The 69,043-nt window shown below is 49.2% G+C and overlaps 4 protein-coding genes and 1 pseudogene across 4 annotated transcripts in view; 1 reads left to right on the top strand and 4 right to left on the bottom strand.

The window, feature by feature from the left end:
- Positions 1 to 6,194, bottom strand: part of LOC104482631 (keratin, type II cytoskeletal 80) — a 16,027-nt gene extending 9,833 nt beyond the window's left edge. Inside the window, exons 1-2 of the mRNA XM_010124160.2 lie at positions 5,801 to 6,194; positions 2,257 to 2,471 (exon numbers count right to left, since the gene is read on the bottom strand). Of these exons, the coding sequence (XP_010122462.1) occupies positions 2,257 to 2,471; positions 5,801 to 6,127 (542 nt within the window). The 5' untranslated portion in view covers positions 6,128 to 6,194. The remainder of the gene's footprint in view (positions 1 to 2,256; positions 2,472 to 5,800) is intronic.
- Positions 6,195 to 19,683: 13,489 nt separating this feature from the next.
- On the top strand, positions 19,684 to 29,665 carry LOC104482625 (keratin, type II cytoskeletal cochleal). The gene is made up of 9 exons (XM_010124148.2): positions 19,684 to 20,254; positions 21,005 to 21,213; positions 23,687 to 23,747; positions 24,238 to 24,333; positions 25,104 to 25,268; positions 25,409 to 25,534; positions 26,784 to 27,004; positions 27,535 to 27,569; positions 28,378 to 29,665. The coding sequence occupies exons 1-9, from the start codon at positions 19,856 to 19,858 to the stop codon at positions 28,563 to 28,565; spliced, it is 1,500 nt and encodes a 499-aa protein (XP_010122450.1). The 5' UTR covers positions 19,684 to 19,855; the 3' UTR covers positions 28,566 to 29,665.
- Positions 29,666 to 32,577: 2,912 nt separating this feature from the next.
- LOC104483093 (keratin, type II cytoskeletal 7-like) lies at positions 32,578 to 51,187 on the bottom strand (annotated as a pseudogene).
- Positions 51,188 to 54,026: 2,839 nt separating this feature from the next.
- On the bottom strand, positions 54,027 to 60,745 carry LOC104483094 (keratin, type II cytoskeletal cochleal-like). The gene is given in 10 exon segments (XM_010124777.2): positions 54,027 to 54,151; positions 55,001 to 55,035; positions 55,312 to 55,430; positions 55,432 to 55,533; positions 55,669 to 55,794; positions 56,162 to 56,323; positions 56,512 to 56,607; positions 57,286 to 57,346; positions 60,006 to 60,214; positions 60,620 to 60,745. Coding segments are annotated over 10 exon segments (1,161 nt in total).
- A 1,908-nt stretch (positions 60,746 to 62,653) lies between these two features.
- LOC104483095 (keratin, type II cytoskeletal 75) lies at positions 62,654 to 66,614 on the bottom strand. Its single transcript, XM_086768727.1, has 9 exons — positions 66,120 to 66,614; positions 65,472 to 65,686; positions 65,095 to 65,155; positions 64,881 to 64,976; positions 64,453 to 64,617; positions 64,071 to 64,196; positions 63,463 to 63,683; positions 63,159 to 63,193; positions 62,654 to 63,053 (listed from the first exon to the last, which is right to left on the bottom strand). The coding sequence occupies exons 1-9, from the start codon at positions 66,612 to 66,614 to the stop codon at positions 62,842 to 62,844; spliced, it is 1,626 nt and encodes a 541-aa protein (XP_086624853.1). The 3' UTR covers positions 62,654 to 62,841.
- Between the last annotated feature and the right edge of the window lie 2,429 nt (positions 66,615 to 69,043).

Genomic DNA, 69,043 nt, shown 5'->3' with positions numbered 1-69,043 from the left:
GTGGGTGGTCGCTGTCTGCGTGGTGTGGTATGTCTGGAGTGTCGCAGCTTGGATCAGAGCATAACCAGTTAAATTTGCCAGTGAAGTTGTTAGCTTTTCGTCCCCAAAAAATTTCCCTTGGGAAAAGAAACTTCCAGAGGAGTTGGAAGCCTCCAAAATTTGCATGGTTTAGGCAGACTGTTTGCTCCAGAAAAACAACTGGGCTGAGGAAGCCTCCTCAAAGGCAGTGTGCAGGACTCAACAGAGCCAGTGTGGGTTAGGACGGGGTTGGACTGCTGCCTGGAGAAGGCTCAGCAGAAGCAGCAGTTCTCTCCCTGTGAATCACTAACCACGCGGTGGATTGTCACTGCCGCAGAAATCCACCTGCCCTGGCTTTGGGTGCTAACAACACTCAGTGACAAGGTGGGTTTTGCTGTTTGCTGCTCAGGTCACCTTAGCAGGGTTTGTGCCTTGCAGCTCACGAGTGGGAGAGAGCGGCAGGGGGGGCTCCGCAAATGAAGGAGAAGCGCTGTGAGGAGCAGTGTCACTTCTGACGGCTGTTTTCCCACGGCTGTGTAGTCCTACATAGCGGGAGCTCTTCCCGAGACCGATAGTTGGGCTAGTCATAAGCTGCTGCCCGCTATGGATTTTCTGCTGTCTAATAGTGCGCACGTGCATGTGCTGCGTCCTTATCTCTGTGTGTGTTGGGTGTAGGGTGGGTCCTGTTCCTCTAGTCAGTCTTTTTTTTTTTTTTTAAATTTTGAGGGATTAAGCATCCCTGTCATATCTATCGTGTTGTCCAACTAGGTAGTAACTGTCCAAGAAAATAAAAAGATAGAGGGAAACATACAACCTTTATCCTTCCGAAATCAGGGTGGAAAAAAAAAATTCCACGCATAGGCAATTAATGAGGCAATTACTGAGTGAAAGTGAGTACAAACTGTGAGAGCAGATATGGGTGAGTGCTCTGACATTCCTCCACCAGATCAGCCGTCTTCCTGTCTGGGTTATCCTGACTGTCAGGGAATAAGCCAAGAAGTATCTTGCAGGGCACAGAGTACGTAGTTCCTCAGCAAACTGCAAGGAAGACCAAGTGCTCCAGAGAGGAATGACAGGTCTTAATCTTTTTAGGACAGGGAGTAAATGGCACAGTCCATGTTGGGGCTTTGATTGAAGCTCGGGGTTGCTACCTGGCAGCGAAGCAAGCACCCGTGAGCCCAAGTCTTGTAGTGAAACCAACATCTAAATAAAGAGCAGACCACCCCGAGGGATTTAGGAATTTCTCGGCACCTGGGTATAAGTGTGTCACTTCTGGAAGGATGCTGAGCGTAATGATTTCAGCATAAGGTCAAGAACCAAACTCGTGGTTCCTATTCCTGCTCCACCAGCAGCTCGTTCCGTGAGCTTGAGTGAGAGGCTGAGCTGCTGTGTCTCTGTAGATGTGGCTGTGTCAGGAGTAGGTTTGGGCTGTTACTGCAGTGACGGCTGTCAGTGCCAGCAGAAGGGCAGTCCCTTAGTGTCACTGTTCTCTTTTGACAGTGCCCATAGCTGACTCTTTGCTACAAATCAGCATGGGAGACTACAGAGATCGTGTGTAGGCAGATGGGCGGAACTGGAGGGGAAAGCATCTAATTGTGGTATGCAAATTACACTGATAATAAGAAAAGCATTGTCTTCCTGAATGAGCCATGGTATCTCAGATGCTTTTATCTGAAGATCTCAAAGCTTCTGGCAAAAGCAGTGATAAGCAGATAAGCATGGGGCAGCTGGTGCTCCCTTAAACTCAGCATTTTCTGTCAGGACGTTTTCTGGCTCCTTGGTCAAAGCAGAGCTTTGCATTAGATGTTGTGAGGTGAAAGGGGAAAGGAAGGGATGTTTGTTAATATTGAGTAGGCTGGATCCATAAAATGGTTTGGGGAGAAAGTTCTGGCTTGCAGTAGTAGTGTGGAGAATAAATATTTCTGTGTTTGAGTGGATGTCGTTCCTGATAGCACTGTTCCCCGGAGCTGTTCTCTGGCCTGAGGCATTTCTCAGATGCCCTGCACTCTTCGGTATTTTGCTTTTTATGGATTTCCTTTCATCTCTGGTTAATCAGGAAGAGGCTAGGATGCTAACTTCTCAAACGCTCAGTTCTGTGCACGCCACACTAGGAATTTGTTCCTAGGAATAACAGGCTGTCTGTGTTAAATCAATCCCGAGCTACTCTGTTCACACAGCTGAACTGGTACCTTTGAAACACGTTCCCACTTGTAACACCCGGCTAGGCTAGATACCTACTTGCTTCGAAAGTTATCCATGGTGCTCAGGACCTTTGTCAGCTCCGACTCAAGATTCTCCTGCTCGTAGTTGAGTGCCTTCATCTCTTGATTCATTTTGTTCATATACTGATCGTAGATGGCCTTCATGTCCGACTCGGAGTAGGAATTGCCTTGATCCTTCAGGAAGTTCCACCTTGTCATCAGGATTTTGTTCTGTTGCTCCAAGCACTGGACCTGCAGAAGATGTTTCAGAGACATGAGTAACACTGACAGCCAAAAGCAAAGCTAGCTCCTCCTGGCAGGGCAGGAGACATTGACCTGGAGACCTTCAGAGTAATGAGAAGCTGCTGCAATCAGCAGAGATCTCCAGGTAGGAACGAGAAATCCCCTGAAGATCAGGCCTGAGGATGGAGGGTATAGGGACTTAAGAGGTTTTACGCATTGCCTACTTATTAATCTTGTGGTAGAACATGTTCACATCGAAATGAATTAACATCTCTTATTCAGTCACTGAAAAATAAGAAATGCTCAGTGCTGGTCCCCTTCGCCTCCAAACATATCGAAGTAAAGGCTGGAAGTCCACCACAGGTCACGCACATGTGTCCAGGGTAAATGGAAGCCTGATTTACAGCCTCAGAGTGGCATGAACAAAGGTCACTCCACTCAAATCTGTAGGATTGTACTATGCTGAAGTTTGAGTAATGAATCAGAGGCCTGGTGTCTAGACAAGGCTTATGGGAACTCTTGGAGAATAAGCAAAATGATTACAGACTCCACGTGAGCTCTGTGTGTGTGTGCCTGTTTGCCTGAGAGAGGATACACTGCATTTTCACCCACTCGCCGTTTGATGGTTCTGGCTCTCTTCTTTCACAATCTGAACAGTAATGCTCAGTATTCAACAATTTTAATCTTCAAAGTTCTTGCCTAACTTCAATTCATTATCTAATTGCTACCTCTCTCTTACTGCTCTGTGAACAAAGCCGAACTACTTCAGTCACATCTCGGCTGATGATTTGTGAGTTGCCCCCAGCAGTGGCCTCCCCTCTGTCATGGAGACGTTTCAGTGCTGATGCTGTGCCCTATGTGGTGTGAGCAGTGGGGTGCAGATGCTGGCAGGGCTTGACCTTCTGCTTGGCCTTCAGTTTTGACCTTTTCTTTAGCTTTCTGTGGCCCCAGACAGCACCAGTGCATTGAATTCCTGGAGTTTCCAGCTGCTGAGCACTGCATAGATGGGCAGACAGCCCATCAGCAGTCCAGTCTGCTGACTGGTTGCTTTGTCCTGGCACAAAACCAGAGTGGCACACTGTGTGCATGTGCATGTGCGAGGCTGAGAACCAGAGGATGATGCTGCAGTGGAGTCAGAAAGGGACATTGCGCGTGGCACAAGTGAGTGGCCTTTGGGGCTACTAGCACCCAACTGGGCCATTTGCTCTCTGCATCTGCGCCGTCTCAGGGGTTGTGGTAGAGCATCCCTGAGCAGGGCTGTGGTCAGTGGGGCTGGGACCAGCCTGTGGGATTGGCTGGAGGGAACAGCCTCTCACTTTAAGGCAGCTTCCCTGTTTGCTAGTGGTACAGTAAATGATGGAATGTGTTAGCTGTTGTTTTAGGTCCATCTTTGACCCGCAAATCAAGTCTCAGTTCCTGACCTTGTTCCTGATCCTTAGTTGCTGCTCTTTTTCCCCTCACTAACTCCTCAGTTTCTCTCCTGTTCCCAAACCATACCCATCCACTGGGCTGAACTTCTTATACAGCATCCCTCTTAGCAGAAATGTCTTCCTTGCAAAGTCTTTTCACATGAGTTTTGCAGCAGAAGGATCCCCCTGATCTGGCCATGTTTCCTGGAGAATCATGCCTGACTGAACACAGAACTGTCCAAAGCTTGGTCTTTGGAGGCCTCTACCTGTGCTGTTCAGGCTAAAGCTCAGGCTTCAAACAGGGGCTCCAGCGCTTGGCTATTCCCTGTCTTCCACCTGGCCATATCTGGATGGAAAATAAATACTAGCCGATCTGGAACAGCCTACCAGAAAACCATCCGCAGCAAACTCCTAAAGTTAGTGTGGTCAGTTATCTGAGGAGTTAACTGCTCAGGCTTGAGACCATCTGAATTCCTGATTAAAAAGACAGAATTCTCTTTGACGAGGAAGTGTCATGACTTTCCTCTGGAATGAGGGCCTGAGGCAGAGGGCTGAAGTTTGCCACTTGATAGACCACTTGAAGCTACAGCCTTCAAAGCTAAACGCGGGAGGCACCCAGCTAAGGTGGAGCGTTTGTATCTTCTGTCCATCGGGTCCTGTAACGCACACTTATCAGCAGGCTACCAGATTGGGTTTATCAGGAGACCTAGAGGCTCGCTCTCTTCTTCCATCCCTGTTTGCATGGAGCAGGCTACTGCATGTGGTCTGGCTCACGTACATCTTGTCACTGCGTGGTCTTGTCCCACCTGCCCTACCCTGTCCTTTCTGCTGAGGTCTGATTTCTAAGCAGGGCTAGCATTCGCGCAAACCCCGACCTCCTGATCTGGATAGTCAAAGGACCACATGCAACACAACCCACCTGGGTGATTTCCAAACCAGGGCTTCTCCAAAGTCACATTGCCAAGATCTGGGCTTGGAAGAGCACAGCCATGGAGCCTGCCATGCCCCTCCAACCACGGTCAGACCCCTGGTACCGCCACATGCCGGTTTGCACATGTAGGTGTGGTTGGTTCACAACTATTCAGTTTGAATAGATGCTGTGGGAGATGGTTTCCCTGCCCTTCTCCTTCCCAGTGTGAATTCAGGTCCTCTTAGAGGTGGAGTTAAAACAAAACAAAACAAAGAATCCCAAGCCATAGTAGCTTGGCATTGAGTGCCTGCATTGTAGGCTGCAGTGAAGCAATCCTCCTTGGAGATTACCATCTGTTTACAGAGCACCAGGGCTCTGCAGAAACCTGCCTCAGCTAGATGAATTGTTTTCCTTTGAGAAAACCTTCTGCCTTCTCATGGATCTTAAGAGATGAAAGCGACACTTTCTTGGCTAAGCATGCAACCCCTCACAATAAAAACCGCAGAGGAGGGCGGTGGGCGGGGGGTCTCCCTTGCCCACCACATTGCTATGAAGGTGAATTGCCAGCTCTCTTCAGCAGCTGGATAAGAACTTGAGCTGCCACCTTAATCAGCATTGCTGCCCATGGCTGTTTGTCCGCTCTGGGAGCTCAGGAGGCCTGCTCTGGCCAGCACTGTGCCTCCACGGCCCTGCCTTTGCTGCTCGGGCTGGGTCCCCGAGGGCAGAGCTGCCTGTCCTCCGCAGGGACCCACGGGATGACACGCGCGACACAAGTTGCACAGGCTGCCTGATGCTACTGACCACAGATGTGGCCTGGCTTCACCTAGAGATGATGTTAGCTCTTGTTAAAACAGATAGCACTGAAGGAATAACTAATTAGGTAAACGGTCTAATATTCAGAACCTGGCAATGGTTAGCTGAAGGCCTTGTTAAGTCTCTTGAGAGACTGGTTAGTGTCTGCTTCCCCACCACCATCCTTGTCCCCATGCTGTACCGTGGTCCTCAGCATCTTACCTTACCTTCTCAATTAGGGTCACAAACTGGTTGTTGAGCAACTTGATGTCCTCTTTCTCCTGCTGCCGCGTGGCTTGGAAGTCTGAGTCGATATCGAGGTGCACGGGGGTCAGGAGGCTCTTGTCGATGGAGAAAGAGGGGTAAGAGGAGCACTGGTATCTGCCATCTCCGTGGAGGCTGAGGGAGCTGTAGCCATTGCTGGCCACTCCGTTGGGACTGCAGTGGCCCAGGCAATCCGGGGATGTGCTGGCTGCTTTTCCTCTGCTCATCTTCCCTGACACCTCCCAGGAGGAGAGGGAGCCACTGGTGAAGGCTTCGCAAGGGTTAGTCATGCTCAGCTTGTGGCTCTGCAGCTCGAGGGGAAGGGAAGGGAGGGACAGAGGAAGGAAAAAAGATGAAGTTTTCTTGCTGAGAAGGAGAGTAGTGGCACGCTGAGGAGTTTGGTTGGCTTAATTCCTGTCTCCTCAGCTCGTGGGCTGGCTAATGAAGTACAAGCACCTGTTCTCCTATGTTCATTAAACGGCGGAGGGTGTAACCGTTGATGTAATCCAGATCAACCTGTTGGCTTTTTATTTTTTTTTTTCCCTCCTCTCTCTGTACCCTCCTTTCTTGAGGAGCTTGTTTGTGTGGTGAGGGCATAGGCACTTGCAGCAAAAACAAATCGCTCACAGGTAATTCGCCGGGCCCCAAGCAGCCGCTTTCCTCATCCTTAAATGGTGAAGAAAGCGACCAAAGGTGCTGGGCTGCAGCAGGCTCGGGGAGGACGGCTCTGGGTACGGCTGCTTGGCACATGGAGCCTGTGTTCAGCATGTGGGTGGTTTCCAGCCAAAAGCAACAGGAAGGAATTATGATTTTCTTTTCTCTCTTTTTTTTTTTTTTTTTTTTTTTTTTTTTTTGTGGGGAGTGTGTTTAAAATCATAAAGAGTCTGAACTGGCTAAGGGTAGGAGTTTGGACACGCATGTCAAGCTCATTGTGATTAGGGGTGCTCGTGGTCTTCCTTTGACCGCACAGGCACATCACGGAAGCTTCTGGTGCTCTGAGTGTTTTAGGGACGATAGGGCAGCTTTTGAGATCCCTGGGCGTGGGGACCAAGAGTCCGAAGGTCATTCAGTCATCCACTGTGGCAACAACGGAGGCCTTCAAAACCTCTAGACACCAAGTTGGATCCCAAAAGTGCACGAGTCTGTTTTCAACCACCACACTCCCGCTCCTTGAAAGCCGTTTGACAGCTGGTGCTGGAGTTACCAAAACCCACTGTCTTAATGAATTCTAGGCTGCTAAGTCGGCACGCCCTTAAATGCTTGTTTGGACCGAAGTGTAAATCAGTGTTGGACATGGCTTTCTTGGAAGCATTTTCCTGCTTTAACTCAATTTCTCATGTGAAAAATCAGGACAGAAGAGCACCTGTTTTCTGCTTTTTTTTTTTTTTTTTTTTTTTTTAATATATTGCAGCGTTCTCAGGAAAGGGGATGGTCTTCTCTGGCTGAAATGGAGAATTTCCATTTTGTGGGAAAGGTGCTGTTTTACAGTCTGGTTCTGCCCTGTGTCGGAATACAAGCTGGGAATTTCCCTGCCAAGAGAAGTGAAAGAAGGCTTGGATCTGTCACAGACCTGCTTCAACAAGAAACATACCTGATGAGGTAGTGGTTTCTGCCTTAAGAAGGACTTCAGAAAGAAGATGACCTGTTCTGCTAGGGTTAACCTTTTCTTCACGTGTAGTTTCCGTATTTTGCCAAGAGCAGTGTGCTTTCACGTGGTATGTCCATCCTACCAAAACACCCTTTCCAGGGAAAAATGTTTCCTCTGATGATCCATTTGAATACCAAGTCCCTCACTCACGGGATCCTTGTCAGGACTTTTCAGTTTAATCCTGACGGTTTATTTTAAGGATTAAAACAGAATTTATGGCTGGGAGATGACAAAGCCCGTGGCTCTTGCAGGGTGAGATGAGATTATCTGTCTCATCGTGGGCTGCTTGTTTGTGGCTTTGTGGTTGCAGGCACATCAGTGTTGCTGATTAGCATCAGATCATGGGGTCACCCAGCAGGTTTTTGGCTTCATCTGGTACTGAGGGCAGTTGTGGTAGCTCCCTAGGAGTGATCCCACTGAGGGAAGACGGAGGTGAAATGAGGCCAGTTCAGTTTCACAGCGGCTGGGAGCGGTGTGCTGAGCGGGATATTGCGTGATTGGAAGCGCTGCTGCAGAGAAAGCACCACTGGCCATCGCATCAGCAACCACATCTGCCTGAGCATCCGTCCCTACTCCTTTCTTTTTCAAGTATCAGTTCTTTCTCTCCTCTTTCCCCCCCACCCCCGTTCCCCGAAATGAAGTTTCTAACACCGAATCCAGGCTGTCAGGATATCCAGTTTGGCTGAAATGGTATCTCCCAGAGCAGAACGGCACAAAACCCCTCTTAGCGGTCAGATCTACTTGTAACGTGTTACTTGGTGCCTCCTGAGTCCCAGTTCCTGCACAGTCTGTGTGCTATATCCCATGTCCTCTCTGTTAGGTGCTGGAGGTGGAGACAGAAGTCATTCTGCCAAAGAAAGACGTGGAAGGACAATGGCTGAGGATTAAAGCTGCCTGTGATGCTTGGGAAGGACAGGGCAAAGCTGTTTTTTTAGTGGGAGCATTGGGGCCGTTCTGCTCTGAGGTGAGCAAGACTTTTCAAAGTCCTGCTTCCTTCCAGAAGGATGGGTATAATTTGCAGTAACCCTCTAAGGAAAGTGTTTGCGGGTGGTCGTCTCTGCTGGCAAGTGATGTGAGGATGTGTGGGAAGAGATTGCAGAGAGGACTAACCTGCTTTGTGCCCTCTCCTTGCTTGGTGCCGAGGCTGGAGCTGCTGTTGTCCTACCTGCTAGGCAGAGGGCGAGCTGGAGATCCAAGCTTCCTCCTTAAGGAGAGACACTGCTGCTCGTGGTGCTGGGTCCTACGGGGACCCTGATTTTGGCCTAGCCAGGGCATTGCTCTGTGGCGACGCGCAGCGGTCTGATGCTGAGATGATACTGCGTTTTGATGTTGTAGGTGCACTTAGCAGTGCAGAAATTTATCACCCCATGCTATCCTGTCAAAGATGGAGAAGGGAGGCTTCACACAGCGGCAGCCGCAGCCTTGCTGTATGTTTCTGTCCTGTGCCATCTTCCCTGCCCTATGGGAGAGGCAGTGCTGAGTCAGGGTGTTTCTTCCCTTCCTGCTGATGTTCTCGATGCTCCTCCTCAGCCAGGTATTTGCTTCAATTTGAAATGGGCTGGTCTCCAAAACTGAGCTTTAAGATTTAGTGCCAGCCTTATTGGTTACACAGCAAAACAAGCTAAAAAAGGATGAGGAAGGTGGTAACGAGGTGGAGAAGGCTCTGGAGGATGTGATGAAGGGTCCATTCACCTTCAGCTAAACTGCTGTGTCCTCCTGCTCCTAGTGTGGCTGCCCGTGTCCTTGCAGCCTGGTCTAGCTTGTCTCCTGACCATTTGGATGGAGTCAGCATCATCTAAAGATGCTGAGTGGTCCCAGAATCTCCCTTTCTGGCCATACCTGGAGCAAGGCAGTGTGTTACTTTGGGTTTGCAGTGTGGTTGTTTGGTAGGCTGAGGTTTGGGAGTGGGCACAGGGTGGCTTGGGAGTGCTTCCACGTTTGCAGACAAACCTAGAGAGTTTTGTCACCCTTCCGTTGATAGATGGAGATTTCCTGGCCATCCGGAAAATCGCCTTTATTGTGTCAGTATGCATACACATAGTAGAATAATTTATTTATCACGGTTCCATAAGTAATTACTGTTTATTAAGTATGGGTAATGTATGAAGCATAAACAACGAATCAGCATTTGCCCCAAGGAATCTGAACGATTAAGCAAGACAGAGACTGAGCTGAGGGATGCCGAGAGCCACGGAGGTAATGAGTCGGTCAGCAGGACTTACTGAAGCCTCACCAGGCACGCGAGGAGCGTCTGGAGTGGGAGCCGTGCGTGTTGAGCCAAATGACACGTGGCAGGGGAACGGCTGATCCTGTGGCCATGGGCAGGACAGGGCAGAGCAGCTGCACGTTCCTGGCTCCAGACAGACAGTTTCAGTCCACTGAGTTCACTTCAGGTTTGTTTTTTTTTTTAAGAAAAAAGCAAAAAGAGGGCTCATTTTGTTAAATGTTTGTTTTGCTTTTAAGTTTGGCTGCTGGCCCTCGTCCTGTGACAGGAAGGGCATTTACCTGCTCTATGGTATGGGCTGGAGATAGGCTGGTTATAGGGGGTTCCAGGCCAGCAGCTCCCCAGAGGTGGGTTTGTGGGGAGAGGCTTTGGTTGCAAAGATGCCTCAGCCCGGCTCTGTGTCCCAGCCCGGCTCTGCAGTGCCTGGTGAAGGGAAGGTGCTGGGCTGGAGGCGTGCCCAGACCAGTGCTGTGGTAGGACAGCCAGGGACAGGCCAGTGACCGGGGCTGCGTGCTAATTTGAGCACGTGTGTGGTTTGCTGTTGCTCTTCTGGTCTGACCCTTCCCAACCTCGGGGGCCGTGCATGAGCGCTGGGGTGAGCCTGGCAGCCACTCTGCCCGTACTGGGGATGGGGGTGTGGTGGCTGGGCGCAGAACTTCGCCCCAGACAGTGGGTGTCTGTGGACCCTGGGATGGGGATGGCTGGGGATAGCTCTGCAGCCTTCCCCAGCTCCACTCCATCCCTGCTCTTTCCTTCTCTCTCACTTGTTTCTTCTGTCCATGCTCATCCACACTTGTGGCGTCACGCTTGCATTCTCGCCGCCTCCTTTCATTCCTTTGTGCGCCTGCCCAGAGCTGTCCGCATTGCCTTCCTCCTGCCAGCCCCCTCGCTCCTTCCCCCTTTTTGGTTTCTGGGTGAAACAGTGCATAGCTAAAACTCTGCCAAAGTAGACGTCACTTGCAAAGAATTTATAGAAGGGTTCGGAAGGCAGGACGGGACGTGCCCACATCAGCTTCGCACAGGAAGGTTCCCAGCCTATCTGCTGCGCTTTTGCTCACGTAGTTTCCAGGAAATTTCAGGTATTGAGAAAAATGAAGTAGGACTAATTAAGTGGTGGTGACATCAGTGGTGCTGGGGTGCTGCAGGCAGTGCGCTCCCCGCTGTACAAAGAGGCTGGGTGACAGCGGGAAGCAGCTGCTGGGCACTAGATCTCCCCCAGGCAGCCGCGTCTCCCAAATAAAGGGACTCTGCCTCTTCTTAGAAACCGCTGCTTTGTTTTCTCAGCTGGAGGCTGTCCCGGAGTCTGTGAATCGCCGTGTGTTCTCCGCCGCACATCATCCCCACCTGTCCTTTTGTCAGCCGCCCTGTGAGCCTGGTCCGGAGCCATGCTGGGAGCCTGCAGGTTACCGGTTCTGATAACCTTCCTAATAACTTGTCCTGTTACTTGGGCAAACGGCTTCTTTCTCAGCGTCCCTGCTTATAAAAAGAGCATAAATGAGACGCACAATGTGAGGATTTACTGCCTAGCGTTTCTCAATCCATACCTGAGCAAATGACTTCATTCCTTGTAGCCAGCACCCAGTATCCACCACTCTGATACAATCTGAGTCTGTGCTCTTGTGTCACTTTTAATTAGGCATTTTGTTTCTGTGTTGTGTCTCATTCTCACATGGTTTGCAGCGTAAATAACGATGCATTGTGTTTCAGTGAGTGCTGCAAACCCTTAGCTCTTAATGATGTTGCGTGGATATTTATGAGGCTGTCTGCCTGTTTTGTGACATGCAGGTTGTGCTGCTGAAATACACTGGGATCTTCTTTGGGGGCAGAAAAGACCTAAGACATCAAACTGGTAGTTAGAAGGTGGATGTTTGGGTTGGGAATTCAGAAACAGATCATTTAGGCCCAAGGGGGGGATTGGTGGCTGACCAGAGCAATCGCAGCTGCAGCCCCTTCTCTCCTAAAATCAGTGTAGGCGTGAGCCCAGAAGTTTAAGGGATGGCATGTGCAGTGAGTTGTCGTTGGATGTGGTTTTTTTCTCTGCTAGGACAGGGATTTGGGCTTCCACTGCGTTTGTCATCAGGTGGGAGCCACAGGCTGGGAGCAGGGATGTTGTGAGGGTGGGACTGGGAGAAGGGGACGGTGTCACTGCTTGGTGCAGCAGCGGTGTTAGGACTAGCTGAGGGACAGTTTGCTATGGAATTCCCACAAAAAGCAGAGCGGGAGCTCCTTGTGCTGGGGAAGCAGTGCCTCTATGCCCCCTCACTTGTGGCTGCCTTATGCCCGTGCTTTTCAGAGGCCACATACTTAAACCATGAGGCAAAAGGTCCGTGTTTATTTTTTTTCCTGGCCGCTTATGTGAGCTGGATCTCAGTCTCCCACTTTTTGCCGTGTGCCACCCAACACCTTTGTGGAATAAATGCAAAGTGAGTTTTTGGCCATGCCTACACCTCACCGTAGCTTTCCTAGGGTGGTTTGTCGTGCTGCATACTTCCCAAATGATGCAACCCAACCCCTCCGCAGCGCGGGCAGAGTGCTGCAGGGCTCTGCTCCCGGTCAGTGCTGGAATTACTGCACGGGGCAGTTGCTGGGAGCGTGGTTTTGGTGCTGGGTTACCCCCAGGTACTGGTTAACTCCCGGAGCCGCCTCTTAGCAGGGCAGCGTGTGGCTGGGAGCCGCTCGCTGTCCCGACGTGTCTGCAAGGGAAACTTTGGCACCAAACCGTGTGCCCTGTAGCGTAGCTTAGCAGGTTCGTAGTGTGCGCGCAGCGCGGGCACGGGTCCAAGTCAGCACCTCAAGGCAGAGGGAGGAATCTCCTGCTTGCTTTGCCAGGACGATTATGATGCGGCATGGCTGGGCTGCGTGTGCCCGTGTGATGGCTCCACGCAACCCCACGTGTGTGCGTGTGGCAGGGCCAGGCCGGCACTAAGCCCAGGAGTGAGTCTGTAATCCCTCTTAAATCTGGTACCAGATCTGATTCATCCTAATATTTAACTCCTGAGGTCAAATTCTGTGCAACTGATTCATGCGTGGTGATAGCGGTGAACTGGAAATTCAGTCCTTCCTTGAAGGGCCCTCACACCTCTTTTCGTAGCGGGTAAACTTCTTCCTCTGCACCGAGGAGCCGTGCAGCTCACGGGGTGTGGGAGGGAAGCATCCTCAGTGTCATGGAGAGCTGTTCTCACTCCTGGCGCTGTTTTTCCTTTATTCCTTTTCTTGCCAAGCCTCTCTCCTCCCACGCTGTCCCCATGTAAGGAAACCTGCTGCAAGTGAAGCTGGTGGCTGGAGGCGGCATTGGGTGCTGGCGGGCGTAGGGAGGAGGCAGCTGGGTGCTGGGGCTGAGGAGGTTTCTCTGAGCAGCAGGCACGGCTGTGCGTGGCCCCAGCTCTGTGCTGTGTTGGATCTGATCTTCCCTCCCCTCCCACAGACCTGGAAGGAATCATTCATGTCCTAGGCAATGTGGGCAGGTGCAAGATAATTGTAATTATTATTGTCATTGTTGAATGGTTGTGATGGTGCCTGACACAGACCTGCCACACCCTCTGCTGCCATCAGTGCCCAGGGCTTGGCTCCCGTCAGGTCCAAGGCTGCAGTTGTGCCCTTTGCTCGTACCGTAAAACCTGATACCGAGTCCTAGCCTGGGGAAGGAACATAGACGGGGAGGGCGGGTGCACCTTTCATTTGGAAGCTGCCGGCTCTGTCGTATTTGGGTTAAAAGCTGGGTGCTGGAGCCGCAGGTCTTGCTGGCTGAGGTAAATACCTCGCCGGTGCAACAGCAGACAGATGGGGAGTGCTGAAGCTCAGCTCATGGGAGTGGGGTTCTCCTTGTTTCTGTATTTCCTGTGTTTGCAACTGTAGGAAAAAACCCTTGTCTCCCTGAGAGCCGAACTGGCCCCTCTGCCAGCAGCGATAACCATCTCAGCTTGGTGATTATAGCTGTAATAAAATACTTGTAACAAATTAATCATTTGATTTTTTTTTTTTCTTCCCTTTCTTTTCTGACAGTGACTCAGAGAAGGTCCTACCCCTCTTTGGTTTAGCCCCTCTGCCTTTGCTTTTCTGCTTCTCTGCCTTTCAGAAAGTTGTTCATGTGTTCACAGGCTGACCTGGTTTGGGTAGGTCCTGCAAGTTCCTCTTTTCACAAGTTCAGTGTGTGAAATTCCTGCAGTTGCACATGGAACACATCCCTGCTGTGGACGTCCTCGGTGCTTGTCCTGGAGAAACTGTCCCTGGAAACCTTGGCTGGTACGAACCACGCTCTGTAGCAGGAGGACAGTTTACACTGGATCTGATGGAGTTTTTGCAATCCAGTGGCTTGAAGATTCAAATGAATATTTGCAGACAGTGTTGGGTAATGTGTCGCTCTGAGCGCAGGGAGTGGAGGGAGGCGACACGGGTTTTACTCCTGCCTCTCCCCCATACTTCCTGCCTGCAGGACAGTTTATCTCTAAAACACCCTATGCAGTTCTCTGTTTTTCTTTGTTGCTTTTCTTCCTTGGGAGCACTTATTGGGCAACAGATCTGTTTGGACAGCTTTGATTTTGCACAAGATCTTGGAATTTGTAATTGGAGCCAGAGGTTGCGGAGCGGCTTTGCTCCCGCGTAGTCACCGGGGTGAAGATGGTTGTTCCTGTCAGCTGTAACCCAGTGGTTGTCCGTAATTACGTTGCACCAAGGGCTGTACAAACATGGGTGAATTAGGATGGCTGCTATGTCGGATGCTTAGTGTTTTGTGGGAAGTAAGAGCTTAATCCTTCCTGGAGTTGGAGATGGAGGATCGGTTAGTGTAAAGTGGCATTGTGCCATTGACTCTGCCCAAGCTGTGTCAGAGGAGACAAAACTTTGATAAGAGCATTTCTCATTAATGACTCTGCTAGATTGGAGCAAGGAAGGAGCGAAACATTCACTTTGCAGCATTATCCTTTAACCTAGGCGTGAATCAGGCCCGCACTCCCGGAATAACGCGATGTAGTGTTGCACTGGTTTTATTTCAGCTCCTGTGAGCTGGTGGTGTTCCCTTGACTGCAGTGAAATGACCTCACAGCCTCCATCTGCTCCGAATGAGGCACATTCGTTTGCAATAGAGTTAATTAAAACAGGAACATGGCAAGATCTTCTCACACCACATGCAATCTCATTGCCACAGGCTGCAGCGAGGAGCCTTACCAAAGAGCGCACCAATAACGGGGAGGGAGGACGACTGAATGTGCTAGTCAAGATGCAGCGTCCAGCTTAGGAAGCGTTAAACAGCTGATGGCCAGAGGCTAGAGAAATATGGCCAGAGGGAAGGATCTTTATAATGGCCCTGTATTTTGGGGCTGGCCAGCCTGTATTACTGGCCCAAGACAGATGGGCTCTGATCTGGGCTGGCTTTTCTGCCCTGTACTGTGTGAGTATCTGCCAAGGCTAGATCAGATCAGCTGTTAGGAACTTGAAAAGACCAACAGATTCAACAGGCTGATCTCAAAAGTTGCATATGATTTTTGTGGGGACAGAATATAGATTTTCCATTCTCTTCTGAGAGATGCTATTTCCTGAAGAACTGAGCCTGGCATTACCAGGGCTGGAATTTCACCTTGGCTTTGAGAATTGTAGTGTTTTAATTTGTTTGTTTGCTTGTTTTTCCTTAAGGCTTTAGCTGTGGGAGTGACTCCCAACTTTCATGTAAAAATTATCCACGTAATTATGATTAGACATAATTAAACTATATTTATAGTTATTCCTTTATGATTTCTTGTAATCATAAGATCTTGTAATTCGGGGGAGAGGGGAAAGAAAACAGCTTTTAGGTGCATGTAAAGTGGGCGGCAGGGGGGGAGAATCCGTGACCTGAATGCCTCCGCTGTGTGTCAGGCACAGAGAGCTTTTCTGACGAGCTGCTGCCCTGCCAACGCTGAGTCCCTGGGAACGATCTCTGCAGCCCATCTGCGTGGGTTGGGTCTGCTTGTTTGTCCAGGAGCTCATGGCAGCGTGCAGAGGTTCCCTGAGGCTCGATCTGTGGGGCAGGTGAGCTACATCACTGTGCTGAGCAGCTGGAAAATGTTGGAGCAGGGGGAGACTCGAGTGGCAGCAACTCCTTTGGGGTCCAAGTTGCTGAGCAGTGGTTTTGTGCTGTTACCTAAACGCCTTGGGGTTGATGCTCTGTATGGGTTTCAGCTAACAGGACAAGCGTGGCCAATTCGGAGCTCAAGGAGGTATTTCTCAGCAGTGGATTACATGGCCAGCAGCAGGCAGCTTCCCAGGAGGGGCCAGGCAGCAAGGAGCTGAGCGGAGAGCTTCCTGACCTCCGCAAAGCAGGCAGAGGGAGGAGGAGAGGTGAGATGCAGCTCCTGGAGGGACGGGAGCTTGCTGGAGGCCTTGTTAATGTGGAGCTGACTCTGGTCTACAGCAGCTGACTCTGCCACCCCGGGCACGCTGCTTCCAGCTATTCCTGCTGGTCCCGTGGTGCCCCCTTTAATACGAGGGCTGCTCTGCTTCCTTGCAAAAAGGAGAGGTGTAGCTGGAAGACACAGTGTAGCTTAGGTGAGACCCATCATCCAGCCTCTAGCACTGATTGAGACCTGGGGCTGTTACAGCTGTGGGGCTGTCAGAGCCAAATGCGCGTGTAGAACTGCGTGAAGCTGCAGCGCATGCGATACCGATGCATACGCCAAGGGCACTGGAGCAGGGAGAGGCCACAGAAGTGATTTCAAGTCCTCAGAAAAGCCACTTGTTTGTGAAAGATGTGACAACTTCAGACCATTCAGTTTAGCCTAAGACTAAGAGGGAGATGACTTAGCATTAGTAGGGAAATCATTCCAGGTTCAAGAGAGCCTTCAAGTGCTTTGGAAGTGGGCAGTGGCAGAAAACTAAAGACACCAGTTAAACAACTTCAAATTAGACATAAGGCCCCGCGTTCTAGCAGAGGGTTCCTGTTGCAAGGCAATGAACTGTACTGAGTTATCAACCTTTGGAACAAATGAATCCTTTAAACCAGCCAGCCGTCGCCTTTCTGCAAAAGCCACTTTCCTGTCGTTGAGATACTGGGTTGAAGAGCTGCGTCATTATATTGAGCTTGATAGCCCGAGTGACACAGGCGGCAGGACTAAACAATCAATAAAGCTTCATGAGGGACAGCTGCCTCATCCTAGCGTGACTCATTTGTGCATTAGACTGTGGCCATGGGCTGCCTGCTTTTGGGACAGTAAGAGAACACGTTCCTTCTGGAGCAATCTCTCTGTATTCACAGGAATTATTGATTACCTGGACATTTTTATTCATGAGGCTGCTTAGATCCTGAAAGGGGGAGCTGTGGCTGCAGACGGGGGAAGGAATCTTCAGCACAGCAGTTTTATGGCTGCGGGGGTCGGTGCAAGTGCTGCTGTTTTGGCATTGCTTTTGAGTGTTTTTAACAGGAGTAACAGCTTGACAGCATCATCCCAACAGCCCCCTGAGTGCCCCATCGTGCTCCTGCAATGCCTTCCTCATGAGACCACCAAAACACTGCTTGTCTTTAGGACACTAACTGATTTATGACTCACTGCCAAAGCACTTTGGAACAGTAATCACAAAGAGGACTGCACTGTGCAAACACAAAACCTAAGGGCACTCCCTGCTCCAGAGAGCTTTCCGTCCAAGCGTTGCAATGGAAACACGCAGCAGGACATAGCCCAGGGACAGTGACAGAGGATGTGGAAACAACAGGCCCACGCTGATCAGCATAATAACCTGCTCTTAACTCATCATTTCCTCACCTGCAAAGATTTCTTCCCCTTCCATTGGGGTGTGACCATATCTGATTTCTCACCCCCCCACACTGTCTGGGCTGGAATTGAGAACTTGGTTCGTTTTCCCAAGGGTTTATGGAGGGATTCCTCGTTTGTCACTCGTTGGTTGGCTTTCTGAGCGTCGCTGCGCAGCGGCAGGCTGTTGCTGAGCGTGCGGGAGCTGGGCTGGCTGGCTGGGACAGCAGGCTCAGCAGTGGCAGTGTCACAGCGTTCCCTGCCCCCGGAGGGTGTTTAACCATCAGTAGAGCCTCTCCTGTAGCATCAGACCTGAGTCCCTGAGGGTCATTTGCATGGGCTGGGAAGTATTTACCAGTGCCTGCGGCTGTGAAACTATGCAGTGTTGCCATGGCAGCTCAACAACACAAGCAAACTCTACTTTGACATCTCTGGATCGCAGATCCTGCTCTGGCTTAAGCTGGCTTCAAAGCAGATTTGAAGGGGGAATGTTCACGTTGCGGGGTGGGTTGTGATAAGCACAAGGGGTCTGAACTGGCTAGTGTGACCCTGGGAGCTGGGGAGCGGACAGCAGCAAGGTAGATGAGTTCCTCCTGCATTGGCTGGGTTGCCAATGGTACAGAGAAGAAAGCTTGAACTTTGAGTGGAAGACAGGCTCGTCCTTACCTAAAATCAGTGGTGGTACATCACAGTAATTAAGATTAGAAAATGGCTTTTCATTCATCTGGCCCTTGATAGTGCAAACCAGGGTGGAGTCCAGTTCTCTTACTGCTGAACTGGTGTTTCTGCTGGGGCTGCTGAGAACAGCTTTGCCTTTATGGTAGCTTACGACAGCCGGCTCACGTTTTACCTGGCTGGATTGCTTTGCGTTTGCGTGTTGTGTTGTGCAAAAAGCCGCGTCTGCTGATACAAAGGAGTTGAGGTTGGAATGCAACCGGATGAAATCCAGCAGCCAGGGCTTCCCTTGGTGGAAGCCATTCTTACCTGGCTGTGGGACTCTAAATCACAGTTTCAGATTCGATTCCTGTCTTCTCAAGACAGCCCGCGGGAGCTGCAGAAGAGTGGCCTGTCTCTCTGTGGACCGGGAACAACCTGGAGCTGTGTGAAGCAGCTGGAGGCTTCTGCTGGGTTGTGAGCTGTGTGCGGCTGAAGTGAGCACTGGCCTGTCTACATCCCCATCAGGTCATATAGCTGGGTGTGTGTCACACACGACTTGGCTTTGCAGTCAGTGGTTTTTTTTTTTTTCTTTCTTTTTTTTCACTGGTGGAAGCTGAACCAGCTTGCAGGGCAGGAAGGAATCTTGTCTCCTCTGTCTCTGTCTGGCTCAATCCCTCCCTTTTCTTCCTTCAAAAAGAGTCGTTCCTTTCAGTAGCTGGGATCTCCAGCCAACTCGTACTCTTCCCACCAAGAAGGAAGTACATATTTTAAATAGGCTGTGGCCAGGATACGTAGCCAGCACTATCTTCCTGTCCTGATGAGGGGCAGAGCTGAAGGGTGACACATTCAGGCCAGACTTCGAAATCTCATGGAGGATTTACAACCTGATAGTAAAGACATCTGTCCTTTCAAGGCTGTTTGAAAATTCAGAAAGCCCATAAAACTAATTTCTATCTCTGCCTATTCTGCGTAGGAACCCAGAAATTTAAGCAGAAACTGTCCTGTCTCCTTTTGAGTGTAGCATGTTGGATATTTCCATGTGCAGCCCACCTAAACCACCTTTATTTTGGTGCTAATAGGAGAGAGAAGGCAAAACCACAGTGCCCAGGGATAGCTGCGGCATCTCTCACCGGCTGCCCTCGCTCCCCTGCATGGCGCAGCCTTGCTGGGTGCTGCGGGCAGGGTACATTGCGTGTCCAGGGCTCCAGCTGGCTTTGGTTCATGTTAAACTGGGCTGGACCTGCTGCTGAGCTGAGGGCCTTTATCTCCTTTCTGCTCTTGCACAGGGGAGCTGCCTGCTCTGCAACAGAGTTAAAAATCAATGCATATTCCCCTTCTCATTGCAACACCCGTTTACGCAAGCAGGGAGGAACGGGGAAACCTTGAAGAAATGGGGATCAGACCTGTCCTGTTAGAATTCTGCCAGGGGAGCTCAGAGCAGCCCGTGCTTCATGTCCCTCTGCTGCACATGTGGCAGAGGCAAAGCGAAGTGCAGCACAAAGCCAGACCTGACCGCAGGGACGCGGATGCCAGGTGTGTCCTGGCCCTTCCCTTCCCGTCCACTTGAATGCAGCAGGAGAGGGAGGATGGGAAGGCAGCACGCACACCTTGCTCTCGGGGAGTAAGGTGATCCCTCTTGCCCTCGGCCAAGCCCAGCTTTTTGAGCCAATAAAAGGAGAAGCAGTCAGGAGAACTCACTTCCTTGGTCTCTGGCACAGCTTCCCTGAGCTTTTGAAGAGCGAGGGACACTGAAAACACCCTCAGAGCAGCCATGTCCCGATCTGTGAGTTTCAGCTCTCGCTCTGCAGCTGTCCCAGGGATCAGCCAAGTGCGGGTCAGCACCGTCTCCTCAACTCGCGGGCTAGGAGGGGGTGCTGGCTTTGGCAGGGCAGGTGGCTTTGGCAGCTCCAGCCTCTACAACCTCGGCTCTGCCAACAAGCGGATCTCCCTTGGAGGTGGCAGCTCCTACAGTGTTCGCTCTGGATACGGCTATGGAGGCGTGGGATTCAGCGGGGCGCTCAGCCCTGGGGGCATTCAGGAGGTCACCATCAACCAGAGCCTCCTGACGCCCCTGAATCTGGAGATTGACCCCAATATCCAGCGGGTGCGCAAGGAGGAGAAGGAGCAAATCAAGACGCTTAACAACAGGTTCGCCTCCTTCATCGACAAGGTGAGGTGCTGGAAAGACTGATAGCTCTGTGGACACTGCTTAAAAGCAGGTCTGACCCAAAACTTACTTAACCCACTGTGGGATTCACAAATGGACTCAGGATCAGGTCCTCAAAAGCATGCTGTGATTTGCCTGCTGCAATCCAGTGACTCTTATTAAAGCCCTGCTTGCATTGCTGTCAGTAAAGGGGTTTGCCCTTCTTAGCCAGCTTTGTACCCGCTTTATTTAGCTGGTAATGCCTATAACGTAGGTGCAGGTTTTAAAGATCAAATCTGCATCCAAGCACAGCAGCACCAAATTCAGGGAGGAGGGGGCTTCTTGGAGAGGAATCGTCCCAGCAGAACAGATCTTGACATAAGTCAGAGCTTTACTGTCTTGCACTAATTGATCCTACGTCCTGTGCAGGCTTCAGCTCTGGCATCCTCAAAATGCAAGGAATCCAGACCTGGAGTTTGAGTAATTGACTGCCTTTGAGGTCTGTGGAGTGTGACACTTCACTTCTCTGAAATGTCAGGCAAGCAGAATCTGCTTATCTTTGTTTCATACAAAGCCTTGAAGTCATAAGCCAAGCCCCAGAGTAGAGTGCTCCCTCATGGTCTGTGTCACCCTCCAGAGTTTGCATGCTTCCTGTGAGCAATCTGAATTCTTCAGATACCATCCACAGCCCGTCCTTCCCCCAGGATTCAAACTCTGTAGTGTCAGCTCCCCCTTCCTCCCACTTTCACAAATGACCGCTTGGTTGCTTTCCAGGTCCGATTCCTAGAGCAGCAAAACAAAATGCTGGAGACCAAGTGGAGCCTCCTCCAGGACCACAAGACTGCCCGGAGTAACATTGCTCCCATGTTTGAGACGTACATCAGCAACCTGCGACGTCAGCTGGATGGGTTGTTGAATGACAAAGGGCGTTTGGAGGGTGAACTGAAGAACATGCAGGATCTTGTTGAGGATTTCAAGACCAAGTAATGTATAATCTTCCCATCTAACAGTGTAGTTGAGCTGGCAGGTTGGTCAGTAGCTCGGCAGAGATGGCCTTAGTTTTTCTGCTAGGGAGGGAGACTTTTTTTCCAGCCATGAGTTAGCTGTCTAGTCCAGGGAAACTGCCTGGGTTCTTCTTGCCTGGATCACTCGTTGTTCCTGGCACCTTGTTCCCATGTGGTCTTTGGAGGATCCAGCCTGTTGGCTTTGCTTTGGAGCCACCTCAGGGATGGCGCTATACTTTGGGTTGGAGGTGCCAGTTTGGGTGCATAGGAGCCCCACGGGAGCTCAGCAGGTTTGGCCAGCGGTGGGTGAGCCACTGCTTGTTTTGTGGGTAGGTAACGGAGCAGGTGACCTGCAGTTTTTAAGCGACTTTTCAGTCCAAATTGTGTCACCTGGGAGGAGTCTCATGAAGAAAGTAGCCTTTGTCCGAGCCTGTGCCCAACCCAGCTGTACAGGGGAATGCCTTTAATTTAAAAAAAAAAAAAAAAAAAGAGGGAGCTGGCAAACTGAATCAAACAGGAACTGGAAACAAACAGATCTGATAATCCGCAGGGTGTGTTTAGGGAAAGTCAATAGCTAGCAATTCCCAAGGAGGTGCACGGGAGTGATGTTTCCCCCAGCCCTGCTCAGTGATTTCTGTTCTGTGCTTGGCCACAGTGGTACTTGGCATCTCTGCCAGGCAGCAGCAAGGAGCTGGTTTGCACCCAGAGGAATTACAGCCCTAATTTTAGTGCACGTCACGTGAATGCGAGGTGCACAGGTGCATATTTATTCCTCCAGCTTGCAGGTCCAGGTAAAACCAGAGCCTGTAGTGCTAAGAGAAGGGAAGCAGGAATTAGGAGCCTAAGATGCTAGTGCAGCAGAGGGAGTGGGGATGTAATAATGAGTTCAGAACCTGCTTCTCCTCATTTATATGAAGAAAATCTCGTCTTCTGAGTAGCATACCTAAAACACGACTAGCTCTTTATGTGTCTGTTCCCTCTTTTTCATATGAACAATTTACACAGTCATTCTCAGTTTACACCTGGGGTAGGGGATGAGATTTCTGTGGATGAGGCTCCAGGGGATGAGATTCAGTCCCTTATGCAGTAACTGCGTGGACTGAGGGTGTGGTTCGAAGTGAGCAAGGGCAGGAGCAGACTGTGCTGTCCACGTGGCTTGGCGCAGGGCGTGCCAAGGTGTGATAGTACGCTGGGCTTCCCAGGATGCCTTGGCATTTAATGGAGAATATCGAATGATTTGTCAGTTCATTGACAAGCTTACTTGAGCTTCCCCCAGGAAATGAGCAATTTGATAAACTGGTCTAGAATAATTCAGTCTTTTTACCTGTCTCTGATTATCCGTTCTGCACCGCAGGCTGTGCTCACGCAGCATGATCACGTAATTTCCAGGTCGTGTATTACTTTTCATTGACCTCGAAAGGGACAACGTCCGCTTATGCCAGTGTGGATGGGCAAGCTTCCAGTGTGGAGCAGAAGGGGAGGTACATGAAGGCTGTTGAAAGTGAAGGAGCTCATGCTTTGGAAGGCAAATTACAGCACTAGCCATGCAGGAACTATGTAAATAAACAAAGCAGTGTTCGAACTTTGGCAATAGCAACTCCAAAACAGCCAGAGAAAGTGGGTCCTCTCTGTTCCTTGGGTGACTTTCAGGATTTGTATAGTAGGTTCTTGCTCTTTGTTTCAGCTGGTTGGCTCATGTAAAATGGTGTAAGGCAGGCTCTGAGATCCAGGCTCGCAAGTGGTTCAAATCAGTGAACTCCCATAAAGTCAGCGGAGCATGATTTTTATCTGAGGATCTAGCTCATTACCTGTAAAGGTGAACACCTAAGGAAGGGATGGAGCCAATATCAGAAGTTTGGGTGACTTTGAAGCATAGCCACGTTGTGCAGAATGAGAATAAGTGTACTCAGCTCTTCCCAGGACAGTGGCATATGGCTGACACCTGCAAAATGTTCTCAAATGTCTGGAGTAAGGAAGTGCGCAGTGGAAGCAGCATTAGCAGGTGCTTTGGTCAGCATAAGAGGTCACCCTCCTCAAGGGGGAGGTGAAAAAGGTGAGAGCCTCAAGACATAGCCTGCCATCCTACAGCTGTCCATGAGGATAAAGAGCAGAAATCTTAAATGCAGTGAATTTTGATAAATGTAGGAAAGTGTGGGTGAGAAACGTTTCCAGGTTAGTGGTCATGGCGGCGTGGACCAGAACAGCTTTCAGGCGTCAGCTCATGCAGACAGTACCCTGGAACTGTGGGGTACAGCTGGGACCTCGTGTACTGCAGCGGTGCAGCAAACCTCTGCCCGTGGCTGGCATGCTTGGGGAAGTTGTAGCTTTTGCCAGGGTGGCTCACAGAGAGAAATGGAGGGAGAGAGAAGGGAACCAGGGTAACTCTTCGCTGTGACGTTTTTTCCTTTTACCCAGACTCTTAACTGCATGCTAATCCCTTTTTTCCTGGCAGATACGAAGATGAAATCAACAAGCGCACAGCAGCAGAGAACGAGTTTGTGGTGCTCAAGAAGGTACGTGCCGTGGTATTAGCTGGGGCTGACTATATGTGTTTGCAGCCCTTCTCTCCCTTTTGCCGTTAAACACTCTTTGCTGCAGCTGTCCCTAGAGAGCTGCAGGTGATGAACTACAGCTCTTGTTTTTGGCTAAAGGCTACCTCAGCTTAGGCACTGAATCTAGGAAGGAGTGCCAGATCCCATGGATTCCTTCAGCTATGGCTTTATCTGTCTTTGGGACGTTTCCTAAGGCCTCCCCTGACTGTGCAAACTGACAGTGGGCTTGCAAACACAGGCCCAGGACCCTGTGCAGGATCCTGCACACTGGCAATATTTAGTGCATGGATAGGTAATGTCTAGAACATGGTGGGCCGTTGGGAGACGGACATGGAGAGCAGCCAGCCTGGGGAACTTGATGGGCTCATGGCTGCTTTTGAAGCCAGCAAAGGCTGCGTGGACTTAGTCATCAAATCTACGGCAATCTGAATGGATTATCACTCTTTTTTAGGATGTGGATGCCGCCTACATGAACAAAGTGGAGCTGGAGGCTAAGGTGGATGCACTGACGGATGAGATTAACTTCCTGAGGTCTCTCTATGAAGCGGTAAGGTCCTTTCTGCTGCTTGTGGCTGCTGCAGCGTAGGACCACCAGTGGGTGAAGAACAGTGAATGGTGACTGCAAAAATTAACGCACTGTTTCCAGAGACAAGAAGGGTGGTGGAGACAGGGAGTCTTCCCTTGCATAAGCAGAAAAAAGCCTGCAAGTAAAGTACACAACCTGTGAACGTCACAGTGCTTCCTCCCTGTCTGGAATGTAAGATGGGTTTATTGCGAAGTAGCCAGGACATGCGTTATTTTTTTGATGCTGTTAGTATGAAAACAAGGAAAACCAGGGTGTTAGAGCCAGTGCTGTAGTGCTGGTGTGTGCTTGTGTGTTTGTGTACTGTGTGAGAGAGAGAAAAGGAAAGCTCCTTGTCCCAGACGCCTTTATCTTACCCATCATTTGCAAGATAAGAGTTTGATTGAACTGGACATGTTGCATCCTCAGATGAGGTGGTGGAGTTTGGCCCTCGCTTTGTTGTGAAGCTGATGCTCAAGCTTCTTGGACTAGCATTTTGTGCTGGGTTCTTATCTCAGGAGTGGGGTAAACCAACCTTGCTGTCAAAACATGAGTGATAAGAAGCAGTTCCATTTCTGCTGTTGTTTGTTGCTTTGTAAGGTTGATGTGATTCAGTTGGTTTCCTTCTAATTAATGAATGTTTAGATTGAATTCTTATCTGCCTCCCTTTTCTTCTTGGATTCTCTCTTTGATTGGCTTTGAAGAGACCATTAAAAGTCAGTGATTAATGGTTTTATTTTTAATGCAACCGGCAGGAAATTAATGAGCTGCAGGCCCAGATCTCTGACACCTCTGTGGTGCTGTCTATGGATAACAGTCGAAACCTGGACCTGGACAGCATCATCGCAGAGGTCAAAGCGCAGTATGAGGAGATCGCCAACAGAAGCCGGGCGGAGGCCGAGTCCTGGTACCAGAGCAAGGTGAGTTATAGGAGAGGTAAAGGCAGCTACAGCTTCTGGTAGTATGTGTATCCTGCGTGTCATGAGTGGGAGAGGTTTTAGCCAGCTAATTGACCCCCACCCTGACTCCATCCTTTCTCTTCTGCTCTTTTATGTCACAGTATGAGGCACTGCAGGTCACTGCTGGGAAACACGGAGATGACCTGCGCAACACAAAGAATGAGATCTCCGAGATAAACCGCGTCATCCAGAGGCTGCAGGGTGAAATCGAAAACGCAAAGGCCCAGGTGAGGAGCTGCACTTGTTCTGCTGCAGAGCAGGGGATTTAGCAGTAACAAGCGTGCAGGGAGCTGGGTGTAACACAACATCTGGGTGTAACGCAGCATCTGTAGAAGCAGTTTGGGGGTGGCTGCAATGCTTGCCTCAAAAGACATCGGTTCTGCTGGAGGGAGAAGCTGTGTTGTGGGCAATGTAATGCTGAGAGGCAGCTGAACCATAGGTGAGAACAAGTCTACCAGCGACCTGGGAGTGCAGAAGAGGAGTGACGCAGAGCCGTTTCCAAAGGACAAGGCTGCCTGTGGCCTCGCTCCTGGCCACAGCCATTCCTTGTACCCTCTTGCTTCTGGGATCTTTGTCCACTCCCTTTTTGCAGAAGGGAACACCGTGTTTGGGCACATAAAAGAATTTTTACAGCTCTGTGGGAGTTCTGTTTGCTTTCTCCAGGGGCTCTTATTGCTTTATGAAAGGGCTGATGAAAGCCAGACCAGTGAGTGGCTCAGACTGTGTTTGGGGTGGAAAGCTGGCTGTGAATAACCAGAGTGCACAAAACTGGAGATAAGCCATTGTGATTCATCCATTTGTGTTTATTTGGTTTCAGGGCAGGGAGGCTTCAACACACACAAGCAAAGAGCTGGCCCAGTACAGCTCCCTTCAATAATGAATGATAGTATAAAACACATGTTCATTGTGAGCCCTTCCTGTCAAACATGGGGCTTTTTTGGGGGTGCAGGGGACACAGTTGAGGGTGTGTTAGACTGCCAGCTTGATATGACCCCACAGGGATGCTTTTGGGGTAGGTCTGCATTGTTTGTTAACTGCAGGTCTGCTGAGTCCACGCTTGCTCACATCAAAGCTCACTGGAGACCGACTGGCTCTGAACAAGCTCTGGGGCATAATAGAAGAGAAAACCTGAACTTGCATTAACCCTAAGTGTTGTGCTGCAGTGTGCTGTGTGGGTGGGCTGAGAAGCTGAGGATCACCTGAAGAAAGTCTTCTGAAAATGTAGCCAGTGGAGAGAAATAGGGTCTGCTTTTTGGAAGAACGTCTCTTGGGATGAGATGAGCTTCCTTTGCAGGCTGATCTCTGTCCAGTGCCCCAAAAAATGAACTTCTAGGGTTTTAAGTTGAGCAGCTGGCTCCAGGGCTCTGCAGATACACAGAGGTGGTCTGGCCAGTAGATGTCAGAAGTCCATGGGCAGTAGCATCCTCCAGCAAGGAGGTGAGATGCCCACTGTCGTACCCTGCTCCATCTCTACAGCGTGCCAAGCTGGAGGCAGCCATTGCTGAAGCCGAGGAGCGTGGTGAGTTGGCTGTCAAAGACGCCAAGGCAAAGCTGGAGGAGCTGGAGGCAGCTCTGCAGAAGGCGAAGCAGGACATGGCCCGGCAGCTCCGTGAGTACCAGGAGCTCATGAACGTCAAGCTGGCCCTGGACATCGAGATCGCAACCTACAGGAAGCTGCTGGAGGGCGAGGAAAGCAGGTGGGTGCAACCTGTGAGTTTTATGTGAGGAAAGGTGCAGCCTTTTGTTCCCTTTGCTTGGGGACATTCTGAGGGCCCAATTCCAGTTTCCGCAAGGAAATACAGAGGAGAAAACCTTCCATTTTAAACTGATTTTTGGTCCTGAAAATGCTTTGGCTGAAGAGCCAAACTGGCAAGTTCTGAGGAAAATTTGATACTCTGAGGAAAATATGCAAAGAGGAAGAAGGTTGTTTTCCATCGTGTGTTTGATGCTGTGGCAGAAAATTTCCAAATGGCTCAAGTGCCCATGGAGTTAGAACAGAGCTTCTGTGCTCTTTCAGCCACCTCCAGGTGATAACAGAGCTTATAAATGTAGGGCCAGAACAAAGCGCTGGATGGCACACTTATTGTGCCTGAATTATTCACAACAGCAGCAGTAACTCACTGCCATTGTCTTCATCCTCAGCACTGAGGCCCTGGGGGAGCACTGAGTAATGCAGAGTCTAACCCCTTGTCTTCCTTTTTGCCTTTGTGTTTTTCTTCTTCAACAGGTTGGCTGGTGATGGAGTTGGCAACGTCAACATCTGTGAGTTGCTTTTTATAATTTATAGTAGTTACACAGAGCCATATGCCTATAGAAAATACATGTGGGGACGAGCTGGGTCTGCGTGCCGGAGCCTTACAGTGCCCTGCCTTAGCTCCTGCAGTCCAGTTAGGCCCCTTCTTAAATGGAAGCCCCTTGAGACAGCAGTTGATAGTGCTGTTGGCTCCATGGCAAACTGCAGCTCTGACTCATCTGTATGAAATTTAGCTTGGGGGAATATTGATCTTTCTTTCCTCCCATTTTTGCATAGAGAAATATGTATTAACGAGAAAAGGCATTGCCTGGATTGGGAGTTAGTGCAAAGGTGACATTAGACGGTGTCCTTCCAGCTTGGGAAGCACTGCGTACTCACTTTGCCTGGATACTGGACGGACGCTGGTGTCTCAGAGACACTGTCTGCAGCTCTAAACCAGTGGCTCTAGTTTTAATCCACTTAATTGCCGCTGATAGGTGGTGAGCCACATGCCCACAGCCTCTCTGGGGCACCGAGAGGTGAGCTGAGTGTGTTTATATGGGGTTCTCCATGCTGCAGCGGGTCCTGAGCCAGACTGAGTGATGGAGAAGGAGATCAGCTGCTCAACCCTCACATGCACCTGGCTTAGCACGTGGAATAAACGCTCTGGGCCAAACTGTAACAGGGTATTAGTATGCTGGGCCCTGTGTTTTGCAGGAGATCGTAGAGAATTTTCATGGAGTTGCTGCAATTTAAAAGTGCCCTTTTTGTGAGAGTGCCAAGTGGGTTCAGAGTTCCCTGGCACTGACGCTGGGTTTCCTTCTCTCTGTGTCACAGCTGTGGTCAGCTCCAGCGGCGGAGGTGGCTATGCCAGTTCCAGTGGATTTCTGGGAGGAGGAATTGGAGGAGGCCTTAGCCTGGGAGCAGGCATGGGCAGTGGGGCACTCGGCTTCTCCTCTGGGGGTGGCTCCAAATCCTACACCATCACCACAACCTCGTCCAGCAGGAGAAGCTTCAGGAAGTAACTACGGGAACGGAGGTCGGCAGTACCTATTACATGGGAAGAGGGAAACCATAGAAAGAAAAGTTTTGTTGCCTTTTATAGGACAAATTGGCTGCAAAATTTCTGCAGTGATGAATGAATTGCAATAAGACATGCCAAAGTACCTGACCCTGCCCCATCACACCTAAGGCTTGGTCCTGCCCTGTGGAACTTGGTGACAACCGTTCCACTGAGAGCAGGTTCAAACCTGTAGGGTAAAATTTTCCAGAGGAGCAGATGGGATACACTTTTGTTACTTGTGTGCTTGGTACCCCCTGCTCAGGGCTGGATTTCACCCTTTGAAGTGCAAAGCAGTCATTTGAGCGGCAAGCTATTCTGCATTTCTACTGTGGTTTCGTGAAAGAGACCAGATTATCATCTCCCTCTTAACATGATTTGAAGGCTTTATTCCCTAGCTCCTCAGAAAATGCCAACCCTTGTTAAGATTTCAACCTGGGTTTGTTTTCTTAAAGTATACTGAGAAGAAACAGTGAAATTCTATTGGGTTTCTCCTTATTTTCTTTGGAAATGGGCTCAGAAGTGGAATTCGACAGTTCTCCTCTGAATGAAGCAGATTTCTTACCAAAGGCAATGCAGACAAATTTACTTTGAGGTTCTTTATAGCGAAATACCTCGTAAACAAGCTCCCTCACCCATTTCTTCTCCTGAAAAGAAGCCCAAAGCGTAAGGGATATGAAGTTGCTTGCAATTATAAGTCGCACACGAAAGTGGGAGGTAGCATTCCGCACCCTTGGGTGTCTCTGTTTACCACCTTGTATTTCCCAGTGTATGGAGTGGTATCGGGTGTCCTTACTGCAGCTGGGGAAAAGGCATGTTTTGTTGATGCCTCATCACAATGACTACTTATTCCTGCCAAAATGTGTCTTCAACTTAAACATGCCAGGAAAAATAGATTGTTACTGCAGTAGGAAGAATTGCTAGATAAATAACTTAAAGAAACTGCACAGAATTGTACTGCATGCTCAGCCATGTCCTAGCAGTGTATCTTTGGTGACGTTTTATGCCTTTGTGGTCTGAGACTTTGTCATGAGGCCATTAAAAAAGTTTCCCTATTGCACGCTGCTTCAGTCCCAGCTGATTTCATTGTCTGTGCCGCCCTGGACGCTCAGGAGCTCTGTAAAACATCCGATGTTACCACCTTCCTCCTGTCTGCAGAGCCTGCTGCTGGCTCTGTCCCCTGGAGCGGTGCCACAACTGGTCAGGGCCAGGATTCAGGGTTTGCTGCCTGCACCGTCCTTCGCTCCTGGATGAATTTTACCAGCCTGCGTTGCACTGAGTCTGGGCAGTGGGGTGGGTTTTGTTCAAGCACTTGGCTTCAGCCCAGCCCCTGATCAGGACTGACGCCAATCCCTCTCCAAGCACCATCTTCCTCTGCTGAGCCGAGAGGAGCTAGATGGTGGAGGAGATGTGTCTCTTGCAGCTGGCCAAAGCTTGAAGAGGTGAATCTGGGCCTTGCTGCATGAGGATAACTCATTCCTGCTCCTTTCGGGGCAGTGCTGGGTGAGAAGGGCTCACTCCAGAGTGATTTGTGCTTGCCCGGAAGGGCTGTGGTGCCGACACGTGGTGTGCCCTTGCTGGAGCTGCTGTTGCAGAAGGCATCACCCCAGTGGGGATGGGGCCAGGCAGAGATTTTGTAGTCAGTGAGAAAAGTTATTTCCTCCAGGATGAGAATGGCGACAAGGCTGCTTTACCCACCTGTGCACTATCCAGACCCCATTGTTCGGTGCCCAGCACGGACCAGCACCTTATGACTGAGCAAGCGCAGCGCTGAGCCTGTGTGGTTTCCTACACGCACGGCACTCATGGCAGGGAGGGGAGGAATGCAGTGTGCCCAGCAGAGCCATGTTACCAGTGGCCCGGAACACCCAGGTCACAGCTTTTATGTCGTAGCTAGAAAATCAAAATGAAAAAAAGCCCCAGAAGTCTCAAACATTGCTGTGGCTGTGAGCAGGGTGCAGTCTGCACAGGGGAGGTGGAGGCCGCATGGGGGATGTGCAGCTCCCCAGCCCCTGTTAACGACTGCTTCGTACTAAAGCGATCGTTAAGCCCATGCCTTCACCGCGGCCCCCCCTCTGAGGGGCGTCACACACAAAGGGGACAAGGGATCAGTTCCCCGGGACTGTAGGACTAGAAGGGATCAGTTCCCCGGGACTGTAGGACTAGAAGGGATCAGTTCCCCGGGACTGTAGGACTAGAAGGGATCAGTTCCCTGGAATTGTAGACACTATGGCCTCCCAGGGAGGTCTGATTGTAGACTGTAACTTTCTCCTGGAGAAACCAGAGGGCTGTAATGCCCAGCCTTCTTCCCCTGCTGTGACTTGGGCCCAAAATAATTGGCATGATCCACAAGCTGCTGTTCTGGCAAAGCAACGAACACTCAAACTTGGAAAGGGAAGGGCGTTGGTTTGCGGGGTTTTAGGAGCTACCCTGGTGGGGCTCTGGTATCTGACCCGACAGCAGAGGGGAAGGCAACAAAAGTCAAAGCTTTTCAGGAACATCTGGAGAATGAGACAAAAGGTCTCTCTGAACAGAGTAGTCTTGCCGCCGAGCGGGCGACTGACCAGAGGCTACACAGCGCTTTGGCAGAGGTTTTGGAGCAGCAATTGAATGAAGCCCGTTCCCAGACTGGTGTGGGAAACATGGATATAATTTCTGACCAGGGAAAGGAATTAGAATTGTTAGACCCTTTTGAAGATTTAGAACACATACAAGAGAGACCTTCCCCTGGAACAGAGGAAGCTAAAATGTGACCTCTAATTAAAATAGAAGCTGGTGATGATGGTCATGGAGGAGCTCAACAAGTCACTATTCATACCATTCCCTATTCCCCTACTGGTTTGGCTAAAATTCAGGAAAAATATTCCCGGGGGCCCAGGGAGACAGCAACTGAATGTGCGGGGAGGGTGTCTCTCACTGGGGGTTACCGTATTTTGCTTCCTGAAATTCCAGCAGCTGTGCTGGGGCTGGATCTGCTTGGGGCGTGGGTGCTGGGTCTCCCGGCTGTTTATATGCAATTTTTCCAACCCACGCCGGAGTTGCCCGCTTCGGGGACCGTGGATGTTGGGCCCTGCCCCCTTCCCTTGGGGACCTGGCAGGGGGGGTGGCCCCTGTTATAACTGAGCTGCAGGGGCAGGGGATGATTATTCCAGCCCATTCACCTTGGGGCTCCCCAGTACGGCCAAACTCATTGCAACCGTACAGGAACAAGCCCACCAAATGTTAGCAACTATCGATGTACAAGAGATGTTTGTCATGGTTCCCCTGCCAGAAGCACACGGAGATGGTTTTGCTTTCCCATGGGAAGGCACGCAGTTTAGTTTTATCTGCTTTCCGCAGGGATACCGTCGTTCACCAACCGCTGCTCATGGTGCATTGGCACAAGAGCTGCCCAGACTACTCCTGGGGAGGGGGTCAAAGTGTGTCAGTATATTGATGATGTATTGATTGGCCCTGATATTAATGTAGTGGGACAAACCCAAATAGAAATTACTACTCATCTGGAGAGTTTAGGACTCCAAATTCCACCTGAAAAGGTACAACCCCCTTCCTCAGAAGTCAAGTTCCTGGGTACTTGGTGGAGGGGTGGAACAGTGTGGGTTCCCCCTGAAACCGTGACTACCCTTGAACAGGTGGGAATGCCCGGAAACAAAAGGGAACTTCAGCCTGCCCTGGGCCTGTTGGTATTTTGGAGAAAACACATCCCAGATTTCTCCATCATAGCCCGACCCTTATATGACCTGACACACAAAAGAGCTGCCTGGGACTGGACCCCTGTCCCTGAGGAAGCCTTAAAACTGCTGATCCTTGAGGCTGGGGTATAGCAGGCTTTGGGGCCAGTACACCCGACAGATCCACTCCATATCGAACAGGGCGTTGCAGTTCACGGGTTGTTTGCACGTATGTGGCAGCGTGGCCCTGAGGGCCTGACGCGTCCCATTGGGTTTTGCAACTTGGAGGACGTGGAGAAGCAATATTCAGTTTGGGAGAGGGGCCTCTTTGTGCTTGGCCTGGCTTTGCAGGAGGCCGAGAGAATTGTATGGCAGCAGTCCGTCGTTCTGCAGGGACCATTTGAGATCCTGAAACCGGTCCTGGCTGGGACCCCACTCCCTGCAGGGGCTGCAGAGCGAGAAGCAGTGAGGAAGTGGTCCGCACAGCTAGAGCACTACGGCCATCCAAGACCTAGAACCTCTTCCTTCTCATATCCAACCTGCCCCTCCATTTGAACCTCACCTACAGAATGTGCGGTTCACTGAGGCATCCTCTGAAAGAGGTGGGGGGGAGGTGTGGAAATACCAAGCAGTAGCAGAAGCAATTTGGAGTGTGATAAGGAGACATGTGGAGAACAGGGAACCAGTGTTTGTGTATACAGACTCATACGCTGTATTTGAGGGATGCATTGAGTGGCTGCCTTTCTGGGAACAAAATCACTGGGAAGTTAAGGGAAAAATGGGAGGAAATGCTAAATATTGCTAAACAGGGGACTTTTTTAGTGGGATGGATGGCTGCACATCAAAAGGGAGATCACCCAGCCCACATTTGGAACACTATAAAGGGGCTGAGGTTATGGTTTAGTTATCTACCAAAAACCCAACCGATTCAATCAGATGATGGCAGCCACTTCACTGCCGGGGTGGTCCAGGAATGGGCAAAAGGTGAGGAAATACAATGGGTATTTCACATCCCCTACTATCCTAAAGCTAACAGGATAGTGAAAAAAACAAATGGATTCCTTAAGCCTCAGGATTCCGGATGGCCTGTGCAACTTTTGAACAACTGCTGGGGCGTAAATGGCACTGCCTTTTGCCCCAAACCCCCTTAAAGATCCGGTGAAACCACTCCCGCTATCCAGCCTGCTCAACTTCTGTGCCTGGATAGCCGCTGACACCAACGGAAAAGACCACCAAATCAATACTGATGGATTGTGCTGTCCTTCTAAAACTGTTTTGCTCAGAAACCTTTGTGGGCCTCACGTTTACATTGTTCCCTTGGTGGTTGCCCGTGTTGTTTGTTTGATTCTCTTTGTTTTGTATGCTGTAATAGAGTGCAATGCTTTGGAAACCCTCCTCTTCACCTTCACCATCTTTGGGGAGGGAGGAAGAAATGGGTCTCCAAATCTTGCCTGGGAGCTAATTCAGGAATTTGTATGCATCTGAAACCATAGTAAGCAAGGAGTTTGTGCTGAGATTCATTAATCTTCACCTCTCCAAATTGTTAGAAAATAAGTTAAATACAGTCGTTAAGAACTGTATCGCAAGTGGTACTTGGGGCCCCAAACTCCTTATTGGCCTCCACCCCTTGAAAGAGAACGTTTTTGGATACAAATTCCTGATTGCCGAGGCCAAAAAACATGACATAGACAGGACTAGATATGAGTGGGCCTGGTCTGTCACACATATGATAAATGGAGACACTCATCTCGGTTGTCCAATAGATGAGGGAAATGTTGAAAATCCTTCCCTGGAATACTCTCAGTTAACAAAACAGACTAGCATTGGGCATGACATCCTTCTCTCTAAACTAGAGAGACATGGGTTTGATGGACGGACCACTCGGTGGATAAGGAGTTGGCTGGATGGCCGCACTCAGAGAGTGGTGGTCAACGTGGTGCTCAGTGTCCATGTGGAGACCGGTCACGAGTGGCGTCCCTCAGGGGTCCATGTTGGGCCCGGCCCTGTTCATCATCTTTGTCAGCGACATGGACAGTGGGATAGAGTGCACCCTCAGCAAGTTCACCGATGACACCAAGTTGTGTGGTGCCGTCGACACGCTGGAAGGGAGGGATGCCATCCAGAGGGACCTTGACAGGCTGGAGACGTGGGCCCATGCCAACCTCATGAAGTTCCACCAGGCCAAGTGCAAGGTCCTGCACCTGGGTCATGGCAATCCCAGGCAGAAATCCAGGCTGGGCGGGGAATGGATTGAGAGCAGCCCTGAGGAGAAGGACTTGGCAGTGCTGGTGGATGAGAAGCTCAACATGAGCAGGCAATGCGCCCTTGCGGCCCAGAAGGCCAACCGCATCCTGGGCTGCATCAAGAGGAGCGTGGCCAGCAGGTCGAGGGAGGTGATTCTCCCCCTCTACTCTGCCCTGGTGAGACCCCACCTGGAGTCCTGTGTCCAGTTCTGCAGCCCCAAACACAAGAAGGACATGGACCAGCTGGAGAAGGTCCAGAGGAGGCCACGAAGATGATGAGAGGGCTGGAGCACCTCTCCTATGAGGCCAGGCTGAGAGAGTTGGGGCTGTTCAGCCTGGAGAAGAGGAGGCTCTGGGGAGACCTTGTAGCGGTCTTCCAGTACCTCAAGGGGGCCTACAAGAAAGATGGGGAGAGGCTGTTTAGTAGGGCCTGTTGCAATAGGACGAGGGGTAATGGTTTTAAAATAGAGGGGGGTAGATTTAGATTAGAAATTAGGAAAAATTTTTTTTATAGAACACTGGAACAGGTTGCCCAGAAAGGTGGTGGAGGCCCCATCCCTGGAAACGTTCAAGGCCAGGCTGGATGAGGCTCTGAGCAACCTGATCTAGTCAGGGATGTCCCTGCTCTTTGCAGGGGGGTTGGACTGGATGACCTTTGAAGGTCCCTTCCAACCCTAACCATTCTATGATTCTATGTTATTGTTAAAAGAACAAAGTGTATGTGAAATGTTAAATCTTACTCACGGAGAATGCTTGAATATTGTTATAATGTTGGGCCATGGGCTCGTTTTTGATAGTTGGTGTTGCCATTGTGAGAATCACCACCGCGGATGAAGGTAATATGGACAATGTTTGAGCCACAGTGGGTGTCAGGGACTGAAAGAATTAATGTCTCAGCCATTGCTGTGGCTGTGGGCAGGGCCCAGTCTGCACAGGGGAGGTGGAGGCCCCGTGGGGGGTGTGCAGCTCCCCAGCCCCGGTAACAACCCACCAACTGCGGCCAGGGGTCACACAGCAGCCATCTGAGGAGGGGGCTTCCACCACCCCTCACATTTAGTGCCCGCTTCGTTCCTGTGCAGAGGACTCAGAACTTTCTGGAACCAGACGCTTCAAGGGGCGGAGGAGGGGGGGATTGGACTATAAAAGACCCTTCCTGAGGGAGCCGCGGGGTGAGCCACCCACGGGAGGACCATCACCGCCACCAGAAGCCATGTGCCCGCCCGCCATCGTCGTTGCTGGATCCAAGGGTGGTGAGAACTCTTTCTGTCCTTTCCTCTGTCTCTTTTCTGTTTTCCTTTTCCTCCTTAGAAATAACCCAGCAAGAGCCCCGGCTGCTGACCCCCTTTATGCTTTCCAGGTTTCCAAAGTTAAGTCATTCCTTCAAATGTTAAGTAAAATCCTAAGTCGATCATTTGGTGTCAGTTCACCTTAATTTAGTCTGAGGGAATCACAAACCTGCTACAGCTCTGGGCCGTAACACAGAGGAAGGGTGAGGACTTGGATGCCGCTAGGCCTAAGAAGGCTGCAGATGGTGGGGAGCTTTCCTCAGTTCCCTGGTGTTCAAGCTGCATTTGCTTCAGTTTCCATTAGTTTTTCAGTAACTACCAAGGTCAAACCCCTGCTCTGAGGTTGGTTGAGATTTTCATCCTGTGTTTAAAAGGAATTAAATGGCGCAAAACCAGTATGGGCTAGGCTGGGTCCCCAGCTCCCACTGGGCAGGGAGGAGCAAGGTGGGTGGAGATGACTCCTATCCTGGGAAGGCTTCCACCTGGGAAAGCTAATTAGCTTGATGGGAAGCCTGATTGGCTTGGTGAGGTTATAAAGGACATGTGCATACAATAGAGAGGAAAAGAGGTCCTCCAGCCTCTTGCTGGAGATGGTGGGACTTTGTGCTCCTTACTGGAGCAGCCACCGCCTGGGAAGAGGTCTGTAGCATGGGCCAGGAGCTGGGTCGCTGCTGTGAGCTGAGCAGGACGTGGTCTCGTGCCAGGCTGAGAGGAAGGTCAAGGGGCTGTAAAACCACCAGCAGCTCCTGTTACATGGCTTTGAGGAGCTCCTAGGCAACTTGGGGCAATCAGTGATGGTTTTAAGGGGATTTAGAAATCGATGACAATTATAAATGTTTCAGTTAGCTTTATGCGAATTGCTAGAGCATCTTTGCTTAGTCAGTGCCCTTTAAATATTTCTGTTAGGTTTTCCTAGGGGGAAAAATCATCTGGGGCTCCACCTTGTCCTAATGAAGACATCTAAGCTGGGAAGCACCTGTTTCTTGTGCCTTCCTGGCAGCCAACTGTGTCGTAAACACCCAGCACTGGGTGGACTGGATTCTGCACCTTGCATACGGGTTTGGGGAAGAGGAGAGCTGTACTTCCAAATGAGCCATGCTTTGATGAGAGGTTATAGCCTTGCTCCTTGCATAGTGGTGCATGGAGAAGGGATGTGTTGGGGGTTTTGGGAGACCCCTGGGGTGCAGTGTCTGGGTTAGGAAGGAAGAGCTCCCAGCAGACAGAGGGCTTGGTCTGCGCCTGTTTGAGAGCCCTGTAAGCTTTGGCACTGAGATCCTGTGGCAGAGACAAGAATTAACCCTCCTTTCCCCACATGAAGGTGTCAAGTGAATATAACCAAGTTGCTGTGTCAATTTATTAGAGATGTGAGACTAAAACTAGGGAAAACGCTGCTGACAAAAGATCAGGTCATTAGAAAGAAATCCCTGCTTCCTCTTTTTCTTCCCCAATAGGGTTAAACGGCCTGACACTAGCAGTTCAGCGTGCTGGGTGCTGGACAACTGGGAAGGCTGTTAACATTCCTCCCATACATTTAAGGCTGGATTTGGACCCAGAAGAAAAAGGAATGCTGAGGATAAATTTGAAAACGGGAATGCAAGTACGTAAGCAAACTGCCTTCAATCAGAACAGCTCTTTAAATCGATCCTTTGGCGCCAATAATCAATTAAATCAATGCAATGTAGGGAAACTGCAAGCTAAGCAGTTTGGGGTGAGTTCTGCTTGTGACGGGGTTTGCGTGTGTTGTAGTTCAGCCCCACTCAGGGCCAAGCTATGCAGTCTCCTGCTCACTCTCCCCACCCTCCAGTGGGACAGGGAGGAGAATTGGTAAAGGAAAGAAGGCAAAACTCATGGGTTGAGATTAAAAAAAAATGATAATAACAGAAGAAAACCAAAAACCAATCACAGAAAATACTGAAGCGTGTAAGTTATGGTACAACAGCTCACAGCAGATCCTGATGCCCGGCTTCGCCCTAGGTAGCAGGACGCTCCCCTCAGCTCCCTCCTCACTTACACACTGAGTGTGATGGCCCAGGGGATGGAACAGCCCCTTGGCCAATTTGGGTAACCTGTCCCAGCTGTGTGCCCCAGCCCCGGGGCCGCTGGCTCCAGTTCCTCTCCCAGCTCAGGTGAAAGTTAACTCTGTCCTAGCCAGAACCAGGACAGTGTGTAATCTAAAAGGCTGGCTAATAAAACTGGGTTGGTCCAGGGTGGGAGCTGCTCAGACAACTGGGCTGGATGAAGCTCTAATGAAGATGCTCCTAGGTAGAAGGTGCCCTCTCTCACACTTCATTTTAATAATTAGATTTGTAGGAGCAGAAAGACCAGGGAACTACACCAGAGGCATCGTGTTTTAACTGTATGATGGGAGTGATCAGGGGGATTTTAGCCTTTTTACCCCCTAGATTCCCTGGCAGAAATACCAAAACTCTTGACCCTAGAAAAGCCCTCTTTGTTTTTTGTGTCCCTGTGTATGGAAAATGAGTGTGCAGCCTGGGGGAGCCAGGTGCACGCGGTCCGGCTCTGGCCTGGCTGCTGCTGTGTGTTGGCAGAAAGGCACGCGTGTTTCCAACCTTGCCATTTATCTACAGCGCTTTACGTTGCTCCTGGCTGACTTGGTCATGGGCACCACCTTCCAGTGGGAGCTGCTTGTGCTCCTGCTGCTGACGTCACTGCAGCTCACGGCTCTGCCGCAGACCCCCGCGCTGCTGGTGCAGCATGCGTTCGTGTTGGCTGACACGTGGGCACTTGTGAAGCCAGGCTCTGGGCCATAGGTGAGACCTCCCTCTGGATGGCAGACCCCTGCCAAAGGCAGAGCAAAGCTGAGTTTCAGCTTAGGGAATTCCCTGAAGAAAAGGCGGAAGATGCCTGAGTTGGGTAGAACGTAGAATCATAGAATCATAGAATGGTTAGGGTTGGAAGGGACCTTCAAAGGTCATCTAGTCCAACCCCCCTGCAAGGAGCAGGGACATCCCCGACTAGATCAGGTTGCTCAGAGCCTCATCCAGCCTGGCAAGGTCATGGAGCAGATTCTCCTGGAAACCATGCTAAGGCACATGGAGAGCAAGGAGGTGGGTGGTGACAGCCAACACGGCTTCACCAAGGGCAGATCGTGCCTGACCAATTTGGTGGCCTTCTATGACGGGGTGATGGCATCAGTGGACAAGGGACGAGCAACTGACATCATCTACCTGGACTTGTGCAAAGCTTTTGACACTGTCCCGCACGACATCCTTCTCTCTAAACTGGAGAGACATGGGTTTGATGGACGGACCACTCGGTGGATAAGGAGTTGGCTGGATGGCCGCACTCAGAGAGTGGTGGTCAACGGCTCAATGTCCAAGTGGAGACCGGTCACGAGTGGCGTCCCTCAGGGGTCCGTGCTGGGCCCGGCCCTGTTCAACATCTTTGTCGGCGACATGGACAGTGGGATAGAGTGCACCCTCAGCAAGTTCACCGATGACACCAAGTTGTGTGGTGCCGTCGACACGCTGGAAGGGAGGGATGCCATCCAGAGGGACCTTGACAGGCTGGAGACGTGGGCCCATGCCAACCTCATGAAGTTCCACCAGGCCAAGTGCAAGGTCCTGCACCTGGGTCATGGCAATCCTAGGCGGAAATCCAGGCTGGGCGGGGAATGGATTGAGAGCAGCCCTGAGGAGAAGGACTTGGCAGTGCTGGTGGATGAGAAGCTTAACATGAGCAGGCAATGCGCCCTTGCGGCCCAGAAGGCCAACCGCATCCTGGGCTGCATCAAGAGGAGTGTGGCCAGCAGGTCGAGGGAGGTGATTCTCCCCCTCTACTCTGCCCTGGTGAGACCCCACCTGGAGTACCGTGTCCAGTTCTGCAGCCCCAAACACAAGAAGGGCATGGACCAGTTGGAGAAGGTCCAGAGGAGGCCACGAAGATGATAAAAGGGCTGGAGCACCTCTCTTATGAGGCCAGGCTGAGAGAGTTGGGGCTGTTCAGCCTGGAGAAGAGGAGGCTCTGGGGAGACCTGATAGCGGTCTTCCAGTACCTCAAGGGGGCCTACAAGAAAGATGGGGAGAGGCTGTTCAGTAGGGCCTGTTGCGATAGGACGAGGGGTAATGGTTTTAAAATAGTGGGGGGTAGATTTAGATTAGAAATTAGGAAAAAATTTTTTACCATGCGAGTTATAGAACACTGGAACAGGTTGCCCAGAAAGGTGGCGGAGTCCCCATCCCTGGAAACGTTCAAGGCCAGGCTGGATGAGGCTCTGAGCAACCTGATCTAGTCGGGGATGTCCCTGCTGCTTGCAGGGGATTGGACTAGATGACCTTTGAAGGTCCCTTCCAACCCTAACCATTCTATGATTCTATGATTCTATCTGCCTATAGAGCACTTCATCTGCTCTGTCCTCCTGGCCAGGCGGCCTGTAACAGACCCCCACCGTAACGTCCCCTGTCTGTCCCCGTCCTCTAATCTTGACCCATAAGCTCTCTGTCAGCTCCTCCTCCGTCCCCAGGCGGAGCTCCACACACTCCAGCCGGTTGCTGACATAGAGAGTGACACCCCCTCCTCGTCTCCCCTTTCTGTCCTTTCTAAAAAGCCTATACCCCTCCATGTTGACGCTCCAGTCCTATGTGTCATCCCACCACGTCTCTGTGATGCCAGAAGGTCGTAGCCCTGCTCGTGTGCACGCATCTCCAGCTCTTCCTGTTTATTCCCCATGCTGCGTGCATTGGTATAGAGACACTTCAGCTGGGCCCCCAACAAAGTCGACTTGCTGGCTGGAGCGACAGAGGTTCTGTTGGACCGCAGTTTAGGTTTATTTGCACTTATCTGTGATCCCTCCTCAGCTTCTGGGCACTCGGGGCTGGCACTGGCGCCATGCTGACAGCAGTGGGCTGAACTGTGCTCCCCCTCCCCCAGCAACACATGAATACTCCAGCTTATGGATGTTGACAGGGAAGCTGCCTTCTGTACAGAGCCCATAGAGGATGGGAGAAGGTTGCACGTTATCAATCTATCTTCAGATGCAAAGCTCTTTTGTGTCAAATGTGAGCCTGACCCTCTCTGGTCTGGCTCCCACTCTTTGGATGCAGCAGGACTGGCTGTTTGGGTGGGTTTGGGTGGAGGTCTGCTAGGACTAATCGCAAGAACTGATCTGCCACATGACTGCACAGATGACTCACTGCATGGCAGCTCCAAACCAGTGCTGGCCAGTTGTTTTTGCTTTCCACAAGTGTCTAAAGTAGCTTGTGCAGCCCTGGCTAGGGTCTGCAGCTCACCTTCTCTCCTCTCCTTCCAGCAGCTTCCTGTAGGTGACAGTCACCATGTCCAGGGCCAGCTTGATGTTCTTGAGCTTCTGGTACGTGTGGAGCTGCTGGGTGAGGTCTGCCTTGGTCTGCTGCAGGGCTGTTTTGAGCTCAGAGGGTTTGTGCTTTGCACCCTTGATGGCCATGTCCCCAGGCTGTTCGGTGTCAGCCGCAGCAGCTTCCAGATTGCAGTGCTCAGGGAGCAAGACATGGCTGGTCTTAACTGCCTCGTGCTATCTTCAAACATAATGCGTTATCGAGAGATGGGTTTGAAGTCTGGTTGTGCGTTCAGCCCAGCTGTCAGAGGCAGGCAGGGGTTGGAGAGAGCTGGCCACGCGGTTTCAGTGCTCCCTCGTGTTGCTCGCGGGGGATGGGATGCTGTAACTGCATTTGCCTTCAGGCCCTGTGTGAGCTGGCTGTAATACAGCCCTGATCGGAGCAGCGGAGTCCCAGCTCATGAACACCTTTTACAAGGTGCTACAGCACCATTTAATTTTGTTGTGGGAGCTTGCAGGAGCAGCAGTTCACTCTGCCCTGCTGAAACAACCAGACCTGGCTGTGCTCACCTGGTCCTTGGTGCTCCTGGCTTCTCTGTTCTGTCTTTGGACGGTCTGTGTCAGCTCTGCTATCTTGGTTTTTGTCTCTCGTAGGCTGTCAGTGTTTCTGCCTGCAGTCACTCGCAGCTCCTCAAACTAAAAAAGCCCAAAAGACATCATTGCATATCCCAAAACTACAGGCTTTGAGTTAAATCAGAGCAAATCAGGAGAGTAGGGAGTGTTTCTCTGGGTCTGAAGTTGATCTGAAGAGAGAAACGCTCCCTCTGCCCGGTTTTCTCACCTTGCTTTCCTACTAGGCTGGTGCCTCTGCCCAACTCCTGTGGGCAATGTCCTTGTACTGAGCCTTGACCTCCGCAATGGTGCCATCCAGGTCAAGATCTCAGCTATTGTCCATCTGCATGACCACCGAAGTACCTGAGGTCTGAGCCTGCAGCTGGTGGATTTGCCGGTGGCGACGTGGGGTTGAGCTGGTCAGAGAGGTGCTGGTCCTGCTGTGCTCCGTGTCCAGCCCCAAGCTGGTGTGTCACCCACATCGTGCAGCTCTGTTCCCCTTCGCAGTGACCAAGCAGAGATTAATTGCCAAGTCTCACCATTCACTGTGAGCTGTGTAACCCCCCTTCCCCTGTCCCTTGGGATAAGCAGCTTCAAAATCCAGCTGGGAAATGCAAGTGATGGCTGGAGCAATAGGGAGGTTTTTTACCTCTTCGTAGAACCTTCTCAGGAATTTAGCCTCTTCTTTCCGGCTTTCCACCTTGGCCTCCAGCTCTGCTGTGTTTAAGAAAAAACAGTCTGCGTCCTGAAGATGCGTTGGGGGTGGAAGAAGGATGTTTCTTAGCAAGAGCAGACTCAGGGCTACCCTTGGGGTGAGGGACTTTGAGTGCTGGTACTGTGACCGTGCGCCAGCTCCCAATTACGCAGCTGCTGCTGATTTGAGTTCAAGCAAACCCAAGCACCAGCTCCTGCTTGTACTTGTTTTGTGTGCTGCTTTGGGGAAATAAATCACCGCGTGCGCCCCAAAGACCTGAGCCCGGAGAGCAGCCCCTTGCTCACCTTCTTCAGGGCAGTAAGCTCCCTCTCGGTGTATGGCTGCGTTTGTCCTTGCACCTGCATGGGAACGTGGGAGATTTTGTTTGAGTTCAGCTCAATTACATCTTTGGGTTTCTACAGGCCTTCTTTCATGAAGTGAAACTGGTAATTTTTTCCTTCTCCCTAAACAATGTTTTGGGATGCTTTCTTCTTGTTTCATAGCCCGTGGGAAAGCAAACGTTTTCAGAGAGGTTTCTGCATCTTTACGAATTTGTAGCAGAATTGTTTGCGTTTGACCTCTGCAACAGCAAAAAGCTGCTGAGTGTTCCTAAATGTTAATTCCTTGAATTAGGAAGGCGAGAAAGAGAACCTGGAAGAGGAACATCCTCAGTTTCCTCAGTCTTTGTAAAGTGAGATGTATTTTATATATTGAGATCCTGGTAGATGTCCCTCTACCTGCTAGTTCTCTGGGAACCATGTACTACCACAAAAAGTTTGCTATCTCTGCCTGTTTACAAATCTTGAACAACATTCTGAGCCCTGCACTCACATTTCTCTGTTTTTTACTGAGGTTTTCTTGTTGGTTTCCAAAACCTGCTGTGCTGATTTCAAGTCTGTTTCTAACTGGGCTGTATTGTACCTCAGTGCTTCCAGCTGCTTCTTCACATTCCCAGTATAAGCCTCTCACATGGGCGTGATGGTGTTCTTGCAGAGTTTTGGACCCTGCAGAAAGCTTCACTTGGTCTCCAGCACCTTGTTCTGCTGTTCCAGGAGTCGAATCTGAATCCCCAGAAGCAAAATAGGAAACGAGATGAGAATTAAGAAGGAGCCAGTGTCCATGCAACAGCCATGAAACTCATGTTCCTGTTCTTGGTACGTGTGAATGTAGCATTTCCTACTCCAATGCGCTTTTGTGCATAAATTGTTTCTGGGCCACCCATGTGGAAATGCACAAAAAACTAATCACTTCCAGAAAGGAGAGATTTGCAATAAATTGGAGATATGTGGAGAGGAAAGGGACAGAATTGGAAGGCTGATGAAACTGGTTTTAACTTGTTCCCTCCCTGAGCTCAGGCCTAGAGGTCAGAGCAATAGTGCCTGTACACTGAAGCTTCCCCCATGGCCCAAGTGGACCCTTTATGCAAGTTGTCCTCAATGGCTAAAGTGAGTTGCCTTACAAGCATTCCATGCCCTTTCCATGTTAGACACCTCACTTGGACTCGCCTGCGAAATTAAGCTGAGCAGGGGTTCTCAGCTCATCCTGTCAATGAAAGAAGCAAATTTGATGTTGAGGGTCTTGATCTGCTCCTTCTCTTGCTGCTTCACCATTTGCATGTTGGGATCGTGTTCTAGTCTGAGCGGTTGGAGCAGTTGCTCATTGATGGTGATGGGTGTGATTGATAGTGCATGGCCTGGAGACTCCACCAACCCTGTAACTAAAGCCAGCACCTCTGTAGCCGAACCCTGTGCCACATGTACCAAAGCCATATCCACATCTCAGAGGACATCTTCTGACTGCTATTTTGGGCCTGGAGCGTGCCGTACCATCAAGACTTCTGCTGCTGAAGCAACCCAAACCATGGTAGCCCATGCCACCACCCCAGTGACAAGAGGCAGTGCTGAAACTACGTCGATTCCTGGGAAGGGCAACAGAGGAAGAGCCGAAATTCCTGACAGCATGGCCGGAGCTGATGCTGTAGGAGCAGCAGGACATGGTTGCTGGTGCAAGAAGGATTGGTGCAGGCAATGTGCTGTGTGGAAATTACAGGCTGCAGTTCCCTCTGACCACAGTGGAGCACCTTCTTTTTATTTGCATGGAAAACGGGGCGAGGCTGCATAAAACTTCCACAAAATATTTATGATGCAAAGAATGTGAACTACTTAGCAAATATTGTGCTTACGCACAGAGAAGGCAGCAGCAGATTTGCCCCATAAAGGCCTGAAGAATGCTGTTAAGTCAGAGAGGTCATGTTTAGGTCCTGTGTAATAGCAACAGCAATTAGGAGAGTTGTGCTGGGTGTTTTCGGCAGACATGGTAAAAATCGCATGTTCCCTTTTTTATAGGTTGAAGTGGAACTGAGACTTTGGAAATGTGAAATGCTTTTCTGTCAAAGGAGATCTTTAGGTTTTGCTGGTACCTCAGCTTGCAGGCAAGAGCTTTGAAGGAAAATATGATTCAGCCTGCCGTTTAATAAAAACTATCAATAATAAATGTGAGTTTTCTGAGAATTAGTAAACAATGTCTTGCAGGCAGGTTAGTGATAAATGACCACGTTTTGTTAGTTCTTCCTATAAAAAGGCAACGTGTTTTAATGCCGGGGAAACATCTGTGGGGCCAAACCTGTTTCTCAAGGTGATTTTTCCTCAGATTGTTGATATGAGCGTTTTTCAACATGGTCATTTATTTGGGGGGAATTGGTGATTAGTTGAAATTGAAACTGATGCTTGGAACATGGTAGCTTTTGCAGAGACTTATTGGCCAAATTCTCAGAAAACTGGCATCTCCTCCTCCCCTCATCCCACAGCGTGAAGGTTGGGTTCTCGCCTGGTTTGAGGCAGGGCCAGGCTTGGTCCTCTGCCTCCTACGTTGGGCAAGTGCCCTCATTGCGGCGTCAGGGCTCGGACTCTTCTTGGCTTTGCCGTTCACGTGCATGAGAGTCTGGGTCCTTGAAAGGACAGGGACAGCATTGGTGCCCGTGTCACTGTGTGGGAGGGCAGCGTGTTTTGTAGGGGCAGAGTGGAAGTTTCAAACCAATGGTTTTGTTTTGTTTACTGCATTTCTTTCCCTTCCTTACTCAGTGGTTGGTTACAATTGCAAGCCAAAATTACCAGCTTTGCTGCAGGGATCTGGGAGCTCTTGGACACTTCGGCTCCAAGATATCCTTAGGGGAATGGGGCGTGAGAAGATCTAGAGTCAGTCTTGCGATTCTCCTCAGTCCTCATATGTCAGACCACGTTGCTCCAGACTGTAGTTGTAGTTGACTCTCTGGCTGCATCTCTTCTCTCCTCATTGTCGTCCCAGGTAACCCCTTCTGCTTTTGATGAGACAACTGACACCAAATGCGACTGTACAGAAATCTGAGGACAGGGGTTGCAGGAGCCTGGGCTTGCAGGGAGCCTGACCCAAAAGGAGAGAGGGACGGTGGATAAAGCTGCAGGTTCTCCAATGCAACAGGGAAAGGCAGTTGAATAAGTTGTTGAACTGACTGCAAAAAAAACCAGAATGTTTTGAGCTAACTCAGTTAAGCCAAATAGTTAAAAGGCTTTGTTTTGGACAGACTTTTGATGTGAGAATTCCTTGTCTTCCAGCCTACCACAGGCTTCAGAGCAGGAAAATATTCCCTGTTTTTGTTCCTGTTCTCGTGATCTCTCGCATCCCATCAGCATTGACGCAGTCTGGCTGGAGCCACTTTCAGTAGGTCTGTCATACCACAGGGATTTTCATACACTCCCCCCCACCCCACCCCGTTTCAGCCCAGTTTTAGGGGATTAGGTGAGGGCCATGATGTTCACTGAGTGATGGACACGGGAGGAGCGTGATGGATGAGATGTGTTGTGACTTGATGTCGTCACCCCTCTCCCTGTTTCCATGGACCAGCTCTGCACTCTGCGTTTTCCAAAAGCCAGTGGATCTCTTGGGGACTCAAATGAGAGATTGCCTCAGCCTTGATTTGAGTTTCAAGGGGTTTTTTTTTTGTCTTGTTAGTGTCTGGTTTTTAACTCTGAAAAGAGGAGCTGTATAATGTGATCTTGGATTTGCTGTGTCAGTTTGTTGGGCAGAAACAGAGATAAAACAAGATAAAGGCAAACAACAAGCATTACGGGGGAATTGGATTATCTAGATAGCACTCCAGTGCTCTCGTTGATTTTTAACTTTTCTTTGCAATCATGTCCACACACTGGAGGATCAGAGACATCTGTCACTTAGTGATTTTAACCCAAGTATCTTCCCAGGCAAATGGTTCCTTAATGCAGATGCTGTGCTAACTATGCGCTGCTTCATTGAAAAAGCATTGCCACCCAGGCTTTTCTGGACCTGTGCAACCCAGGAGGAGCAGGCACGCTTTGGGAAGAGCCAATTTGTGAACCTGAAGCATAAGGTAACGTGAAGAGCAAGTTTCATAACAGTGATTGTTGAAGGGAATAAGCTACGTGGACTGGACTGAAAACTTTAAAGTCCCCCTCACGTTTTCTGTGTGTGCTGCTAGCAGGCTGCTGCTGCTATGAACAGGTGGAGTGAGGACCCTCCTTTCAAATGTGTGTTGGCCTCCTGTAGGAGGTTGTAGAGGACACAGGTTTGACGTTGGAGGTCTTCCTGCTTACAGCACTGTATCCTCCCATGATGGTACAAGGAGCACAGATGTCTCTAGAGCCAGTGATGATGCTTTTGTCACAGACACCTCCTCCGGTCACTAGACCTCTGCTTCTGAATAGGGATCTCCTGCTGGAAGAGTAGATGCCACAAAAACGTGGGTCAGTATTGTATGTGATTCTTCCTGGAGATCAGCACACAGCTGCAAAGAAAACATTTCTGCTGAGAATTTCCATCCTACAGAGTAGATTGGGGGACTAGTAGGAATAGGAGTTCATGTGGTACTTACAGATATTCACAGGACAGGCACCATCTCTGCACAGCCTTACGGGGATGGGGAAAATGGAGATGTGAAAAACCATAGTTCTTATTTAGCGTGTGTCCCTGGCCAACAACTGAGAGGTCTGGGGACGTGAGAAGCTGCTGGCAGGCCAAGCAAGTGCATTGGACCTACCATGACTTGACTGCTCAGTTCATGTCTGCAAGGAAGTTTTCCTAAGTCCAGTGTCATACCTCAGCAGGGAAAGGCTTTTGCTTTGGCTCTGTGTAAGTGTGAACAAATCCTGGCCATGGGCTTTCTCTTGTCCCCTCAATTAACTTGCATGTGAATAGGTAGCCAGTCATTTTGGCTAGGGTGACAAAGGTGGCCAAGCAGGACTGTGGCTGAGTCTTCAGCTTGATAAGTCCCGAGGCTACACAAGACATCATCTTTATTCATGCACGGTCTTCCATCTGGGGGAAAACTTGAGGGCATTAGGAGCTTTTGACTTTGTAAGGCAGTTGGGTCCATAAGTGCTGGAAAGTGTTTTGGAACGTGTCACTCCCTAGGACATCAGCTCTCTGTGGGATTTACTGCAATTACAGAGGTGATGGCTCAACAGGCAAACTGTGAATGGAGGTTGTGGGGTTAGATGTGTTAATTTCTCTTCCTTGCGAGCATCCTGCAGGGTTGTACCAGCACCCACCTGCTCTCCTTTCTATCCAGCAGCTTCCTGTAGGTCACGATCTCGATCTCCAGGGCCACCTTGATGTTCATGAGCTCCTGGTACTCTGGGGCCATGTCCTGCTTCGCCTTCTTCGCCTCCAGCTCAGAGATTTTGCACTTTGCATCCTTGACAAACACTTCCCCATGCTCGTCAGCTTCACCAATGGCTCCTTCCAGTTTGCATCTCTGCGGGTGGGAGGTTTTAATTCCTGCCACATATTTGCATGTGCTTTGAATAGTTCAGAGCTCTTGAATCTGCCTGCCTGTGCCATCTGCACTTTCTTACATTTTCAAACTCTAAAGGTAAACCTCTTAACTCTAGGATAATGCTCTCTGTCTAGCTGAGACTTTGGTGCACATGTTGTCTTCTCACTGCAGGTCTCTACTGATGGCAGTTCAATTATTAGTTGTAGTAGACCATTTTACTCTGTACTCTGCATTACAGGCAAGTCTTAGAGTTGAGCAGCTGACATGTATTTCATCAAAACTGGCTTTATTGGTCCCTTGCTCTAGTGGAGGAGTTTTGGAAAGCCACAACCTGGGAATTGCGACTGACGCATTATTGCCCCTGGGCTTTGGTGTTTTCATGTTCTCCTGTCAGTCTCTGAATCGCCCGATTCAGCTCCACAATTTGATTCTTTGTGTTAATGCAAGCTGTCGTCGTGTTTGCCAGTGGTTTCTCTCAGTTCCTCATACTGAGGAGAGAGAAAACACAATGAAAATAAACACCAGAATGAGGAGCTGAGTCACTAAGTAAACCTGTGTGATTCTGGGGCCGCAGTCCCTGACTCTGAGCTTTAAGGCAAAAACTTTTATCACTGGGGAACACAAATGGCTCATTTCCAGAGTAGCAGCTCTGTGTTAAGACATAAACAGCGAATGTATCACACAGAGGGAAAACGCATCAGGTGGCTAAGACAGCAACCTTTGAAAAGCCTATTCAACTCAAATTAGGAAATCTGAAGAAGCAAAATCCTTAGCAGAAGTAGGGGGGATAACTACTTTTGTGAGTGTTCATCATGACTCACCTTGCCATAGTATCAGGACTCTGCATCAGCCCAGCTTCCTTTGGCAGTTTGTTGTATTGAGTTTTGACATCAGCAATGTCATCATCCACGTCTAGGCTTCAACTGTTGTCTATTTGTACAGTGACAGAGACATCCCAAATGGATACTGGGAGCTGTTGATTTCCTAGGGGCAGCAGCATGATCAACTGCACTGGAGGCATTTCCCTTGCAGGTCTCCATGGCATGGAGACAAGGAAATGAGGTGTGCTCTGACTTCATACTCACCGCAGAAAACCCAGAAAGAGATTTTCTGGTTTAATCTCTCTGGCTTCTGCCTTCACCATCAAGTTGAAACAGATTCCTTAGGATATTGCCCATGCAGTGCAAGAGTGAAATTGCTCCTTTGAAATCTGGAGCAATCAACCAATGTACACATGAAACACCAAAAATCTTTGTGGTCTTTGGTGATGGGTTGTGGGAGCCTAACTCCACAGACCCCTAAAGAGACATGGGGTGGAGGAAAAGGGAGCAGAAAAGGAGAAGCCATTACTACTTTATACAGGCTCCTCAGGCAGTTGGTCTCTTGCGTGAGGGACTCTGCCTTGGCTTCCCAGCACAGCTTTGTTCACATAGGCACAATCCGCATCCCGAAGCGCAGTCAAGGGTTTATGAAATGGAAGAGCAAACTGCTTAATGCCAGCAAGTGATGGGGTTACAAACTCATAGGGCTACTCTTTTCAAGGACGTAGATATCGCCATGCTATTAAATTGTTTTGCTCTCTTACCCTCTTAGGCAGAAGGCAAAAAGTCACTAGACATAGAGAACAGAAGGAAAGATTTTGCCCAGTTGGGTATACAAACGTCTCAAATGAACAAGCCCAACTAAAACTGACTCAGCTAAGGTGGGATTCAACTCTTTTAATTAAATCTTCCCAAAAGTTGGCCTTTAGGTCCCTCTAGAGTCTCTCGAGAGTGAGAAGCAGTCTCACCCTCTCTTTCTGGCAATATTGGCTGCTGTTCATACTAAAAGCTCAGAACAAGTGTTTGAGTTTGTTTGAAATGCTCTCACCTTTCTGAGCACAACAAGCTTATTCTCTGCATGTGTTAGCCAGTGGCTTTCCTCTTCATGACTGCAAGGAGAAGAAAAAAAGATGACTTTGCTTATCCTTATTCAGCTTAAGCTTGAAACCCAGAGGTGAAGCATTCAAAGTATAGTGATTTGTTAGACTGCTGACACAGAAATGAACAATTACAGTCCCAGAATTGGCAAATTGAGGGATAAAATCTTTGAGTTACGCAGGATAGTATCAGGTGAGCGGAGAAGGCATGCATTTAAAATCTCCCAAACAGCATCTTCTCATAAGGAGGTTCTTCAGAAAAATGTCTTGGTTGTTATTACGCAAAAAGCGCCAAGATAGACTCAACACCAAAGTAGAAGGGGGTAAATCAGAGGTAATTCTAAATTAGGTTTCAAGTGATATAAAAATGGGGCATTAGAGAATCAGCTTCTCTGCATGTATCAGCAAAGTTTGATTGTCCTTTGCAATAAGACGGTTTTACACCACTCTTGGAGCAGGAAAATACCTTCTTGCCCCCACTGAAGGCTACTTTTCCCTCTAAGGTGGTGCAAAATGTCCTCTTCATAATATCCAAACAGGTCCTTACTGCAAAGTCAGGCTGTGAGTTTTGGCTGTTGTTGCTGGCAAGCAGTTTGGTAAATGCATTCCCTGTCTCAGCTGTGCCATATGGCAACTTGGTACAGCTCCGCTGCTGTGGTGCACCTTGAGCCAGGCATCTCTTCTCTTCTCTTGTCAGTGAAAAATGCAAATTCATTACTGAGGGTCTTGATCTGCTCCTTTTCCTGGTACTTCACAGACTGAAGGTTTGGGTTCATCTCCCGCTTGAGCAGCCGGAGCAGATGCTCAGTGACTGTGACCTTGGCAATGGGTGTGCAGACCCGCAGTGCTCCACCGACCCTGCAGCCAAAGCCAGCACCTCCATAGCCCAGTCCTGTGCTTGAGGGGCTGTAGCCGTATCGCAGTAGGTGACAACCGCTGGTCACTAGCCTGGGCTCGCAGCCTGCATTGCCACCAAGGCTTCTGCTGCCAGAGCAGCCCAGCCCGGGGTACCCTGCAGCACCATCTGCCCGGCGTGAGACAGTGCTGGCAGTGCATCTCTTCACACTTCTCGGGATCACAGCAGAGCAAGAGCTGAGACTCCTCATACCCCCAGCTCCAGAGCAGATATGCCAGGATTGGCAAGATGTCAAGATGAGCTCAAAGGGGAATGAAGGCAGAGGGAGAAGCTGAACGCAGGAGCAGGAGGCAATGCATGTGAGTTAACCCGGCCAGAAACCCTCTGCAAAGAAAAGCAGAGCTTTCACCATTTTCTGTACCAGGAAAGCAGGTTTTGGCTGCACAACCAGCCCCAAAAGACCATTTAAAAAGATGTTTATGAGCTTAGGTTGTTTGGTAATATCCCTCTCGTTTCTTTTGCTGAATAGTGACCAGGGCTGCTTTCAAGTGCTCACCTATCGTTGGGTTATAGGCTGCATTTCACATTTAAAAGGGAGGGAATCCCTGGTCCCATAAAAACTGCATTTGCAAACCTCCCTTTTTTTTTATTGTAAGCATGAAAGAGAGAAGCAGAACCGATCTTTTGATGTTTGCAGGGCACTGGGAGTGAGGGAAGGAGCTTTGCTTTGTTTACATGTGGGAAAAGAAAAATCTGCGTTAAACTCTTGGGAATCTGCTCAGGATCCAAACACTGTGCAGATTTGGTTACATTAGCCTTTAGCCAGAGTCACTCTTTTTGTTACCCTAATTCTGTAATTTACTCCTTTTTTTTTTTTTCTTTCATTTGACATCTGTAGTTTTTTTGGCCTCGAGAACAATCTTTTCATTCCCTTGGGACTGTAGATAAACCCATGCAAGCATATTTTGGTGCTAGGGCTCTGCTGGTCTGTAGACACAAGCAGAAAACAGATGCAGCAAAGCAGGGTGCGAGAGCAGGAGACAGCTGTGAAGGATTTTCCAGCTCAGACCTTTGCACCAGCTGGGAAAAAAAGCAGAGGCAAAAGTTGAATAGATTGAGGTAATCTCTCAAGCTAACTGTCTGCTTCTCTCCTCTGCTGAATGCCCTGGAGAAGGAGTTTGTTGTTTTCCCTGGTTTTGGGGGGAGTGTGACTGGGGAACAGCTTATGGGAGAGCTGGGCTGGGTCATTCCTTTCTGGTGAAACTGTTTGACAAATCCCTGTGAATGTAAGTTTGGAGATACATGTATGTACTTATTTTTCAGCGAAGGAGTGACAAAGATGCAGGAAAGGCACACGAGTGGGAACCCTCTTAATTTATTTTTGCCTCCAGTGGGATAGCACAGAGGGCTTAGCCCTGAAGATGTCAGCCTTTTCTAAAAGTGCCTTTGCTTTAATGTGATTTTCTTGGCATTCACCATGGCCTGAGAACATGTTCTGCTCCATGAAGAGGATCGGAGAAAAGTTCATGCGTGCAAGTCTGAAAGCTGGCCTGCCTCATTCAGCTGCGCAGCGTTCTTGGGTAACGCTGTGTGGGAGTCGTATGTGCGCTCAGCCTAAAAGGAGTTCAGAGGGCTCAGCATCTTTCATGATGCTGGAGAACAGCTGCTCCATGTGATAGTTGGCATCTTCCATGAAATGGAAGAAGTCATGTTGGCTTCTTTTCTCGCTCTCTCTCCCTTGGGTTTTTAATTACAGACCTGAGCAGAACTCAGTACCGCCAGCTTGTCTGAGCCAGCCCGGCTTCGATCTGCTGACCCAGCAGAAACCTCAGCTTGGGAGCATCTCACTGCCCTGGGGTCACGTCCTTGTTTAGCACTTGGCCTGAGAGCTCTGTTGGCTGCTCCTGAAGGGAGGATCTGCACAAGCTGCAGATCTAGAAGGAGCCTTTCCAGAAGTTTAGCTCTGGTGTGTGGGACCCATCTTCCCTGACTTTAAAACGCCTTTTAGAGTCCTCCTGTAGTGCAGACATCTTCAGCCTATTGCCTAGAGCACTTTCAGTCCTGCAGAGGGAGGGAGGTGTTACTGGGGAACAAATGGTTTGACCCAAAATTGTCTGTTTCTGTCCTTTGATTGGCTTGGATGTAGACGTTTATGGCCAGGTGGAACCAGCCCCACATTCCAGTCTTGCTCTGTTGCCTGTGCAGCTTGGAAGAACATCCCAAAGTGCTTGGGTATTGCTGCTCTGTGACCCACGTTTGCAATACACTTAATGTTCCCCCTCCTCTCTGGGACTGAGATGGGGGGGGCGGGAGGAGATGGGAAGGCTCTGAGTGACAGTGAGTGCTTATGACAAATCTTTTAAACCTTATTCTAAAATTATACTTTTAACGTGAATTTTATGGTGGCACAGAAAACCCACATTGCTCACGGTAAGTTTGAGTGCAGTTTGTTGACGAAATTTCATAAAACTCATGCAGTTCAGCAGGAGCAGAAGATGAGAAGAAGAGAGATATTTATATTTTGGCACATAATTCTCCAACTCTCTTCTTTGCCTCCCTCCCACTTCTCCAAAAGAGAAAGAAAGAAAGAAAGAAAAAAAAAAAGCTAAGAACAATGGCATTAGACCAGACGTGTTTTTCCAGGTTATGTAAAATGTATGTTATGAAAGCCTGCTGTTCCTCCTTTTTGTTTTTCCTGTATTTTTAACCCTTGTTTCTACTGTCAGCTCACTCTGCCTGGTGGAAAGGAGAATGGTTTGCTGCTGAGACAAGGTCTAGTAGCCTCTAGGTTACATGGTCTTTTGGCTTAAACTATAGGTACTGAATGGGTGAGGAATTAGACATTCTAGAGAGGCGAAGCTCACCTGAGGAAAATAAAAGCTGCATTTTTGGATGTAGGAAGAGCTAGAGAGCCCTGGAGTGAAATAACAGCAATGCAAAAGGAATTGTGAAACACGGCAACTGCCTCTATATTGAAAGACTTTGTTTACAATTCTTCAAGGTTTGGGGAGAGCAAGACCAGCAGTGGGGAGTAGAGCTGATTATGAGGGATCACAAAAGGCTGATCCCAAGGCACCTCCTGGTTTCTGTCATAGGAGGTGAAGGGACATGTTCTGCTTTTGTGTACTCTGGTGTAAATCTGTGTCTTGCATCTGCTCTCGATTTGCATCAGGGCACTGGAGCAAAAGGGAGCCCTGGGAAGCTGCAAGCTGAGCTCTATTGATGGCACCCGTTAATGGGAAGGCTGATTACTCATTGACAAGCAGCACTGGGTTTCTGGTCAGCTGGGCTAGGCTTTGTGCAGCGGAATTAATTGGACTTGGAGAGGCATCTCTCCGTGATGGGAGAGCGACAAGCGTGGCTCTTTGGTGTTAACAGGCTTTGTGCTGGCAGCAGGAGGTGGTGCTCAACCTCTTCTGCTCCGGATGAGCTGTGTGCCACTGTGACTTAGCTCCGGTAGCTCTTCTTGGTGGGGCTTTTCGATACAAACCTCATGCTTGAGCTGCTTCCTGTGCCAGAGCTGAATCCCCCAGCCAGGCAGCTTCCACTGCTGGAGCTGGCACTGCTTCCCCTGTGCTGAGCCTGACTGCAGCCTCAGCGTGTTCCCACCTCCACAGCTGCGCCCAGATGAGACCACGGCTGTGATGGGAAACCATGGGCAGAGGGTTAGTTTTTTTGGAATAGTACAAAGAATTTCAACCTTTAGTTTCACACATTCGTGTTTTTTCTTGGACAGTCTACCACTACCTGTATTTCACACATCTTGTTCTCTGGTTTTTCTTCCTGTCCTGTAGCAGAGCTGGCCTTAGACATCTGAGTCTACTAGGGACAGTCTCAATGTACAAAATCTTTCAAGTTCAGTGCTGGTCAGAGAAAAGATGTATCATGCTCCTTGGCCTTCCCAGTCCCGCAGAACGCTGCAAAACCCTCAGTATACTCCATTTTTGTGCTGGTAACTACTAGCTGCATAGCTCATTTTCATTGTCTTATCCTCAGTTCCAGGTTCATTTAAAGAATAACTCAACGAGGAGTCAATCTATTGCTTATGAGCCAGATTACTTACAAATATTCACCACGCCAACGCCTTCTCCAGCCAGCCTGGAAGAAAGAGAGGACAGAGAAGGAAGGGCTTGAAGTTTTGAACAACTTCAAGTAAGAGTTTGGCACCAGCCACATGGGATAACAGAAGGGTCTGGGTTGTTTAGGTCTGATGATGAGCATCCGACAGGTATTGAAATAACACTTGTAACTGCAAAGAGTAGGGGTGTGTTTTCTCTGCAAGTTTTTTGTGGCCTTTCCCTCTCTTGTTGCAAGGCAGATGTGAAAACATCTCTGGGTTTGAATATTGTTTGGTTTTCTGGGGCAGCCACTCACCTGCACTCCTTGCCCTCCAGCAGTTTCCTGTAGGTTGTGATCTCGATGTCCAGCGCCAACCTGATGTTCATGAGCTCCTGGTACTCGCGGAGCTGCCGGGCCAGGTCTGCCTTGGCTTTTTTGCAGAGCATCTTCCAGGCCAGCCAGTTTTGCCCTGGCATCCTTGACTGCCATCTCCCCATGCTGCTCAGCATCTACAATGGCTGTCTGGAAACTGGCACACTGCAAGAGATGGAAATAGGTCTGGTGACTGTTCAGTGGGTTTGGACCCTGATTTCCAGGCATCAATTCAAGGGGTACAGCAAGGTAGTGGAGATGGAGGTGTCCCCACTTTCGGAGGGGTCCTGTGTGCCATACCTGTTTCTTTACAGTATCAATTTGTGAGTGGAGCCGCTGAATCATGTGGTTCATCTCCGAGATCTCCATCTTGGTGTTGTGGAGGCCGTCCCCATGTTGGCCAGCCGTGAGCTGCAGCTTCTCATACTGAGATGAACAGGGAGATGGGACACCAGGGCACAGTCAGATCTCGGCAGGAGCTTGGACTCATTGACCCTGCTCTGATCCTCTCTTGACCAGGTCTTCTGTCTCTTTCCATACTCAGTCCAAGCTCTTCCTTGTGAGCTTTAGCGTATTTCTTTCCTCCCTCTGTCTCCTTATGCTCCTCTGTCTCTTGCTGTCAAAATGGCTTTTTCACATGTCCAAGAAACTAAATGACATCCTATCCAAATCGACTTGATTTTGCACCCTACTCCTCTCTCCTCTCTGCTTGCACTCTCCAGTATAAAATAGCCTTTGGGAAATGCTAAACAAAAATTTTCCTAGCTTACCTGGTTAATTTTCACATCCTCACCTTGCTCTGGTACCAGGACTCGGCCTCTGCCCAGCTCCAGTTGGCAATGTCCTCATACTGCACTTTGACCTCTGCAGTGATGCTGTCCAGGTCCAGGTTTCGTTTGTTGTCCATGGATAAGACTACGGAGGTGTTGGAGATCTGTGATTGCGTCTGAGACAGCTCTTGTCAGTCAAGCAAATTCTTTTTCAGACCCAAATGTTTCTCTGTTGTGCCTGTCTCAGAGATGATGTGTGGGGTAGGAGTCGGGAGGAACTGCAGCTGCAAACAGCTGTCTTAGGTTGGTTCGATCCTGGTTTTACCAGGAAAATGGGGAAATAGTAGAAGTGGGAAAGTTGAGAGATTCTTACTGCTTCATAGAGGGCTTGCAGGAAGTTTATCTTATCTGTCAGTGCATCCACCTTGGTCTCCAAGTCCACCTTGTTCATGTAGGTGGCATCTGCATCCTGGAACCACGTCAAGAGAGGCAGTGAACAGTGAACCAAACCTTGCCTGTCTGCATCCTCGTACAAAAACCAGTTGTCATTTAATACAAACCTTTGGACACAAACCAGAACTGAAGACTTTCTTGACCTCTTTGCCTTTAAACAGAGCTAAGAGTGAACTGGTTTCTTCTCGACAACTTTTTTTGGAGGGGGAGGAAGGGATGATGTCCATAGATCTAACCAGTTTTTGACATATCAGAAGCCACTGAATTTCCTATTTTTTTTTTGCCAGTGCACAGACAGATATTTTGTACAATGCTTGAAATAGCAGAAGTTTCTCATTGTGCCTCCTCAGTTGAGACCAGGGGAGCTGTGGAGAGTGGGAATGAGTAAAGAAAGGCTGCAGAAGTGGCAGAGCACCTGCTGAAGTGACTACAAGGTATGGATGACTCAGATCTGATCTGGTACCTGAGGGACCAGAACTGACTTGAATTTTGTATGAGGGCCCTGAAACAAGAATGAACTCTTACCAAGGACTGACACTCTGGCACAATTGGGTGTTTCTGCTTCAAGGAGGGATGACTACATGTTTGCTAAGTGCTTTGCCCAGCTTGGCACTGCTGGATAAAAAGGGCTATTTGCATTCCAATGCATTTTGCCTTTAAAAAGTGTGTCCCTTCTTCGTTTGTGGTGCCTCACCTTCTTGAGTAAAACAAAGTCCTTCTCTGCAGTTGTGCACCTGTTGGTTTCCTCTTCATACCTGTTGGGAAGGGGAGAGATGAGTATGCCTTTACAGCTTCCATACTGCAACCCACCGTGTCCGTCACGGGCATGTGGAAATCCCTCCTCCATGCATTCCTTGCAGAGTGCTTGTGGAGAGCCAGAAGAGTATGTTCCCAGGGGCATTTACCACCAATGCGTAGATCTTTGGAAGAAACAGCAATAGCTACCTAAGAATGCACATCTGTCCTTGCTACGTCAATGCATATGTTGTACGTAGCATTATCAGATAGATATATATGTATCTCACTAAGATACAAAGACAGCACCCTTAGACTAGGTGGTGGGAGAAGGGCTATCTAGAAAAGCTGCGGGCCCTCATTAAAGGCAGGTTTTATCCTCCCAGAAGTTTTTGCTGTGAATGGGAGCCTTGTACTCTCTAAATTTTCTCAGGCCAGGAGGGCTGGGTGGAGCCGTAGCTGAGCTCATCACTGCCACGCCTGGGTTAGTCAGAAGAGCCGGGATCTCTGACACCAGCTCCTGTGGTGGCTTTGGGAGAGCTGGGGATGGCCAGGAAGGATGGAGGACAATGGCCTGAGCAAGGAGAGCCGAGGTGTGGATCAGCAGCAGCGTGCAGTCCCACTCTTGAGAAAGGATAAAAACCAGCAATAGCCGTGGGCTGATGCCCAGCTGAAATGAAATGATTTCATAGGGGAGATGAAAGACAGGAGTTCAAAGGAAGGAGTCTGTGCAGTTAATAAAATATTAGATTTTTGTGACCCTTTCATGGGGGAAGATATCTTCACATCAGGAATATCCAACCCTTAAAATCATTTCCATTAAGTAAAGTCCTAGTCTGTATATAGATTTGTGGGTCTCTAGGCTCTTAGCCACACAGAAGAGGAAAACTAATTTGGCTTATGTCTAATTTCTAATTGCCCTGTGGACTAGTATTTGACTCAGAGGAGCATAGCATTAGGAAGAATACTTTGGGATCCACAAAGTTTAAGATAAATAAGGATAGGAAGAACAAATTCCTAGGAAATGGGGACGGAAGCAGTGATGTCCTTTTGGTAGGTGTAGGCATTGTTGCCACAGTGCAAGGTGGCAGTCTCTGCCCAGCGACCTGTATGATGTAACTGAGCTTTTGCCCAAAGATTCCCTGATCTGGGGAAGAGAATATTTGCCACTTCATGTCAGATGCAGGCAGATTATTCATGTCTGAACCTCTTCTGTGATGTCACCTTTGCTTATCAAAGGATTTATTGTCTGAAGTCATGGCACACCCAAGGGTCTCTTCTCAGCTGAGCACCGTCTGTCGCTGCTCTGCTGCTGCAGACTCTGCTGATGTCAGACCTTGGTTTTTAAAATTTACACTTGCTTTCACTAATGGTCTGTAAGGAGAACAGCAGAAGGACACTCTGTGACCCAGTTAATCAAAAGCAGCACTGTGTTTGCGGCTGGGATTCATCTCAGCTCAGCTACCTGGAGCTCAGCTGTTTTGGCTAAGCTCTGTTCTTTGGGGTTTCTCCTCTATCTGATGGAGAAAGGCATTTATCCCCAGCATGTCATTCGTCATATCCTAAATAGAATTAAGGAAACCTGGGTGGCTGATTTTGTAGCAGACTCTGAGCTCTTAAATGGTCAAACTGACTCAGGACAGATTTTTTTTCTCTGTTAAATGTTTATTTTCTGAAGGCATAGAGAACTGTAAAAAATAAGTCTCAATGTAGACCATGGATTATGATTTCTCTTCCCCAAAGCAGTCCTTTCTATTCTGATGCTACTTCTGGGCTACAGGCACTGTTGATATAGCTTGCAGAAACTGTCAGGCATCTGATCTCCCAAGAAAGGGAGAGCAGAGGGTTTTTGGCAGAATGCGCGTGTCTTTGTTTTGAATTGCAGCCTGCACCTAGCTCTCATCTCTTGTTTTTCTGGTTCCAGACTGACAATTTAAGCTCCTTACTTATTCATATCCACTAAGCAGGGTATCCCTTGTGGGCATAGTAGTAGGTACTAGTGCTTGATAGATGTTCTTCCGAAGTGCAAAGGGTGGATGAGAGAGGGAACACCTCCTAAGAGCCTAAAGAGTCAATGAGTTGAGCTGAAACCCTCACCCAAGATTTCAGTGACTTTCCATGGGGTAGACGCTAACTCCTGACTTCTAGAAGTGCTAAAACTGTTCATATTAAGGGACATTATATATATATATTTTTTTTTTTTTAAAAAAAAGGAAAACAAAGAAAAACATGTAAGAGCACACTTAAAATTATTTTTTCTTTTTAGACAGTTTTTCTCTTCTGGGAAGGAACCCACATCAGTAACAACTGTGAGTGTTCAGAGTGTTCAGATTTCATCCTGGTCCATATTAAAATGACACAGGAGCTGAAACCATTTGGAAATCTTAAGATTCTGGAGGGACTAAGCTTTTTGAGAAGCTGCTCCCGCACTCGTGTGGATATCTGACCATCTGAGCATTTAAAGAAGTTCACTTGTCCCTGCTAAAAAAATGCCTGTGTCACGCAATGGATAGAGTGCTGCTGCTGATACTCAAATAGCAGCTAAAGTGAGAGGAACTGAGTCGCTTTAGTCCTTTCTGAGGTCTCACAATGTTTAGCTTGTCCTGGGTCTTTTAACTCATCCAGGAAGAAGACAGAGTGAAGAAAAACTGGACAGATTTTTGTGTGTGTATTGCTTACCTGATCTTGAAGTCTTCAACAGCATCCTGCAATGCCTTCAGCTCTGAGCTGAGCTGCAGCCTATCCTCTCCTAGAGCCTCGAGCTGTCTCCTCATGTTGCTGATGTATGCGTCAAACATAGGTTCAAGGTTATTTTTCACAATTTTTTGGTCTTTCAAGAGGCTCCATTTGGTCTCCAGTACTTTATTTTGTTGCTCCAGGAACTGCACCTGAAACCCATCAGAGCAATTTAAATCATTTGGGGTCATCAACTTAAGACCTACCTCATTTTTCAAGAGATGGGGGCTTTACTGTGAGGGTTTTTTTGGCTTTATGTAATTTAAAATGGGCTTTAGATGAACATGTCATTGAAAGCTCATTGATAGGAAGACTTGGAAGACAGGAGCAATATTCAACTGCAGAGAAACTTGGAAAAATAATTTGCACGATATCCAGACTGCCTATAGAGCTCTGACAAAATGAAGCTATATTTATGATGGTAACAAGCTGAACAAAATCCTTAACTCTGTACATTAAGGATTTAGAAGTAAATTTATAATCTTGAAAGTAATCTTGATCCTACTCTACAGCCAATGGTCAACATGCCAAGCTGGATGAAGCGAGATGCGTCTTACCTTGTCAGTGAGGGAGGCAAATTTGTTGTTGAGAGTTTTGATCTGGTCCTTCTCTTCCTGCCGCAGTCTCTGCATATTGGGGTCAATCTCCAGGTTAAGAGGTACCAAGAGGTGTTGGTTGACCATGACCTCTTGAATAACTCCAGGGCCACATTCTCCTCCAAACCCAAACCCAACTCCACCAACTCTTTGTTCAAACCCACCATGACCTGACCCATAACTATACCCTGGTCTAGCAGAACAATACCCTCCTCTCATGTAAGTCCTCTTGCTTGTCCCTAGATTGTGAAGGCTCCTGCTGCCAAAACCACCGCTGATCTGTCCCATGCCTCCACCACTGCTGTGGGACATGGACATGGAGCTGAAGCTGTTTCAGTTAACAGGCATAGCAGCAGAAGCAGCACTGAAACTCTTAGTGAGTCCTCCTGACCAGCCGACTTCTGTGTGATCGTTCACTGGTGGCAAGAGCAGAGAACAGTGAGATGGGGTGGCAGATGAGATCCCAAATCTTTGGGAGCTGGGAACAGGAGTCCCCTCTGCCTTTTATCCTTTTGGAGAGCTGGCTTGTCCACAGAGGACTGCAGGTCAGTTGACTGAGCTAATTGGCTTGGTATGCTGGCATGCAGCCACCTTTCCCAGACTGTTAATCTCTAGACTTGCTAATGCAATGGGCTGGCAACCTTCAGGCTTATAAAGCTAACCAAGCTCTCTGTATCTTTCAGAGTGGGGATTACTGGTGGGGAAAAATATATATATTCCCTTTGGGTTTGCTTTTAACGTGCTTAATGGTTTCAGTGTCCATTTACTTTAAAGTTGATGGGACTGAAGTATCCACAAGAGTGAATCTAGAGATGTTGAAAATACTAATTTGACATGCCTTGATAAAGAAAAATCTGACTTTACTCCCCAGTTGCCAACTGTCTTGAGGTAGGAGCGACCTGTCCTGACATAGGCAAGAAGTTACACGTCTTGGTCTGTGCTCGTCTTTGCAGACAACACTTCAGCTGCACAGAGGTAAAGATGATAATTTGGATGCTTTGCTTTGCTTAGCCAAAATGCTGAATGATGAGATAGCTAAAAGTACATGGTCCCTCAGAGAGAAAAAAGCCTGACTTGTAAAAGTCCAGGACATCAGATGCGTGTTTGATACTGGACGGTGTTTAAACCAAATACCCGTTCTGTTGGTGTCAATGGAAATATGGTCCAGAGATGCCAGAGAAAGATGGGCAGGTGTTGAAGAGGACAAGCTGTTTCCTTTCCAGTAGCATGTTACGTGCTTAGATCTAGAGAGTTAACAAAAATCTAGGGTTTATTGTATCACCTTCTCTTTAAACTAGGAGTCAGCATGCACATAATGTGTGTCGCCTTTACCTCTAGTGCTTTAGCCACTCAACAGGGTTGTGTCAGAGACTGAACCAGCACCATCTGCTGTGGTAATCTCAGCCCAGTAACCTTCCTTACTCACAGCCTATGTCTGAGGACAGTGTTCTTCCCCAAGAGGATGAGTTTGCGGCTTTAATAGGTCTTTTCCATTTCTAATTATGGTAAAGATAGTTGAGACATTTTATTAGCCCCTGCAACTAGGGCATGTACGGAACAGGGTGAGCTGAAATACTTGCTTTCTTGGGAAAAACAAGATTTATATCCCTACATGACTCATCACATACAAGCGTGAAAGATTACAAGGGTTTGGGCATGATCAAGGTGGCATGAAAATGCTGAGATGCCATAATGTAGAAATTAAGATAGAAGGATGTTTTCTATAGTGTTTACTATAAAGAGGAGATATTTTCCTATCCTGTGGAAAATACCGGTGCTAAAAAGCTTTGCTTAGACAAATGGGAATGGAACATCCAACTACTCTATTCCTGTTGGATATAAGAAGTGTCCATGGAGCTGCTGTGAGCACAGAGGAAGGGTCTCAGTTCTTGTGTGTATAACTTTTGTTTACCATCAGCTCTATTCTGCTATGTCAACCACTCTTTTCCCCAAGGTCCTATAAAGTAATAGGAATTAAATGAGGATGCAACAGAATTAATTCCACATGCCTTTTATTAGACAAACACTGGGAAATGAGGTTTTTAGAGTCAAAGAACAAACAGGAGCATGACCTATTTTATATAAATAAGGACAAACAGCTTTGACTTACAAATCAAGTAACAGGTTAAGGATTGTGCACGATATGAGAGGAAACTTGGCACACACAGTGCTGATGTCTGACTTTAATAGCATCTCTTGGTTGAAGAGCTGGTGGAGGTGTACTTCATGCTGGGACTGCTTCCCCCGACCACACAGGACCCGGCTGTGCCTTGTCCGCTTACGGAGCTGAAGCCCATTCCTCCAGCACAGACTCCACCTACAACACCACTACTTCCTCCAAAGCTGAGATAATTTCCACTTCCACATCCTGTTCCTACAGCGGTTCTGGTCACAGCTGCAAGAGGAAAACACCTTCTTTACAGGCATCCACAAACAGTGGGCTCTGAGTGTCAGGGAGACAGATATACAAGTTGCCAAACTATCTTTAAAAGTTACTTACAGATATTCACTGCGCCAGCACCTTCTCCAGAGAGCCTGTTAGGGAGCAAAATGAACCAGTAAGGATTCAAGGGCAACCTATGAAGAGGAGCTAGTTTAAAAGGCAGGAGAATTTCCTTGGAATATTTTTTGTGGAAGTTGGAAGTTTGCACGGAAGGCTCCCATCTTCCCAAATAGCTAATCTTGATGGGCAATTGCTTGCCTTTAAACAGATTTCAGGTCTTCTGAATGTGGGAAGTCTAAACCTGACAAGGGTCTGCGACTCCATTGCACTTCTGGACACTGGGATGTAAAATTGCCCCCACCTGCTCTCCTCGCCCTCCAGCAGTTTCCTGTAGGTTGCAATCTCAATGTCCAGGGCCAGCTTGACGTTCATGAGCTCCTGGTACTCGCGGAGCTGGTGAGCGAGGTCAGTCTTGGCCTTCTGCAGGGCCGTCTCCAGCTCAGCCAGTTTGGCTTTGGCATCCTTGATGGCCATCTCCCCGCACTGCTCAGCATCCGCAATGGCTGTCTGCAAACTGCCGCACTGTGGAGGAAAAATAGTGGCTGCATTTCTTATCTAGAGCATAGACCAGTTCTTTGTGCCCTGAGATCATGATGCCTGGTCTAGATGCAGAAGACTTTGGGTTAACTTCTATAGGTGTGATCTTAACGACCATTGAATTGATCCATGTTCTGAGACAGGTCACAACCTGGATTTAATCTAACTCCACACCTCTTAACATCTCCTTAGGTTTTCTAATTTTGCATTAGGTTACTCTTATTGAAGTTACTGCACTAGATAAATGCTATCACTTCATTCCTGATCAGGCAGAACTCATCGAGATGCATTTATTTTTATTCCCTGGAGTTGGCTGGACGACCAAGAAGTTAGACCACAGCAAAAGTCTTACGGATTTACGCTGCCTTTTACCTGTTTCTTCACACTGTCGATTTCAGATCGCAGCCGCTGGACATGGCGATTGAGCTCGGAGATCTCCTGCTTGGTGTTACGGAGGTTGTCCCCGTGCCTGCCTGCTGTAGCCTGCAGCTCTTCGTACTGTCACAGAGAGAGGAACAACCGGTGAAGGTAAAATACATTGGGTTTAGATGCAAGTAGATTGTGGGTATGTGGGTGTTTGCACTCAGAAGTATGCATATGTTCTCGATCTCAAATTAGCACGTCCAAACTTTATAGGATTACTAAATCTGAAGACATCCTGAGTTACAAAAATCACAGTGAGACCCACCTCCCCATCTGCTTTTTTGGGAGGGAGTGTAGTTTTTCCATTGCAGAAGCCTTCCTAGGCACTCACCCTAGACTGGTACCAAGCCTCAGCCTCAGCCCGGCTCCGGTTGGCGATGTCCTCATACTGTGCTTTGACTTCTGCAATGATGCCGTCCATGTCCAGGCTGCGGTTGTTGTCCATGGTCAGGATGACTGAGGTGTCAGAGATCTGGGTCTGCATCTGAGACAGTTCCTGCAAAAGCAGCAGGTATTTTCGTGTGAGACACGAATGTTGCTCAGAAGAAGGAAACCCCCTGATTTAGAGGGTAGATCTGGATGGACAAAGTGTTTTTTCCAAGACAGTTTCAGGCAGGGTTAAAACAGCAGATGAAGTGGAAAAAGCATTGAATTATTTAGTGCAACAGAGTGGAAAATAATCAATCCTGAGCCTCTGAAGCAGGAAAGGAAGGCAAAGACATTGGAAACTGGGAAAAGAATGTAAATGCTGGTGCTTACCGCTTCATAGAGGGCTCTGAGGAAATCTATCTCCTCCATAAGGGAGTCCAGCCTGGTTTGCAGCTCTGTCCTGTTCGTGTAGGCAGCGTCCACCTCCTAGAAGAGGAAACACATCACCAAAATGAAGTTGTTTTCAGAGAAGCAGAGGAAAAGCTGAAGACTGTTTCTTGCTATGCTCACGCAGGGCTGGGAGGCACAGCATGCATGCACCCACCTTCTTCAAGATCACAAATTCGTTCTCAACAGCTGTGTGCTTGTTGATCTCGTCTTCGTATCTGCGAGATGGAAATAGAGGGTTGGTCTAGGCTTGTACAAAAGTTCATTTCATATTTTCAGGACCAGTCTTTTATTATTTTTATGTACAGTTTTGTACCTTGGTCTCTTAGCCTTATAATTTTCTGCCTGTGACTTTCAGTCATGGCAAAATGAGGCTGAATATGTCTCTCATTAAACTTAACCTGGGCCTTACTCAGAAGATTATATCAGCAACAAGGCCGCCTTTCCTTTTTTGATTGTAGAGATGCAACAGAGAGCTGGCATCTGTGGCAGCCCACCTTGCTCTCCAGGCAGACCACAAATGGATACACTTACTTGTTCTTGAAGTCCTCAGCAAGGCTTTGCAGTTTGTTCAGCTCTCCTCCCAAGTTCTCCTTGTCAGTCAGCAAGCTGTTCATCTGTCTCTTGAGGTTGTTGATGTAGGTCTCGAAGAGGGGCTCGATGTTGTTTCTGACTGTTTTGTTCCCCTGTTCTTGCAGAAGGGCCCACTTGGTCTCCAGGACTTTGTTTTGTTGTTCAAGAAATCGGACCTGGATTGAGAAAGGACATGTTTCAGAAACAGGGATTTTAGGATGATTTTCCTTAGAGATGCAAGGTACAATCCTGCAAGGATTCACTTGCTGAAGGGTAGGGGCTCTCAGCCCTTGGGTAACAACTGATGACTTATACAAGCAAACAGGAATTGCACATCTGATGTTAACGTTCCTGCTCTTTTTTTGCAAGCTCTGCTTCCTTACATCCTGTATCACCATTTTCCCCCCTGTTGGCTGGTTTCATCTCAGCATTAATGCGAGGGATGAATGGTCACAAAGCTGGAACCCCTCAGGTTTTATTCCCAGGCTGCTGATGTTAGAAGTGGCAGCACAAGAGCAGCAAAATTGCTGATAAAGATGTAACTTGTCCTTGTCTGTGCTTCCCCACTAAAGAATCAGCACAGCATAACCAAGAAATCTTTTGTCTCACCTTGTCGATGAAGGAGGCAAATTTATTGTTGAGGTTTTGAATCTGATCCTTCTCCTCCTTGCGAATACTCTGGATGCTGGTGTCAATCTCCAAGTTGAGAGGTTTCAGAAGGCTCTGGTTGACTGAAACTTCATGGATGCCCCCAGCTGCAACAACAGGCAATCCAGGGCCACCCATGCCACCACCAAACCTGAAGGCACCATCAACTGCACCACCAAAACCACAGGGGATACTAGCGCCACCACCAAAACCTGCAGGTCCGTAGAAGCCACCACCTCTTCTAGCTACAGAGATCCTCTTGCATCCACCAAGACTGTAGAGGCTCCTGCTTCCAAAACCTCCAGCCAGTCTTCCATATCCAGCAGTGGTACTGCAGCTTCCACCTTGGGATGCAGATCGTAAGCAGAAGCTGGTGCTACTGGCATTTGGGATGAAGGCAGAGGTAGCACTGAAACCAATTTTGCTCTGGTTCCTTGCAGCACACTGGCGAGACATGGCAGCTGATGTGAGCGGGATGGGAGAAGTAGAAAGAATAAAGCAGCAAGGAAGTGGATGAAGGCAGGAAGGTGAAGCTGTGCTCCCCAGGCTGGGACTGGCCCTTTTATACCCATACTAGCTGGAGATGGGTCTGGCGTGGTGCTCATCTTACTGATTAACTGGGCTCGGCACACCCAGCAGCAAAGCGGACGGTGAGTTCACCGTGAGCACAAGCAGCTAGGAAGCACTCACAACGTGCAGGAGTTGCATTTTTTTTGTAATGGTCATGATCTGGCTGTTGAAATATCTGAGAAAACACTAAATACTGCCTACTCAACTCCTTTTTGCAGCCATCCCTTTCTCACTCCCTCCTTTCACCTCTGCAGGAGATGGTTCCCCATGTTGGGCAAGCACTCACTCCTCTCTATTTCAAGGATGAATCAATCCATCTGTTGTGTAAAGGTACGTTATTTCATAGTGCGGTGGTCCGAGGCCTGAGAAATCTGTTATTGTGGGTCTATGTTTTCCTGCTGCTGTGGTTTTGAGTAAACCCTAGCATGGCATCAGCACCTCAGGCTCTGACTTGTTGGAAATTCTGGGCTCTCATTCTCATGCCCAAACAAGAGTCGTTTAAACTAGAACTGATACAGAAGGGAGAAAGAGGTGATGGAGGGAAAGGCAGGATGGTGATGGGACATCAGTGGAAGTCTGGGACCAGCAACTGTCAAAAAAGAGCTGGGGAGCAGGAAGGACATGTAGGGTAGTTTTGGGAATGGTATTTTCAGACCTTTTTTTTCTGCGAAAAGTATCTATGTTTCATCCTGATTCAGACTGACAACAAATGATGAAATCTCGAAATGTGACCTGGGAGAGAGTTTCCATTGGCTGTGATGACACAAAACCTGAGTTGGCGATTTCTCAGGGCTTCACCTTCACAGATTTTTGGGCTGTTTCCTGACTCATGGGGTGACCTTGTCTCTACACGATGTGAAGCCTGTTCCCAGGCTGCCTTCTCTATGTCTGTAGTCTCTCCCCTCCGATATCTCTTACTCACGAGGAAACTCAGTGCTTGTGATCCGAGCTTACAACATCCTTCAAGACAACTCCCTCTGTTATTCCGCATAGCACCCCGGAAAACTCAAATAGTGCATTTCTGTGCACTGTTGTGTACTGTGTGCTAGCACTTGTTCTGGTTTTGTTTGGTGGGGGGGCTACGGCGGCAGCTCCTGTAAGAAGCTGCTGGAAGTTGTTTCCGCTTTGTCCAGTGGACTCGACCGGGCCTAGGGCAGACCCACTGCTGGCCAGGGCCGAGCCAATGGTAGCAGAATGTTCCATGATAACGCCTCTGCGATAACATATTTAAAAAGGGGGAAACAGGAAAAAAAAAAAAAGAGAAGAGAAGATGTGAAGAAGCTGAGCAGGGGCAGAGAGGGGGAGGCGCAGGCATTGTGGGCCTTGCAGGCCTCACCCTCTGGCCTCCCGCTGCGTGGCGTCTGGGCCCGACTTGGCCCGGCCCAGCTGCAAGAAGTGGAGAGGAGATGAGATGTGAAGAGAACCTGAGAGGCATTTGCCTGCCTGTTGTGAAGGATTTCTGGTGAGAGGAACGGCTGCAGACACCAAGGTCAGTGTAGAAGGAGGGGGAGCAGTAATGCGGCTCCTGGCCAAGATTCCTCTGCAGCCCGTGGTGACGACCATGGTGAGGCCGGCTGTGCCCCTGCAGCCCGTGGAGGCCCATGGAGGAGCAGAGATTCCCCTGCAGCCCGGGGAGGACCCCACGCCAGGGCAGGTGGGTGCCTGGAGGAGGCTGTGGCCTGTGGAGGGCCCCATGGGGCAGTCGTTCTGGCGGGACTACCCTGTGGAAGAGATGACCCACGCCGGAGCAGTTCATGAAGGACTGTGGCCCCGTGGGTGGGACCCCACGCTGGAGCAGAGGAGGAATGCGAGGAGTTCTTCTCCCAACAACGAAGCCGCGGCATAAAGTGACACATGATGAACTGACTGTAACCCCCATTCCCTCTTCCCCGCTGTGCTGCTTGGGCCCAGGAAGAGGGAGGGGTGGGGGGTGGTTATCTTGTTCTCTCTCTCATTATCCTGCTTTGGTTTTAATAATAAATGAATAGTTTTCCCCAAGTCAAGTCTGTTTTTCTCATAATGGTAACTTTAAGGATCTCTCCCTGTCCTTATCTCGAACCTCGAGCCTTTTTCCTGTGTTATCTCTCCCTGTTCCCTCAGAGGGTGGGGGCAGCGAGAGAGAGACTGCGTAGTCTGGTCCCCATCGGGGCTGAACTACGACACACTGTACGCATGGGCACTTATCCCAGAGCAGGCCAGATGCTTGAAAGTAACTCCTGGTGTCTTGTCTGGATACCTAGGGATGGACACGCTTCTCTCGGACCCTGCAGTGCTTTGGTTTTGCCGAGGTGTGTCTCTTGTGGGTGCCCATGCCC

This window comes from Chlamydotis macqueenii, chromosome 29 (assembly GCF_036417535.1).
Source record: "Chlamydotis macqueenii isolate bChlMac1 chromosome 29, bChlMac1.mat, whole genome shotgun sequence".
Lineage (NCBI taxonomy): Eukaryota > Metazoa > Chordata > Aves > Otidiformes > Otididae > Chlamydotis > Chlamydotis macqueenii.
Note: the sequence above shows the minus strand (reverse complement) of the source record. Positions and strands in the feature narration are given on the sequence as shown.

Excerpts from the sequence above, each read along its gene's own strand:
- LOC104482625 (XM_010124148.2), top strand. The coding sequence starts at position 19,856 with ATGTCCCGATCTGTGAGTTTCAGCTCTCGCTCTGCAGCTGTCCCAGGG. Across the intron at positions 24,334-25,103 it reads TGAGGTCTCTCTATGAAGCG|GAAATTAATGAGCTGCAGGC; the intron begins GTAAGGTCCTTT and ends TGCAACCGGCAG. Across the intron at positions 25,269-25,408 it reads AGTCCTGGTACCAGAGCAAG|TATGAGGCACTGCAGGTCAC; the intron begins GTGAGTTATAGG and ends TTTATGTCACAG.
- LOC104483095 (XM_086768727.1), bottom strand. The coding sequence starts at position 66,614 with ATGTCTCGCCAGTGTGCTGCAAGGAACCAGAGCAAAATTGGTTTCAGT. Across the intron at positions 65,687-66,119 it reads TTGCCTCCTTCATCGACAAG|GTCCGATTTCTTGAACAACA; the intron begins GTGAGACAAAAG and ends TTCTCAATCCAG. Across the intron at positions 64,618-64,880 it reads TCAGAGCCCTCTATGAAGCG|GAACTGTCTCAGATGCAGAC; the intron begins GTAAGCACCAGC and ends CTGCTTTTGCAG.